General features: G+C 42.4%; 2 protein-coding genes across 2 annotated transcripts; one reads left to right on the top strand and one right to left on the bottom strand.

Moving 5' to 3' along the window:
• The first annotated feature begins 40314 nt into the window (after positions 1 to 40314).
• On the top strand, positions 40315 to 51992 carry LOC147426521 (FAD/NAD(P)-binding oxidoreductase family protein). Its single transcript, XM_086498934.1, has 9 exons — positions 40315 to 41167; positions 41312 to 41587; positions 49250 to 49376; positions 49880 to 49941; positions 50373 to 50606; positions 50699 to 50820; positions 50912 to 51050; positions 51227 to 51541; positions 51624 to 51992. The coding sequence occupies exons 1-8, from the start codon at positions 40412 to 40414 to the stop codon at positions 51383 to 51385; spliced, it is 1875 nt and encodes a 624-aa protein (XP_086355060.1). The 5' UTR covers positions 40315 to 40411; the 3' UTR covers positions 51386 to 51541; positions 51624 to 51992.
• Positions 51993 to 54331: 2339 nt separating this feature from the next.
• On the bottom strand, positions 54332 to 57773 carry LOC147426522 (uncharacterized). The gene is made up of 4 exons (XM_086498935.1): positions 57570 to 57773; positions 56482 to 56551; positions 56184 to 56243; positions 54332 to 55584 (listed from the first exon to the last, which is right to left on the bottom strand). Exon 4 carries the CDS (start codon positions 55562 to 55564, stop codon positions 54470 to 54472), a length of 1095 nt encoding a protein of 364 aa, XP_086355061.1. The 5' UTR covers positions 55565 to 55584; positions 56184 to 56243; positions 56482 to 56551; positions 57570 to 57773; the 3' UTR covers positions 54332 to 54469.
• Between the last annotated feature and the right edge of the window lie 14316 nt (positions 57774 to 72089).

Consider the following 72089-nt stretch of genomic DNA (forward strand, 5'->3'; position numbering starts at 1 on the left):
CTATACGAAACAGGATCTAGAATCATCGAATCGATCTCAAACTCAAGGGGAAGTCTATGCACTAGGTAAGAACAACACCCTAAAGACTTGAACTGCAAAATCAACCTATAACCACTCCGTGCGGTAAACGCGTATGAAGACAGGCCGAAAAATACAGGTGACCGAAACTTGACCCCGATGGTACCAATGTGTAGCTCTACTCGTTGTGGTTCTATAGATATGCTGCACGCTCTATTCCGACACACGAGTTGGAAGAAAACTCACACCGAAGCTCGTAGGAACTTACCACACATAGAAGCCGATAGCGCGCACTCTTGGTATCTGTGCGTAGCTCTCGCCGTTGCTAACACAATGGCGGTGTCGCTTCTCCAATGGCGGGTCCGTAGCTCGCGTAGCAAGAAGATAAGACTCTCTCTCTCTCTCACTCTCTCAGACACAGTCACGGCGCTCAAAAACTCACTTTGATTAATAATTGAATCTCCCTTAGGTTACAAAACTTTGGCTTATATACCTCAGCCTTGGAGGTGAGAACATCTCTAATTATTTACATCAACAGGTGAAATTACTTCGGGATTACAAGCTGGAAACTCAATTGAGTCCCGTTACTTAATGAATGGCTCAAATCAAAATTAATGTCGGAAAGACATTTATTACAATCAATGGTTACAAAATGATGGGTGTGAGCAAAAATGTGGGTGTGATCCTCTGCTGGCTCAACAAAAGCGGACACTGATGTGGGGAAGATTCTCCTTATATGGATGTACTACCTGGGATGACTGAGTCGGACAATGTGGATTGGGTCCACCTAGCAGTAACCATAGACACTTGGGGAAATAGGGGGATGACTTGGGTAACACCTGAGAGGGATGAAATGCCACCACGCATACCCTTAAATATGCTACAAGAAATGCATATAGCTTCTGACAAGACTCATCCTAATATAACGAAGAAAACATACAAGTGGGTCCCTAAAGCTTCTTTAGCGACCATAGCTAATGCTAAGAAACAGAAGCCTTGTAAGAAACGTCCCACTCGATCCAAAAAATGTAAGGAAACGTGACGGTGGATTCCTAAACGACTATTGGAATCCCAAGGCTACTATCAAGGAAATGATCAAATCTGGGTACCAAAATGTAGATTGTGTTCTTACCTGTCACCTGGTCCATGTGAGCTCAATCCTGTGGCTCCAAAACAAATTGAAGATCGTGGAAAGGAAAAAATCACGGAATGCTACACACCTGCTCCCAAGCTAGTTTGGGTACCAAAGAAAGAACGATTTGTTCCACCTAGCTCAGGAACATCGAAATCAAATGAAGCTTATTGCTCTTCATGTAGTTCCTATACGGAAATAGAAGCTTCAACACAACCTCCACCTACCATTGTACATATCCATACAAGCAAGAAAGAGTTTGCACCTCCCATTGTAAGTTCACCACCTACAATAATATTGCAAATAAAATCATGGGAGAGTACCTTACCACCCTTGCAACTAGATGAAACGCATAGGGCGGTCGAGAACTATTGGTTAAAGCCTTCACCTATAACAACTTGGAACAACTGGTTTCAAAGGGTGACGACATCATTCCAAAAGGTATGATCTACCCAAGGAAGGGGGGAGTGTTTGCTGCCATCCATCATTCACTTGCTTCCCTCTCAACCTTCCTCCCTGAATTCTTAATCTCCCAAATATTAGGGAATGTATATATAAAGCCATATACTCACAAAAAAAGAAAAATAGTAAAGAGAAAGAGCAATTAGGAAACGAGTATGCACAATAAAAGTCAAAACATTGACTCAGACCTACACATTCGCATCCGGTACACTGAAACAGAAACCTATGTCATAAAACACCTTTGATATTTATCACTCGAGTGATGAAGGGTAGATAGGATTAGTACAATAGGAGTGTTTCTGTTTTAGATAGGATTAGTACAATAGGAGTGTTTCTGTTTTAGAGTTTAGTGATTAGCAAAGTCCTTTTTTCCCACTGATGTGCCTCCTAGAGGTATCCTTGTGTTTCATAGTGTGTACATGAACGTGTTGCTGTGGTTAGATTTGGACCTTCATGGAATCTTTCTCTCGTTCACACTTCAAATCAAGCGCGACCATCAACACAAACAAGTGTTTCTTGTCCATTAGCATGGCCCCTTATCTTTTCTGCATCTATGTTTGTCTGCTTTAATTGTGATTGGTAGCATAATATTCAACGCATTTGCTTAGTATCAAACATTAAATTCAATGTAATTTTTTGTCATAATCACTTGTCTAGGTTTAAAAATCAAGCAGTCCCACTAAGATAGTTTGATCAAGCTATGCCTTAGAGATCTTCTCTTAATACCATGGGAAATGCCTTCCTAATAATCAATGGTTACTTAGGTTCTTAATCCGATTTAGGCAGCATTGTGTGAAATGTACTAGGGCTTTCTAGTGGGCTTAGTCCCTATTGACCTTTAGTTTAAGTATTATAAAGGGAGTTTACTAATGTGATGAGCCTGGGGAGGGTAACAATGATATATGACCCCCCAAAGTTACAAAATTAAAATGCTGAAAATGAATAATAAAAAAAAATCAAAATGCCACAATGTAAAATTTTAAGCTGGAAGAGAAATCTCAGCTTGATTGGGTACTTCACTCACATGTATCGCCTATGGTATTAGAGCCCTAGAGGTTCCCAGTGTGGGCGCTTTTACTTGAAAAGCAAAAATCCCAAGGCATACAAAATAACCACACACATCAAAATTGAAACAATGTGAAAAGACTTTGGGGGGTCAAAGAAAAGGTAATCAGTCAGGCGATGATTTCATGAGAAATTCCTTTTATCGTAGCTTAACTACAAGGTCTTCTAGGTGTAGCCTCTAGTCAGTCCTCGGACATAAAATACTTGGCTCTCGTGATTAAAAAACTTAATTGACCAGAGAAAATTGAGAAGCTTACCCATGGTATTAATAGTCGATCTTTACTACCTTTCGACCGTTAAATTAGCGACCCCAGACTTGTTTAATTTTTTATCTTTACAACTGTTTATGCATTTGATTATATTGCAATTTAATGTTTATCGCTGAAAAATGGTTTAAAATTCTGCTACCAATCAAATTGTCTGCCTACAACTGCATATGCTTTTTGAATGAGTACGAGCGAAAGTGCGACGCGAGAGAGAGTGCGAGAAGAAGAGCACGACGATATGGTGAACTCGCTCTACTGTAATGTGTAGAGCATAGTGAGTTCTTATTAGGTTTTTACAAAAGAATATATGTACATACCTGGCGGCCCGCCCACTTACCTGGGCGACCACATTGGGCTTTATACCCCAACAACCTCCCACTTAAAGTCCAATGTGGTACTTTAAGTGTGAGAGAAGCTACTATACAAGAGATGTAGAGAAGTGATGTACTACCCTACACCTAACTGCTTGTGAAAATGCGCAAAGCTCTCTGAGGGAAGTCCTTTTGTAAGTAGATCAGCAGGATTTTCTGTGGTGTGAACTTTGACAAGCTGAAGTTGCTTATCCTCGAGCATTTCCCTGATGAAATGATACTTCACATCCACATGCTTTGTCTTTGAGTGATAAACTGGATTGCGAGCCAATTGTATAGCACTTTGACTATCACAATATAACACAGGCATCTCTTCTTTCATTCCCAAATCTGTTACTAATCGATTAAGCCAAATTGATTCTTTGCATGCCTCTGATGCTGCAACATATTCAGCCTCTATAGTAGACTGAGTAACACAATCTTGTAATCTAGAACGCCATGATACTGCTCCACCAGCAAATGTAAAGACATACCCTCACGTAGACCTTCGGTTGTCTAAGTCACCTGCATAATCTGAGTCTGTAAAACCCTTTACACTTAGCTCCTGACTCCCATAGCATATACGCATACTCTTTGTAGCTTTCAGGTATCTCAATATTCCTTTCACTGCCTCCCAATGTTTCTTGCCTGGGTTTCACATGTAACGACTTACTACTCCCACTGCAAATGCAATGTCTGGGCGAGTAGCAATCATTGCATACATCAAACTATCCACTGCAGACGCATATGGAATCTTATCCATTTCAGCCTGTTCTTCCTCAGACACAAGACAATCTTGTTTGCTAAGTTTCACATACGGTGGCAATGGAACACTCAATGCCTTTCCCTTCTCCATATTGAAACGTTGCAAAACCTTGTCAATATACTCTGTTTGAGATAACCAAATCAACTTCTTTGATCTGTCTCTCTCAATGCGCATACCAAGTATATGACTTGCCTCACCCATGTCTTTCATGTCAAACGATTTTGCCATCTTTGACTTCAAAGCTGAAATTTCTTTCAAGTGCTTGCCAGCAATCAACATGTCATCCACATACAAAATAAGGATCAACCAACTACTATCCTTAGCCTTCTTTGTATATAGACAGTGATCGAACTCACTACGTTTGTAGCCTTGAGAAAGCATAAACTTGTGGAATTTATGGTACCATGCCCTCGGTGATTGTTTTAAGCCATAAAGACTCTTTAACAACTGGCATACCCAATCTTCCTTGCCTTTCTCAACAAACCCTTCTGGCTGTTGAATGTAAATTTCCACATCTAAATCACCATGCAAGAACGCTGTCTTGACATCCATTTGGTGCAACACCAAATCTAATATGGCAACCAATGCAAGAAAGCATCTCAATGTAGTCATCTTGACCACCGGAGAGAAGACTTCATCAAAGTCAATGCCTTGTTTTTGCTTAAAGCCCTTGGCAACAAGCCTTGCTTTGTACTTTGGCTGACTATCATGAGTGGTGATCTTATACCTGTAAACCCATTTACAAGGTAGAGCCTTTTTGCCCTGTGGTAATTTAACTAGCTTCCATGTCTAGTTTTTATGCAGAGATGTCATCTCTGACTGCATGGCCAATTGCCAATTCCCGGAGTCCTTCATTTGCACTGCTTCCTTGTAACATGAAGGCTCATTGCAATCAGTCAACATGACATAATTCATAGATGGAACAAACCTATCAGGAGGTCGCGTGACACGTCCAGATCTACGCACAATAGGTGGCTCAAGCTCAGCCACAACCTGTGGTTCCACTCTATCCTGTCCTTGCTCCTCTTGAGCCGTGAAATTTTGTCCTGCACGTGCATGTCCATCTTCTTGGAAGACAACTCTTCTAATCTCCTCAACCTTCTCTGGTTTAGAATGATATTTGGCTTCATTAAAGTGAACATCATTGCTGCGGACAACCTTTCTGGATTCGGGATCCCAAAGTCTATACCCCATCTCACCAGAATTACCATAGCCTAGAAAGATGCACTTTCTACTCTTTGGCTCAAGTTTGTTCCTAAATTCCTTTGCAACGTGAGTATATGCCTCACAGCCAAAGACTCTGAGATTCTTGTATGAGGGCACCTTGCCTGAACATACCATCTCTGCCACTAAATCCTTCTGCAAAACCTTGCTAGGAGATCTATTTATAAGATGAACAGCTGTTGATACAGCTTCAGCCCAAAACCCATTTGGTAGCTGTGCATTACACAACATACTTCTCTTGTATGGTCCTATTCATCCTCTCAGCAACACCATTTTGAGGAGGATTGTAAGGAGCAGTAAGTTCACGTTTTATACCTTTTGACTCACAAAAGTCCTGAAAGGCCTTTGAAACATACCCTCCACCATTGTCACTGCGTAAGCATTTAAGCTTCTTGCCACTCTGATTCTCCACAAGTGTCACAAACGTTTTGAAAACACCAAACGCTTCATCCTTGTGCTTGAGAAAGTAAACCCATACTTTCCTCAAGTAATCATCTATAAATGTCATAAAGTAAGAAGCTCCCCCTGGAGATAGGTTAGGCATAGGTCCACACAAATCACTATGAACAAGTGCCAACTGTGTATCTCTTCTACTGCTTCTATGCTTATGTGGGTTCTGTGTTTGCTTACCATACAGACAATGTTCACAGAATTCAAAATCATTAAATGAAAAGCCAGGAAAATAACCAGAACGAGACAAGATTTCCATTCCCTTCCATGACATATGTCCTAACCGGCTATGCCACAAAGAAACGTTCGGTTGCTCGGTTACATCGACTACATTTTTAGAGACATTTGATACACAAATCATGTAAAGTCCTCCAGACTTTACTCCATGTGCTACTGTCATAGAACCCTTGGATATCTTCCACATGTTCTGTCCAAAAGTGGTGACGTAGCGACCATCATCAAGTAAACCTGTGTTGATCAAGCTCTTTGTAATTGCGGGAACATGTCTCACATTCTTCAGCGTGAAAGAAGAGCCATTCTGAAACTTCAATTGAACATCTCCAACACCTAAGATCTCACATGTCTGCCCATTGCCTAGCCGAACATGATCTTTAGTGGTCACATAAGAGGTAAACCACTCCTTGTTTGGAGACACATGAAGTGATGCCCCATAGTCTATAATCTAGTCACTCAGTTCATTTCCATCAGCTGTTGTAAGAAGAGCTGAGTCCATTGTATTCTTCAAGAAGTAGATGTCTCTTGACACTAGACTGTCATCCTCTGCAACAGTGTTTGTCACATTTATTTCTTGTATCTTCACTGAGGACTTGTTCTTCTCACCATGGTCTTCACCTTTCTCTTTGCCTTTTTCTGCTTTCCATTCTCTGCAGTCTCTTTTCATGTGACCCTTCTTGCCACAATGGTAGCATTCTATGTCACTCTTGCCTTTAGCACTGCGGGACTTGCTACGAGACTGATTCCTCTTTCCACCTTTGTACTTTTCTTTGGTCCTTCCCCTGACAACTAAGGCTGTTTCTTTGCCTTTGTCCATTGTGTTTCTATTGGTTTCTTCAGTAAGCAGACTTCCTTCTACACCTGCTATGTTCAAACCATCTGGAGGTGCAGAATTACTCAAAGCTGTGCGAAAAGTGTCCCAACTTTCTGGCAATGTGATCAACAGGAACATAGCTCTAACAGGTTCATCAAACTTGACACCTTGAGCTGACAACTGACTATAGATTGTGTTGAATTCATTTAGATGATTGGACATAGGTGTCCCTTCTTTCATCTTCAAGTCAACAAGCTTCTTAAGCCAGTATACCTGTGAAGCTGCACTCTGCTTCTCATAAAGATCACTCACAGCTTTAACCATGCATGATAAGCCGACATCTCGTCTGCTACATTGACGTAAACGCTTTCTGCCAAAGTCAGTATAATGGTAGAAAGTGCCAATTCATCCATTTCGCTCCATTCATCTTCGTCCATATCTTTTGGTTTTATCCCCTTGAGCTTTATAGGTTTTATCTGCTTCTTTTGTACCAACACGTGCCAAATCTGCTTCTTCCACAATGGAAAATTGGTTCCATCCAGCTTCTTGATATTGTAAATAGCAGTGTCCTGTGATCCAGCCATAGCTACGCTTCACAGTAGTTTACTTTTCTGGGAGAAATTCGGCAGAGTTTCCCCTGTAAACTGACCTCTGAACCAATATCAACCTGATAAACTAGTGGATGTCGCCTACACTCTGTGTGTAGATACGCCCGTGTCGTATGTGACACGTCTCCAAGAACTATGAGCCGTCCTTCGATGTGTAGACAGGCACAAATCAACACTCTGGGAGTGTCGATATCCTCAGCACCTGCAGTCATAGGCCGAAAACCCCAAATTTGCAGAGTCGGATCTGCACCCCGGATCTGCACCCGTCGAGACCACGTAGTCGAAAATGGCATGTGCAGACCTTTGTCGAAGCTGAACGGTGGCCCACGAGATTTGGGGCCGTGTCTTCGCCTGTCGAATTTCACTCCAATCTGAGTTGGTGACTCTATCCTCCTACAGTGTTGCCCCGAGCCTCGATCTGAGCTCTGATACCAGTTGAAGGAGTACGAGCGGAAGTGCGACGCGAGAGAGAGTGCGAGAAGAAGAGCACGACGATATGGTGAACTCGCTCTACTGTAATGTGTAGAGCATAGTGAGTTCTTATTAGGTTTTTACAAAAGAATATATGTACATACCTGGCGGCCCGCCCACTTACCTGGGCGACCACATTGGGCTTTATACCCCAACACTTTTTTATTGTATATGAGAATGCAATTACTGTGCCAATGTTGTTTAATTTTGCAGTGACTGAAGAAGGCTAAGGACATTCATCTCAAACGCTCTTCCACCTCAACGAACGAGCTTCAACTCAATAGCTTCCGAGGACGAAATCTAGATCAGGAAGGGGGGCATGTTAACCCTCACGGCTCACGGACACCCTATCACCTACGACAGACATTGTATTATTTACTTGGTAGAGTCAGGTACCGTGCTTGTCGGTCCAATAGGAAAAGGGTAAGAGTGATCGTCGATGAGAGGCGCACTCTAAGTGGAACACTCAAGGGATTAGTTGGCCAAGCATGGGCGCCCAAGTGTGAATGGGGTGAGCTCATATAAAAGTCAACTGTTTTAGAATTTATGTGCTTGGAAGCTCTCATGTAAGTTGTGTGGCTCTGGCAGGTGATATTTCATCCCACAAAGTCTGCATCAAACTGGTGGTACGTCATAGAGGTAGCCCCTCGTAGTGCACGAACGTGTGAAGGCTACCATGTGCCAATCACAACGGCATCAATGGAGGAGATCGGAGAAGATGCTCAGTCAGAAGCCATGGAGGTGGTGCCAAACGAACATCAACCTGCTACTCTCTATGGGGTGCATGCAGAGGATATACAAAATGAAACAGAGGACATCTGTTTAAACGGAGATCTCTATATAGATATAGGATGTTATGCTGAGCTATGCAAGGATGAGAGAGAGATCTTAAAGCCATAAATATTGTTTTGTAAATTCAGAGTTATGCACTTGCCTCTTTCATCACTCAAGTTGAATAGAAGAAAAACGCTTTCTGTTGCTGCTAGCCTTTGAACATTCCAAAGCTACAAGCACTCGAGTGTTCTTATATGATTCTCCGGCTCTTTAAGTATTTGCGTCATTGCGTCATTGTATTTATCTCTCTCTCTCTCTCTCTCTCTCTCTCTCTCTCTCTCTCTCTCTCTCTCTCTCTCTCTCTCTATCTATCTATCTATCTACTTGTCCATGTTTTCTACTCCATTCATTCAATATTAAGTTTAAATGTTCGTGTGTTTAATGCAGGTATGGATGATGATGAGTTTCTTTCTTCTTTGTCACCTAAAATTCACTCATTCTCTCATTTGTGCAATTGAAGAGTGCTCTTGCTCCATCTCCATCTTCTTCTTCTTCATCTCCTTGTGTGTGTGTGTGTATGCGTGAGAGAGAGAGAGTGTGTGTGTTCGATCGAGCATTGCGGCGGCACGACGTCGGCGAGGCTGTTGAGCGCGGCGTAGCAGCGTCTCCCTCGTCTTCGCGGCGAGGAATCCTCCACGTTAGGAAGCGTAGACCGGTGAGTGACACACTAACGCCATCTTTGAGCTTACTAGTTTAGGCTTGTTGTGTGCTTGGAGCCATTTGTGGCTCGCACACAGTGTATCGACAAGTTCCTTGCATTGACACGTGTGACATACGCGCACATAGGTAGTGGCTCACAATGAACGTTGGAGACGGGGAAGGAGGAATACACTCAGCACACAAATGTGTGTCTCTATAGCCCAATTCATTCACAACACCCCACTCTTCTGAGAAACACCTTTAGAAACTCACTCTTCCCCACTACACACACACACACACACCCATATGCAATCCAAAATGCTCTTATCCCATAGACCACAGCCTTAGACAACCTCTGTGTGTGTGTGTGTGTGTGTGCGCGCACCACAAATTGCTAGGGGGGCACACCCACACACTAACACCAACTCACCAAAGAGCTGAAGAAGAAAAAGGGAAGCGAAGCGAGGGGAAAAGACACCAATCAGATTGGCTATGGAGCTCAGTTTTTCAACTTTTGGTCTCCGTGTGATCGTCTTTTGTATTTTCCCCTTTTGCTCTATGACTTGATGGACACTAGGCATTGGTATTTATATCTGACTATTACCCTTGTACAAGCCTTACTTAGTAGTAGAAGACGAGGTATCCATTTGGAGTTTGTATCACCTTCGGTTGTGACTAGCCTCTTATGTTGGATCTTGGTTGTAATTGCTTGCCTTTGGGTGGAACCTCGTGCTTTGAGTTGTTCCTGGCTGAGCTACTACTTTTGGTAGCCATATTTGAGAGTTACCTTCATAAATTTCTTGTGCTTCAAGTAGCTTGACTTCAATCATGTGGTGCTTGAGAGTGCTTTGTTGGGTAGCTTGGTAGAAGTCTGACTTTGGTACCCATACTTGTCGCATTGCTTGATTCTTTGAAGGTATTTTATTTTTCTTTTTGTGATTGTTCTTTCTCCTAATTGACGTGCTTGTCTTCCATTGATAGCTCGTCATCCACTTCATAGAACTTTTTTCTTGAGTTGAGTAGGTCCATGCTATTACCTTAGACTTTTTGGCTCAAACATAAGTGTTTCCTTGAAAGTAGCCTTGAGCAATGATTGACTCATTTGATGCTACCCACCCTAGCACCTTTGATTGTTGAGGTTGAGCTTGTGATTTGTGTTTCCAAACTAGATCTTTGACTTTGATGCGCTCCTTGGATACTAACACTTGGGTCAATTATTTTGGTTGTTTTTGGAGGCTTTGTTGTGATGGAAAATTTGCTTGATAAACTTTTTGCTTAGGCTTCCATTGCATTTTCAATGGTATGGCATTTGATGTAGAGATTGTGTAGGAAGTTCGTTGGAGACTCGTTGAAGGTAAATTTGACTTGTGAGGTTGATTTGCTTTAGTGTTTTCTTTAGCTTTACCATTTTTTGTGATGGTTGTTACTTTTTTTGCATGGATTCAAGATGCTTCTGGGATACTACTGTTGTTGTGGCTGAAGCTTCTTGTTGTTGTCGAAAGAAGATGTTCATCCAGCTTTTTGTCATAGGACCAGACTCTCTTTGACATGATGGGAGTCGAGCATGTAAAAAGTGTCCTTGAACTCATTGATATCAACTTGAGTACAGTTGTTTCCATGCCAAAGCTAGGAATTGGCATTCTAGAACTTGTGTACACTGTTTCTTCTAGCTCTTTGATTGGTGGCTTTCCCATTATTATACAAGTTCCATAAGACATTAGATTCTTCAGGTATGTCAAAGATGACACATTCTTGTGGTTTCTTTTATTTATTTGTTTGTGCTTTTGCATCATGATTCATGACATAGTTGTTTGTCTCACGTTTTTTGCTTTCATACTCACAATTTTCATTAGCTTCCTTTAACACCTTTATCATAAAATAGGGAGCTATGTCATAGCCTTCCTCATCAAAAAACTTTGTAGATGATGTTATTTTATTTACACACACATCTAGAGTTTCTAGTATCTCATTTCAACCAAATGGTTCAAACAAATTCTCAAAAAATGGTTCTAGGTGTACTCTTTGTTCTTACCGATCTTTCTAGAATAGAATCCTCTTTGACAGAACTTCCACATTTTGAAGCTCCGTACATCTAAAGGTGTGTTTTGGTTTGCATCCATGCGAGTATCTATTGGTCATTGATTGTTGCCAAATCAAATTTCTTTACAAGAATCTTTGTGGCGTCTCTATAGCTATGGTCTTTTATGTTCACCCTTGTGGATGTCTCTTTATGTCTCAAGTAGATATGGTCATAGATCCAATCTTGAACCATTTGAAGTTGTCTCATGAATGGAAGTCCCAAAATGACATCAAAATTGTTGTCTTTCCCAAAATCTACTATTGCAAATGTATGTTCGTATTCTATCCCACAAGATGTTACAACTATTTGTTCCAGCATACCCATAGGTCTCTCTACAAAACCATTTGCGAGTTGCAATTTCAATATGGTTTTTGTAAGAGCCGCTTTTCCCCATTTCTCCCAAATTTGTATGGTGGATATGGGTACTCCAACCCCACTATCAAGTATGGCCATTGTTTTGACTTCTTTGTGTTCCACTTGTAAGGTGGTGTTTCCTTCTTCTTCCTTGTTGGAGTTAAAAGCGGCTCTGCCTTTGCCTTGTGCCGGACATCAATGTTTGGCTGCCCATTGACTTACTAACCTATTCCTTATATACATAGTCAATAAGAAGATAGGTGTTGACTCCCCCATTCTCCACCCACACACTACGTGTATTTGTCTCTCTCCCTTCCCCGTACACTCGCACGGTTCGTGCACGCACACTCTTCAAGTGGTATTCGAGCACGACGGCTCTTCCAGGTCCATTGGAGACACGTTGGTGTAGCCAAAGTTGGTTGACCATAGAAGATGGCATGGGCAGGTATGTGAAGGCTAGCAGATGCAAGGCAAAGGGCCAGAGTAGCTACAAAGATCCAGGGTAGACAGGTAGCAACTGATGTGTATGGATGATGAGGTTTATAGGCCAACAAGGGCTCAAGAAATGGCTAATTTGGGTGGCAGATGAAAGAGGTTCAAGGTGCAGCTTTTGTGCCTAGAAATGTAGAGATTGAGTTGTTGAAGAAGCAACTCCAGACGGCTCATCAAACAGAGATACAGAGCCCCAAGATATTGAGTTTGAAGGTGAAGTGCATTGCATATCTGAGATGGACAGGGCTGATGGATCTAGGTGGTTGAGGTCAGTTTGGAGCTATGGGTGTGTAGTGCTTTATTTGTGGAGCTTGTTGGTCTTTTCAAATTGGCGATCGGAGTCACAAGTATCAAGATATGGGGCTTGGAAGTTTTATCGGGGGCCAAGTGTGTGCAAGCCTGATTGCATCGAGAATCGTGCCAATTTGGTAATTCTTTGGCCTTGACAAGGTTCTAGAAGGCAGTATACATCAAATGAACTCAACAAAACTGACGGCTCAACGATTAGAGCTACAATGACGGAGATATCCCGATTGGAAATTTGGCGGTGGTTGCCGATAGAGCAGTCTCAAAAGTTGTTTTCTACTTTCGCGGCCTCGATTTATGGCCTTGCAAATCTTGGAATACGGTGGGATCGACGAGTTTGGAGTCTAGGATGGTTGCTTTGGAGCCTTTCGGCAAGACCAAGCATGTGCCTCTTTCCAAAGACGCATGTACAAATGTTATAGAATTGGAGGGATTTCCTTGAAGCAGTGATTGTCAGCAAACCAATGGTCAAATCTACCAAGAGACGTGTTTCTAGAGATGTCCAGCCACCTACAAATGCAAGCAAGTCAAAGGAGGATGTGTGTGATCATGATATGGTTGAGGTCAAAAAGGGTGAGGATAATGTTCATCCTTCAGCAGAAAAGACAGAGGAAACAAAACCACCAGGCCGATGAAACCCACAGCCATGACCTCATGGTCGATGCAATTCAAAAACATCAGATTGATCTCCTCATCCACTTGGTTGCTCCCTCTAGGTTTTCTAACAGTACCAGCTTGATCAATAGGAAGAAAAAAAAAGTGAACTCCCTTCTTCCCTAATAAGTAATTGTATATAAAATCAGAAGAATGGAATCTACTCAGGGTGGGTGGGAAAATAGAGTTATAAATGTGTGAAACTCTCTTTTTCCATGGGGTAAAAAAATTCTCATTCAACAAAGGCTTTTCTTATCAAAGTGAAAGTCATCGCACCCTGACTATCCCAAAAGTGAGTAAAAAATCCAAATCCACGATGGAAAAAGTGCCCTTTTCAATGAAGAACTACAACATTACAAGTGAAATTCATGGCATTGTGACTGTCCTAAAAGTGAGTAGAAAAGTCAACATTCATTATGGAAAAAGTTTCTTTTTCCATGATAAATTACAAAATTATTTTTTGCATCGTGTATATATTCTAAGTTCTAGGACTTTCTCACGTGGTAGATTGAAAATGGGTGGAAATATGTGAAAAAGAGAGGCATGATAGTAGAAAACATTCGCTCGTACACATATGGTCATACTCCTAAAGTGTATTTTTTCTACATCATAACTAAAATTCGTAATGTGTCTCTTCAACTATGAAGGCCTATTCACTGGAATGCTACAATTGCTTTATCTCTTGTCATGCTCTCAAGTGGGTGGTCTTGTGTGTGTGCACTCACTACTATCTTTCCCTCTCTCAACAACATAAGCGTAGCTCTATCTCTTTCTTTCTATGTCTCTCAATTCACAACCCTCAAATAGTCTACTGCTCAAAATTGTTGAACCTTTGACTAATTGATGGCTCCTTTTGAGGATGGACCAGAAAGAAGCATCAATGCAAATGCTTGTTATCTCTTGTGTTACATGTCCTAAGGGGTCAACCCCTTTTTTAACATGGTTGAATGATTAAAACGACCTTTTATTTAGGAAACTTTTTTCAAAATGAAACATACAAGACCCATTTTGTTAATGTATTTTTGTTAATTTTCACTAAATTTTTTATATTAAAAAACCCTCATGTTGAACTTATGTGATACATTAACATGATTCCATAGTGCACCCCTCAAATATCTGACTCTCTCTCTCTCTCTCTCTCTCTCTCTCTCTCTCTCTCTCACACACACACACACACACACACACACACACACACACACACACACACACACACAAACACACACATATACATATCTCTTGCCATTTCGATTGCCAGCATAAAAGAAATTTCTTTTATGTTGGGAATTGAAATGGCAAGAGGTATGTATATATGTTTCTTTTATGTTGGGAATTGAAATGGCAAGAGGTATGTGTGTGTGTGTGTGTGTGTGTGTGTGTGTGTGAGAGAGAGAGAGAGAGAGAAGTCTTATTCTTAATGATTACTTCATTACCAATACACTCAAATTCAAAAATCTCTCACCTCCTTCATCCACGTGGTTGGCGTTTTCAATGGTAGTGGCCCGTCCTAGCGTGCTAAAAACAGCCCGCTATTCAACTATTGTTTCGTCACCAAGGTCGTCGCTGCGTCCAAGCACCCCAACCAAGGCAAACTCACAAAAGCACTTCGTGTCCAAACTGTCATCACTCTTATAGATAAACCCAACTGTCATCACTCTTATAGATAAACCCAACATGGTTGCAAGGAAGCACTCTGCTTTTCTCACCGAATGCAAAGCAAAGGCCTCTTTCCATCACTCATGGTAGTGCTTTGCTCGATGTCCAAAGCTCTTGATAGTCATTCTGTCCAAAATGTTGGAGCACCTTGATTGTAGGATATGCCCAACATGGTTGTGGCAAGGAAGCTTTGGTCTGCTACAAAGGGTTCTTGATGGGCATTCTATCCAAAATACTAGAACGCATTGATTGCAAGATATGTGCAACATGGTTGTGGCAGGGAAGCTCTAGGATATTTCAACCAAATGGAAAGCAAAGGCCTTTCTCCAAATACAATCACCTATGTTTGCGACCTCACGTAAGACCTTCACATGCGTAAGTACATCCACAAAGAGATAGCTAGTGTGGGGTTGTTGGAAAAATATGTTGTGCTTCACAATGCTTTAATAGGATATGCTCAACATGGCTGTTGTCTTCATCTTTCCGTCCAAAATGTTGGCCCTTACAAAAGCACTAAGTTCTTGAAAGTTGTAGCTTTAAAGGGAATACCTCTCTCCACATGCATTCACCTATGCTTGCACCTTGAAGGACCCATAGATGCATTCACCTTTGCTTGCACCTTGAAGGCATGTGGCCTTACACGTGATCTTCATATGTGAGAAAATTCACAATGAGATTGCTAGTCATGGGTTGTTGGAAAACCATGTTGTGCTTGGCGATGCTTGGGTTGATGTGTACCAAATGCGCCTTACAAAAGCACCAAAATTTCTTGATAAGCTTTTTGTCTGAAATTTGAACACATTGATTGCTAGATATGCCTAGCATGGCTTTGGTAAGGAAACTCAATGTTTTTTTCAATACATGCAAAGGAAAAGCTTCAGTTCATATGCAATCAGGTGGTCTTACGCAAGACATTGATATGGGTGAGAGAATCATGTTGAGATTTGTCCAAGGCAATTGAAGAAAGATGTCATTCTTCATGGTGCTTTGGTCAATATGTAAGCTAAATATGGTGCCCTCACTAAAGCATTTCTCTTGGTGAATATGTTGATTGTAAGATACACCCAAGATAGCTGTGGCATGGAAGCTCTTGGTTGGTTCAATCAAATGCAAAGGGAGGGCCTTTCAGTACATGCAAAGGACAAGCCTCACTTCAAATGCAATCCGATGGCCTTACGCAAGACATTGATATGGGTGAGATAATTCACAATGAGATTTCTAGTACCGGGAAATTGAAGAAAGTGTCATTCTTTGTGGTGCTATGGTCAATATGTAAGCTAAATATGGTACCCTCACTAAAGCATTTCTCTTGGTAAATGTGTCGATTGCATGATACACACAAGATAGTTGCGGCATGTAAGTGCTTGGCTGGTTTAACCAAACGAGAAGGGAGGGCCTTTCTTCAATTCATTCATCGATGCTTGCACCTTGAAGGTTTACAGTTGTACGCAAGGTCTCCACTTGGGTGAGAGGATTCAAGATGGGATGTTTGGTGGTGCTTTGATTGATATGTATGTCAAATGTGGTGACCTCAAGAAACTACAAAAAGTTCTTGATGGGCATCCTCTCTAAAACATCGTCTCTTAGAACGCTTCGATTGTAGGATATGCCCAACATGGTTGTGGCAAGGAAGCTCTCTGTTATTTTCATCGAATACAAAGGAAAGGCCTCTTTCTAGATGCTCAATGCATGTTGTCACATGAAAATCGAGAATGGCTCTTGGAATCAACCAAGACCTAGCTGCTGGATTGATGCAAATGGGGAGACTCAATTATTTGTGGTTGGAGATACTGAGCATTTTCAAAGCAAACAAATCTAGTTGAAGCTACAAGATCTTGAGGTGAAATTGTCCCCGCAAGGGTTTTCCTTTGCACTGAGTCTCACATAATATTCTAATTGTTTTTGTCAGATTCAATCCAAGAGCACATCAGTGAGTATGTATGCCAAATGTGGTATCCTCATGAAAGCATGAGAAGTCTTGATGGGTTTCCTATCCGCAATGTCATCACTTGGAACACGTTGATTGCAAGGTACGCAACATTATTGTGGCAAGGAAAGCAACGAGTTTTATTTATAGATTATACTAAAAACATGTGCTTAGAAGAAGGATTAAGGATTTGTCTCAAGTCAACAAACATAGGATAGAGTTTGAGCATCACAATAGTGGACTATATCAGAAAGACATATATTTATGGGGCACATTGGTGAGTGTGTATGCCAAATGTGACACCCTCACAAATCTGCAAAAAGTTCTTCATGGGCTTGTTTTGTTGATTGAAACATATGGCCAACATGGCTATGGCAAGGAAGCTCTGTGCTGTTTTTACCAGATGTGAAGAAAAGGACTCTCTCTAGATACAATCACCTATACTTGCACCTTGAAGACTTGTGGCTCTAGGCTATTTTCAGCTTCCTATTGGGAGTGTGGACTCTTGGATTGCATTGATTGTAGGATTTTCCACATGAGAAAGATCTAGTCTATTTCCAGTAAATGCAATAATGTACGTGTGCATCTTGAAGGCGTGTTGCTCTACGCAAGATGCTGATATGGACATAAAATTCAAGTTGATATTGTTGGTCATGTGCTATTGACAAAAAGGGGTTATTGATGAAAAAAGATGTTGTGCTTGGCAATGCCTGAGTTGATATGTATGTGAAATGTGGTGCGCTTGAGAAAGCCCCAAAAGTGCTTGAGGAGCTTCTTGCCTGGAATGTCACCTCTTTGAATGCATTGATTGCAGGATGTGTGCAATAAGAGCAGGGCCAAAAATCTCTAGGCTATTTATAGTGGATGCAAAGCATTGTAATGCACTAGTCACAGGATACAAATAATAGTAGCATTGTCAAAAAAAATTCAGCTTCCTATACTGAGTGTGGACTCTTGGAATGCATTGATTGTAAGATTTGCCCCACAAGAGAAAGCTCTAGTCTCTTTTTAGTAGATGCAATCACCTATGCATACATCTTGAAAGCATGTGGCTCTATGCAACATGCTAATATGGGCACAAAAATTCACAATTATATTGCTAATTAGAGTTTGTTGAAAAAAGATGTTGTGCTTGGTACATGGGTATTAGAATTCATATGTGATTACTAGTCAAGGGCTATCGACTACAAAATATGTGCAACATGGATACGGAAAACAAGATATAGTCTGCTTTTACCCGATGCAAAGTGAGGGATTCTCATCAGACAAGGTCTCCTGGAGTGCTCTTATAGCCTTAAAATCTTCCAATCCTTTCTTAACCATACATGCTATCCCTCCTTGCCCTCTTTGTTGCTTGAGATTTTTTGACCACATCAATGAATGTACATTGTAATCCTCCAAGCCGTTAATCCTTTCCGTACCATGCTCCCAAGTTTCAAGAAGGAGTACAACATTGGCTTTTCTTATTAGTTCATCAATGCCAACCCCCACATTCCATGGGTATCCATTGCAATTCCAAAAGCATAATGTCAACTGTGACTCAGCCTCATAGGTTGTACATTCCTATTTGCTCGAGAGACTTGCCTCCTCCTAGGACACATTTTCTTCATGAGAGATCTCCTTGTTTTCTTTATTCCTCTCCTCATATGCCTTGCGATGCATATTTTGTTGCTTAATAGTGCATTCTTCACATACAAAACATTTTGTATTTCTCAAATAGATCTAGCTATTATCAAAGATAATCTTTCGTTTCGTCTCATCCTTCATGGTACATACAATTGGCCGTTCTCCCGAGCCAGGAGCTCCTTGCTACCCCACTCTATGTGCTCCATAGACCATAACTACGGACATGTCAAAGTGGGTTTTGAAGAATTCTTTGATAACAATGTCAAGAGAAGGAGGCGTCTCTAACTTCTCTTTGGGAATTCCACGAATAAAAATTTTCTTGGAACATCGCTCCCATTCCTTCAGCTCCTCCACATCCACATTCTCAACGTTCTTTGTTTGAGCCATAGCTTGCATGAGGGAGGAATTAGAAACCACATTGCTACCACATAAATCAGCCCAAGACTTGTTTGTGCGTACATTTTTTCATGTCGCATACATCTCGGCTCATGGTGTCAAATTTCTCCTCTTTCAATACATGGTCATGCGCTACTTTTCTCATGTGCTCCTTGAAAGTATTTAAGTCCACACAAGAGCGTTTACATTCCTTGACTTCCTCCTCAAGTTGCATCAAACATTTTGTTTACATCTCAAGTGTCCTCTTGAGATTCTCATTCTCAACCACAAGAACCCTTAGCGTGCCATTCTCCATTGCAAGTGCCCGGAAGTCTTCACCTTGTCTATTTATGGTCTCTTGCAATGATACCAAGTATACCATGATCATGGTTTTTTATGTCATTGGTTGAGTGGTTGTGTTGCTATCACCACACTTAAGAGATTTTGAATAATTTTCTACAATGTTTGTAGACCTTGTTGAAGAAGAAGAAGAAGAAGAGAAGCCTTAACTTCCCAAGAGATGCAAGAGTTTATGTGTGTCTCTAAGAGTGTGTTTGTGTGAAGGAGAGGAACACTCACGCGTGCATACAGATGGAACCATGCAAGAACTCCGTCACGATTGGATTGTAGATTCAAACTCACCTCGAGAGTCCACAAAATAATAACTAGAGTGCTTTGTTAATTGTGTTCACATCGATTGAGCAAAATATTGGAAACTATATATGCCATTTCAATACTTCTCAAATGAAAAAAAAAGGATTATTTGATGCTATTAATTATGTCTAAGATATTTACCTGAGAGAAAAAATAAAGCACAAAGAGAGAGAGAGAGAGAGAGAGAGAGAGAGGAGATTTCATCAAAGCCTACTAGATTGTTTTACTTGAGTGTGTGTTTGGGATATAGATCGTCATGGGTCAAAGATGTACCTTGCAAAAATGGGATACTGATCGTAGTGCTTCAGAGGGGTACCTTGCAAAAAACCACGAGGAGGGTTAGATTTTTGTCACGCTCAATGTTCGTGATCATACAAGGTGTTAATGTTATTAATTGTTTGTTGTTCTATTTTTATATTTCAAAAAAAAAGAAAACATGCAAGTCTCCTTGCATGGGGTAGTTTTCACAGTCCTCTCCAATTTTTAAAATATTCCCATGGCAGCGTGCAATTTTCAGTGTCAAAAATCAAAAAATGATAATGCTTACTCACCGCGCAATTGAATGTTTTCCACTGATGCAATTCCTTGCATCAAGAATGTTGGGCATCTCCTGCACTTAGCTCACTACTGCAAGAGACGACATCCCAGGGAGGATGCCCTTTAAGAATTTTTTGTGCTATTGTGAGGACACCAAATTTGGTACACATATTGATCAAACCACCGCCAAGCATGACATTGTACTTCCAACAACCCCTAACTAGTAATCACATCGTGAATTCTGATACCCATGTGAAAGTCTTTCATAAGGCCACATGCCTTCAAGGTGCAAGCAGTGGTGAATGTATTTGGAGAAAGAGGTTCCATAAAAACAGTCAGGAGCTTGCAATATGCATATTGGGCATATCTTGAAACCAACACATTGCAGGTGATGACATTCCAGAGAGAATTCCAATCAAGAACTTTTCATCCTTTCATGCTTTTGTGATAGTACCATATTTGGCATACATATCAACCAAGCATTGCAAAGCATGACATCCTTCACCAATAACGTTGGACCAAGTATCTTCTCACTAATTCTCTCACCCATGTCAATGGCTTGCATAAGTCCCCTAGCCTTCAAGGTGCAAGCGTAGGTGAATGCATTTGGAGAAAAGCCTTCCATTTGCATCCACTTCTAGAGCTACCCTGGCACAATGAAGTTGGGCATATCCAGTAGTAATGCATTTAAGGTAATACATTCTGGAGGGAAAGCCCATCAAGATCTTTTTTTTCTTTTGTGGGAGCACCACATTTGACATACATCTTCACCAACAATCCCTTATCAACAATCTCAACTGAGAAACCCTCACTTTGCATTTGTCTAAAGTAGCCTATGAAAGATGAGAAGTACAAACCTTATGTATGGTTGAAAATTATGAACCAAAAGAGCACCCATTTTTGTAGTCGGTTGCTACATTCCTCATCACGACTCTCCCTTTTATGCTTGCATGGATAGAGATCAGCCATTTTTTAATTTAGAAGAGGATATTGCTTATTTCAAAGGCGAAGATGATGTTATTGTCTTTGGGATATGAATGCTCACACAAAAACATTGCAACATGATGATCAACAATTTGATATGCCATACATTTCAAGGGAGTTGGAGGAAGTTCACTCGTATGATCGTACTTCAATGGATGAGAAAGAGCCAGATCACTATGGAAAGTTACTTTTATACGTGTAATAGCACCGGTATGCTCAATTCCAATGGTGTATTTTTGTGGAGTGGAACCAATGGATTTACATGTAGAAAAATTAATGGGGATAGTGTGATTGACTATATGCTACTCTCCAAAGCCATCATGTATCGCATAAAGAGTTTTATGTTTGACCAATGGACCCCAAAATCAGACCATCGGACCTTTGTATTGACCTTGCATGTGGAGAAGCAACTAAGCAAGATAATCTGAGCCAAAGGGAAGAGAATTTATCACTATATATGGATTTCAAACAGGCACCAATGTACATTGAAATGGTTGAGCAAAAGTTATGGATGACAAAGCTTCAATATGATGCACCATTGGAAACTAAATAGGAAGCTTTCAAGAAAGTTATTGTTCTTGTGCCAAAGAATGCTTTGCCATAAAGCATGTCCATGGTATCAACAAAGATAGATCACGCAAAAGGTGGTTTGATAAAGAATGTCAAGATGCGCGAGAGTCCTTGATAAAGCTTGATGCAAATATGGGCAAAGACAACTATCAAAGTCATTTGCATACATACAAGGCATTGATTCAAAAGAAGATAAGAAGATGGGAAGTAAAACAACAATTTTTTCAAGTCCAAGAAAAGGTACGTGCATGTGGAAGATTTTGAAGAAACTTGAGGGGCAATCGGGTTGAGAATTTTGGTAACTTGAGTCTTGTGGATATGTACACACATTGTAAGCAACTATATGAGAAACCAAATGCTAAAAAAATACCATTTTCTGGTTCACTCCCATGTATGCCCTCTTTTTTTCCTATTGAGGATGTATGAGGTGGGCTTGAAAAGTTTGCCACTCGCAAAGCGGGAGATCTTCAAGGTATCAAGTCGAAGATGATCAAATGGATGGGAGATTTTACCCATGAGTAGATGTGTGATATGTTCAACCTTGCACTTCAACATGGTATACCTTATGATTGGAGTACTAATTGAGTTAAACCTTTGCATAAAAGAGGGATGTAAAGAATGTAAACAACTTATGGACTCTAATGATTGGGTCTCTTATGGCAAAGTTGTTTGGGTGCATAATGGAGATGAAATTGAGTGATTGGACTGAAGAAAATGAGAAGCGTACAAAAGGACAAGCAGGTTTTTGTCGATGTCATAGAACCATTGATCATCTTGTCACTCTTTGTGTTCTCATGGAGGAAAGTCGGTTGAAAGGTAAGCGATTGTATTGTTGTTTTGTGGACTTTAAGAAATCCTTTGATATGATTCCACGTAACAATTTCTGGAGAAGGATGAAAGAACTCAAAATGCCAACAAGTGAGTTTATGCTTGCGGTTTCTCGAATCTATGAGAAGGTGATGTGTCAATTGCACATGGGAAGAGGAATTTAAAAAAAAAATGTAAGTACTATTGGGGTTAAACAAGGATGTCCGTTGTCACCAACTCTCTTTGGTCTATGCATCAATCAATTGAAACAAATGGTACTTGACTTTATGCAAGAAGAAGGCATTGAAGAGGTCACTATTTGCAATGCGATAATCATGCTCTTGTTGTATGCGGGTGATGTAGTGCTTCTAGCACACACTTTAGAAGATGCACAAAAGCTTATAGTTGTCCTTGAGAACTTTTTCTTGCATAGTAGGCTGATTGTGAATGAATCCAAAACAAAGGTTATGCTTGTGAAAACCAATCATAAGGAGAAGCCATGCATTTGTACAACAATGAAACACTTGAAGTTGTTGAGAGCTTTAAGTACCTTGGCCTTGAGGTTCCATCCAATCACAAGTGGCATGAATGTTCTATGCGTCATTTGGAAGTGGGAAAGAGAGCATATTATGCATTTGAGAACATGTGTAATGCGGGAAGCATCAAGTGTTGGGTTCTCAAGAAATACCTTTTTGATGCATTGGTGACACCGGTTCTTCTTTATGGCATTGAAGTGTGGGGCGGGAGCATCTAAAGTCTACTTGGAAAGAGTTTGAGGATGTCCAAAAGCTTTTTCTTACAAGCTTTCTCCAAGTTAAGACACAAACACCATATATGCTCCTACTTCTTGAGTCGGAATCTCTTCCAATTGAGGTTATGGCCGTGGAAAGGGTTGTGGAGTACATGATAAAGATGCGTCAAAACCCCTCACATTGACTTCCTACAATTGCATGGAAAGCAAGAAAAAAAGTTCAAAAGACGCATAAAAGCAAGATCTTGAGCACGGGATGGATGCAAGACATAAAGAAGTGGTTTGGGAGATGGGATGCATTACACTTCCTACATGATGCCTCAATTGACTTGCAAGTGAATGAAGCTTTTCTACAATGCCAATGTATTACAACTTGGGAGGAATCCGGTGGTTCACGCTTCATACATTACACCACCTATATTGTCCCCAACTACAAAACCATGTTCTTCACTGAAAGGGAAAACCGTACTCACACTTACATGCTTGAACCTATCCCCTTGTCAGTGATACGCACTTATGGCAGCCATTCAGGAAGGCTCCCCCGCCCTTCGATGTGAGACAAGGCATTGGGGAAAGTGCACATTATGCTCATTGTGAAAATTTGAGGGTCTGAGTACCACACACTACTAGAGTGGTCAGCTTTTGGTCACTTCCGAACTTGCTTCCCTCACATTTTTAGCCATGACTTAGAGCTACACACATTCCTCTCCCAACCACAATGTGGGCTCTCCACCCGCTCTCCATTGTGACTCTCATTACCACAATTTTGGAGAATTGAGAATCACTCATCAACCACACACATACTATATCACATGTAACTTTGGTCCCATAGGTCATATTTGATCTCTGAGGACGATAATAAAATTTGTCTATCTATTTATCTCTCGTGCACACACATGCACACAGAACACGCATGTTGATGGTAGCATGCTTTTTTGGAGGACGCCTGTTATCCTTCGTCTCATTGCAGTGCCCCTGCTAATCTTCATCTTGGGGTCTACACTGGTTAACTACAATGCCGGCTTGGACCTCACAATCCACACTGCAGCATTTCCTCATCATGTTTATTGGCCCCCCTTGTATCTGCAACCCATGGGGTACTTCCGTTGTTTCCTTGCATCACCATATGTCACCGCCCCAAGCCTGTGTTTTTATCATCCTTGAGCCCTTCTTTCTACCCTAATTGGTGTTGCACCTACACTCCTTGCCGCATTGGAATGGCGGTCTAAATCATGTCATTGCTACCCTCTCAGACCATTACCCTTCCTTTCCTCATACAATTGGCAATGCATCAGTCCTTGCCTCTTGTATTCAACAAACGACATACAACCCGATCTTCAACATATCCATCCCACTCCCAGGTGGTCCCAAGGGTCAACTCCTAAAAAAGTACCTATACAGACGTATTCTCAAAACCTCTATAAACACACACACACACACACACACACACACACACATTTTGACATGAACAAAATGACCCACCCCTTTCTTCATATCTTGGGTATTAACTAAGGGTTGTCCTATGGTATCACAGGAGTGTACAACATGGAGGTTTTTATAAGGCAAAAAGAATAGATTTTTCAAAGAAGTGTTTCGTATATAGGAGTCAAACATGAAATTTTGGCGTACGCAGATGATGTGTCCCTAGTATTTATTAGCGACTCCCCTGAGTCCTCATACTCGAGTAAGTTCTTTTTGGCTTCCTATAACAAGCCTCAGTGAAGAAGGGAGTTAGGCATACCTTCATTATGCCCAACTCCCAAGGATGATGTCTCCCTAGTATTTATTCGCGACTCCCCTGAGTCTTCATACACAGGTAACTTCTTTTTGGCTTCCTATAACAAGCCTTAGCAAAGAAGGGAGTTAGGCATACCTTTATTATGCCTAACTCCCGAGGATTATGTCTTTCTAGTATTTCTTAGTGACTCCTCTAAGTCTTCATACTCGGGCAACTTCTTTTTGGCTTCTTATAACAAGCCTTAGCGAAGAAGGCAGTTAGGCATACCTTCATTTAGTTGTGAATGGGTCTTTCATTTAAGAGCCTCAAATGGTTCCTATTTTAAAAAAATAATTTGTTTTAGAATGCCAACCTGACACTTTGCCTTGTTTAATTTAAATCATTAAGCCCCTTTGATCTTATTATAATAATTTTGCAACATTTTAGAATTTCAAAATTCCCACATGATGAATTCATGTGATCACCTTATATATTTGAGATGGACCCCTTGGCAAGTAGAATTCACTCAATACATCTTCAGGACTTGGAGCCATGGAGCAAGAAGTACCTTCTTATCTTCAAAGGCGCTAGGTACTTGGGTGATAAGGAGGGCAATTTCAAGATGCATAATAGCACGGATGTGATTGTTGTAATTCAATGCAAGCTGAATTGTTACCATACATATGTGGTAGTGATGTGTGTGAACACACTTAGGATTGTCGCGGCATTATTTACCTCACTAGGAGGTTGCCCCCCCCCATGCATTGTATATATGTCCATCACTCTAGGGCTAACTTATCTTTCCATTGTACACTAAGTAATACTACTCTCTATTGTGTGCCTTGGGCTTCTTCGCCTTCTCCAAGTTGTGTGTGCTTCCATGCAGCCCTATTTTCAACAATTGGTATCAGAGAAGGCTCTATCCTCTCGGGCTTAGTCGCTAGCATTGCCAACACACCCCTCCTCCGTTTCTAAGATTTTGGTGAGCTTTGGTGAGCTTCATCAAGTTGACAAATACTCCAGGCTCATTTTGGGCTGAAATGTTCCATTCGGCTCATTTCGGCCTTCATTTCCACTACATGCAGTGTTGCGTAGGTAATTTTGTCCTTTTGTGTAGAATTTTTGTCAGTGTTCGTTTTTGCATAACAGGTCCCTTACGGTATTCTTTAGGTTGTGCTATATAGCACGTGTTAGTCCTACTTTGGTCCTCCTCTTTTCGGACAGTTTTCACATCAGGTGCAGGCATTCTCCATGGTTGAAAACAACACAGATCTGTTCAGGATGTTTGTTGCTGAGGATAAATTTGATGAGTACAATTACCCAATGTGGGCTTACATGATGCAACCTGTTCTTGTGTCAAAGGGCGTTTGGAATGCTATGCAAGGCATTGATGTACATCTTGTAAAAACCTAATAAGAACTCACTATGCTCTACACATTACACTAGAGCGAGTTCACCATATCGTCGTGCTCTTCTTCTCGCACTCTCTCTCGCGTCGCACTTCCACTCGTACTCCTTCAACTGGTATCAGAGCTCAGATCGAGGCTCGGGGCAGCACTGCAGGAGGCTAGAGTTACCAGCTCAGATTGGAGTGAAATTCGACAGGCAAAGACACGGCCCCAAATCTCGTGGGTCAGCTCGAAGGGCTTAGTGTTGTCAAAATTTCATTCTGAGCTCATCTCGGTCACCGTTCGGCTTCGACAAAGTTCTGCGCAGGCCATTTTCGACTACATGGTCTCAGTGGGTGCAGATCCGACTCTGCAAATTTGGGGTTTTCGGCCTACGACTGCAGGTGCTGAGGATATCGACACTCCCAGAGTGTTGATTTGTGGATGTCTACACATCGAAGGACGGCTCACAGATCTTGGAGGCGTGTCACATACGACACGGGCGAATCTACACACAGACTGTAGGCGACATCCACTAGTTCATCAGGTAGCTTGTGTTTGTTGCTTGATATTCCAGATTTCATCCTGACATTGCAGGTACTTCCACATCGGATGTATTGTCAGAGATGATGTATGTCTGTTGAGGGTTTGCTGGCTGTGAGTCACGCAGCAAACAACCGCCGCAGCGGTTACAGCATACAGTGGGAAATTTGTGGATGTATGACTTTGTGGGAAGTCTATGTACTGTCAGATTTACTGCAGCCTTTGTTGAGGGTTGAGTGAGGTTTTATTGAGCTGGGGGATTCTCGAATGTTGAGATCCTTTCAATGATACAGGTCTTGGAGCGATCCCTCGAACACCCTTAGATAGGCAGCTAGGATGTATTGACTGTGAGTTAGACAGTTGGGATTGCATCTTTGCTTTACTGCCGTTGCGGCATTGTCGCAGTCTATGCTTACAGGACAGTCAGAGACAGTACAGGTGCAGGACAGGTTTACCCACAGCTTACAGTGTTAGAGAGACAGTGGTTTTTTGAGCTGTTTTTTGGTCTGTTTTTAGTACACCAGAGCCATTTTACAAAGGAGACTCTGCCAAAATTTCTACAGAATCTGAAGCTTTCTTGGTTCATTTGACAGGTTGATATTGGTTCAGAGGTCAATTTACAGGGGAAACTCTGCCGAATTTTTCCCAGGAAAGTAAACTACTGTGAAGCGTAGCTATGGCTGGATCACAGGACACTGCTCTTTACAATATCAAGAAGCTGGATGGAACCAATTTCCCATTGTGGAAGAAGCAGATTTGGCACGTGTTGGTACAAAAGAAGCAGATAAAACCTATAAAGCTCAAGGGGATAAAACCAGAAGATATGGACGAAGATGAATGGAGCGAAATGGATGAATTGGCACTTTCTACAATTATGCTGACTTTGGCAGAAAGCGTTTACTTCAATGTAGCAGACGAGATGTCGGCTTATCAAGCATGGTTAAAGCTGAGTGTTCTTTATGAGAAGCAGAGTGCAGCTTCACAAGTATACTGGCTTAAGAAGCTTGTTGACTTGAAGATGAAAGAAGGGACACCTATGTCCAATCATCTGAATGAATTCAACACAATCTATAGTCAGTTGTCAGCTCAAGGTGTCAAGTTTGATGAACCTGTTAGAGCTATGTTCCTGTTGATCACATTGCCGGAAAGTTGGGACACTTTTCGCACAGCTTTGAGTAATTCTGCACCTCCAGATGGTTTGAACATAGCAGGTGTAGAAGGAAGTCTGCTTACTGAAGAAACCAATAGAAAGACAATGGACAAAGGCAAAGGAACAGCCTTAGTTGTCAGGGGAAGGACCAAAGAAAAGTACAAAGGTGGAAAGAGGAATCAGCCTCGTAGCAAGTCCCGCAGTGCTAAAGGCAAGAGTGACATAGAATGCTACCATTGTGGCAAGAAGGGTCACATGAAAAGAGACTGCAGAGAATGGAAAGCAGAAAAAGGCAAAGAGAAAGCTGAAGACCATGGTGAGAAGAACAAGTCCTCAGTGAAGATTCAAGAAATAAATGTGACAAACACTGTTGCAGAGGATGACAGTCTAGTGTCAGGAGACATCTACTTCTTGAAGAATACAATGGACTCAGCTCTTCTTACAGCATCTGATGGAAATGCACTGAGTGACTGGATTATAGACTCAGGGGCATCACTTCATGTGTCTCCAAACAAGGAGTGGTTTACTTCTTATGTGACCACTAAAGATCATGTTTGGCTAGGCAATGGGCAGACATGTGAGATCTTAGGTGTTGGAGATGTTCAATTGAAGTTTCAGAATGGCTCTTCTTTCACGCTGAAGAATGTGAGACATGTTCCCGCAATTACAAAGAGCTTGATCAGCACAGGTTTACTTGATGATGCTGGCTACGTCACCACTTTTGGACAGAACATGTGGAAGATATCCAAGGGTTCTATGACAGTAGCACATGGAGTAAATTCTGGAGGACTTTACATGATTTATGTATCAAATGTCTCTAAAAATGTAATCAATGTAACCGAGCAGCCGAACGTTTCTTTGTGGCATAGCCGGTTAGGACATATGTCCAAGAAGGGAATGGAAATCTTGTCTCGTTCTGGTTATTTGCCTGGCTTTTCATTTAATGATTTTGAATTATGTGAACATTATCTGTATGGTAAGCAAACACAGCAGCCACATAAGCATAGAAGCAGCAGAAGAGATACACAGTTGGCACTTGTTCATAGTGATTTGTGTGGACCTATGCCTAACCTATCTCTAGGGGGAGCTTCTTACTTTATGACATTTATAGATGATTACTTGAGGAAAGTATGGGTTTACTTTCTCAAGCACAAGGATGAAGCGTTTAGTGTTTTCAAAACGTTTGTGACACTTGTGGAGAATCAGAGTGGCAAGAAGCTTAAATGCTTACGCACTGACAATGGTGGAGAGTATGTTTCAAAGGCCTTTCAGGACTTTTGTGAGTCAAAAGGTATAAAACGTGAACTTACTGCTCCTTACAATCCTCCTCAAAATGGTGTTGCTGAGAGGATGAATAGGACCATACAAGAGAAGGTCAGAAGTATGTTGTCTAATGCACAGCTGCCAAATGGGTTTTGGGCTGAAGCTGTATCAACAGCTGTTCATCTTGTAAATAGATCTCCTAGCAAGGTTTTGCAGAAGGATTCAGTGCCAGAGATGGTATGGTCAGGCAAAATGCCCTCATACAAGCATCTCAGAGTCTTTGGCTATGAGGCATATACTCACGTTCCAAAGGAATTTAGGAACAAACTTGAGCCAAAGAGTAGAAAGTGCATCTTTCTAGGCTATGGTAATTCTGGTGAGATGGGGTACAGACTTTGGGATCCCGAATCCAGAAAGGTTGTCCGCAACAATGATGTTCACTTTAATGAATCCAAATATCATTCTAAACCAAAGAGGGTTGAGGAGATTAGAAGAGTTGTCTTCCAAGAAGATGGACCTGGACGTGCAAGACAAAATGTCAGGGCTCAAGAGGAGCAAGGACAGGATAGAGTGGAACCACAGGTTGTGGCTGAGCCTGAGCCACCTATTGTGCGTAGATCTGGACGTGTCACGCGACCTCCTGATAGGTTTGTTCCATCTATGAACTATGTCATGTTGACTGATTGCAATGAGCCTTCATGTTACAAGGAAGCAGTGCAAATGAAGGACTCCGGGAATTGGCAATTGGCCATGCAGTCAGAGATGACAGCTCTGCATAAAAACCAGACATGGAAGCTAGTTAAATTACCACGGGGCAAAAAGGCTCTACCCTGTAAATGGGTTTACAGGTATAAGATCACCGCTCATGATAGTCAGCCAAAGTACAAAGCAAGGCTTGTTGCCAAGGGCTTTAAGCAAGAACAAGGCATTGACTTTGATGAAGTCTTCTCTCGGGTGGTCAAGATGACTACATTGAGATTCTTTCTTGCATTGGTTGCCATATTAGATTTGGTGTTGCACCAAATGGATGTCAAGACAGCGTTCTTGCATGGTGATTTAGATGTGGAAATTTACATGCAGCAGCCAGAAGGGTTTGTTGAGAAAGGCAAGCAAGATTGGGTATGCCAGTTGTTAAAGAGTCTTTATGGCTTAAAACAATCAACGAGGGCATGGTACCATAAATTCCACAAGTTTATGCTTTCTCAAGGCTACAAACGTAGTGAGTTCGATCACTGTCTATATACAAAGAAGGCTAAGGATGGTAGTTGGCTGATCCTTATTTTGTATGTGGATGACATGTTGATTGCTGGCAAGCACTTGGAAGAAATTTCAGCTTTGAAGTCAAAGATGGCAAAATCGTTTGACATGAAAGACATGGGTGAGGCAAGTCATATACTTGGTATGCGCATTGAGAGAGACAGATCAAAGAAGTTGATTTGGTTATCTCAAACAGAGTATATTGACAAGGTTTTGCAACGTTTCAACATGGAGAAGGGAAAGGCACTGAGTGTTCCATTGCCACCATATGTGAAACTTAGCAAACAAGATTGTCCTGTGTCTGAGGAAGAACAGGCTGAAATGGATAAGATTCCATATGCGTCTGCAGTGGGTAGTTTGATGTATGCAATGATTGCTACTCGCCCAGACATTGCATTTGTAGTGGGAGTAGTAAGTCGATACATGTCAAACCCAGGCAAGAAACATTGGGAGGCAGTGAAAGGAATACTGAGATACCTGAAAGCTACAAAGAGTATGCATATATGCTATGGGAGTCAGGAGCTAAGTGTAAAGGGTTTTACAGACTCAGATTATGCAGGTGACTTAGACAACCGAAGGTCTACGTTAGGGTATGTCTTTACATTGGCTGGTGGAGCAGTATCATGGTGTTCTAGATTACAAGATTGTGTTACTCAGTCTACTACAGAGGCTGAATATGTTGCAGCATCAGAGGCATGCAAAGAATCAATTTGGCTTAATCGACTAGTAACAGATTTGGGAATCAAAGAAGAGATGCCTGTGTTATATTGTGATAGTCAAAGTGCTATACAATTGGCTCGCAATCCAGTTTATCACTCAAAGACAAAGCATGTGGATGTGAAGTATCATTTCATCAGGGAAATGCTCGAGGATAAGCAACTTCAGCTTGTCAAAGTTCACACCACAGAAAATCCTGCTGATCTACTTACAAAAGGACTTCCCTCAGAGAGCTTTGCGCATTTTCGCAAGCAGTTAGGTGTAGGGTAGTACATCACTTCTCTACATCTCTTGTATATTAGCTTGCATAGTAGCTTCTCTCACATTTAAAGTACCACATTGGACTTTAAGTGGGAGGTTGTTGGGGTATAAAGCCCAATGTGGTCGCCCAGGTAAGTGGGCGGGCCGCTAGGTATGTACACATATTCTTTTGTAAAAACCTACTAATAAGAACTCACTATGCTCTACACATTACAGTAGAGCGAGTTCACCATATCGTCGTGCTCTTCTTCTCGCACTCTCTCTCGCGTCGCACTTCCGCTCGTACTCCTTCAATACTTTGGGTAAGATGCAATGTTCAAAGTTTCTAAAGGATGGTTCACAGCTAGGGCCACATGCACATTGCAGCTTGTATGTAGTGATGTTTGTGTGCCCATGCAAACTCTATCCTTGGGCAATTACCTTTACTTTGTGACTTTCATTCATGATTACTCCAGACAAGCATGGGTGTATCCGCTTAAAGCTAAGTCCGAAGTGTTTATGTGCTTCAAGCAATTTCTGGCTATGGTTGAAAATGTCTCTGAATATACTATGGGCACCCTTTGTTTAGATCGAGGGGGATGTATATGTCTCATGAGTTTCACGCCTTTTTGGATAAAACACCAATGTACCATGCCATATACACCTTAGCAAAATGGTGTTACTCATAGAGAAAACAGGTCACTTACAAAAATGCCACGGGTATGGTCAAAGGTCAAGCTATCCACATTCGTTTTGGCTTGAAGCTATCATGTGTGCCCTTTATGTACTTAATAGGTGTCCTACGAAAGCTTTGCAGTCTATGACTCCTTATGAAGCATGGCATGAAAAGAAGCCATCTGTTGAATACATGCGTGTTTTTGGTTGTTTGGCTTATGCTTTGGTGCCACAATTGCAAAGCAAAAAATTCGATGATAAGGCTGTTAAATATATTTTTGTTGGTTATAGTATGGAAAGCAAAGGTTACAGGTTGCACCATCCACAACATAGTTTATGAGATGTTGTGTTTGTGGAAGATTTTGTTCAGCCGTTGGTGTCATGTACTAGAGACAATAATGTAACCTCACATACATTTGATAGTTTGTTGCCTCTTTCAGTGGTGGAAACTTGAATGTAAATTCAAGTTTCCACCATTGAGTCAAATGTACAGCCTATGGGGGTTTTACAAAATGCATGGATTAGCCTATTACTAATGCAGATGTATATGATGTACTTGATGTGGAAAGGGCTAAGAATGAGCATGCTAGAGGTATGCCAAAATGGCTGGTGCATACTTCGTGTGACAGTAAATTGGATGCATCTTTGACTAGTTATACTCGTTTAGGTTCTTGCCATGCATCAAATTGTTCTATCTTGACTGTTTCTCGCTTATGTGATGTTGAGGAACCTCTGTCTTTTGATGAAGCACAAAATTCAAAAAATTGGATGGCTACCATGCAATCAGAATATGATGCACTTATAAAAAATGACACATGGACTTTATGTGGTTTGCCTCCTCGCAAAGAGGCCATTGATACGAAGTGGGTTACAAGTTGAAATATAATCCGGATGGTGAGATTGATCGCTATAAGGCTCAACTTGTTGCAAAAGGTTATGCACAACAAAAAGGCATAGATTATGTGGAGACTTTTGATCTCACTTGTCGTATGACTGTTGTGCATTTTCTTTCTGCATTGGCATCTCATTTTGGATGGGATGTACATCAATCAGACATTGTTATTGCTTTCTTGAATGGTGACATATTTGAGGAAGTTTATGTAACACAACCTCACGGTTTTGTCATTAAAGGACAAGAAGATAAAGTGGCAAATGTAAGAAATCTTTGAATGGGTTGAAGCAATCTCCTCGTGCTTGGTATGAGAAATCTGACACTCATTTGGTCAAACAAAGATTTTATAGCAGTCCAACAAAAAGCACTTTGTATGTAAAGCATGAGGGTGATGTATTTCTCATCGTTGGTCTATATGTGGATGATTTGCTGATCTCACTGGACCGAATAAGCCACATATTGCTAAATTTAAGGCTGATATGAATGCTACTCTCAAATTGAAAGATTTGGGGCTATTGCATAGTTACTTAGGCATACAATTTAAGCAGTGTGATGGTGGTATGGCCTTGTGTCTAACAAGTTACATAGAAACATTGCTATGTAAGTTTGGACTTGAGGATTGCAAACCTATTGCCACTCCCATGGAAACAAGTTTGAAATCAAATCTTCGGGATGCTGGTGATCTTGTTGTTGTCACTCTTTACCAAACTACTATAGGATGCCTTATTTATGTATGCAATATGAGGCCAAATATTTAGTTTGTAGTCTCACAAGTCAGCAAATTTATGCATAGCCCAGGGTCTCCGCATTGCCATGCTGTCAAAAGGGTCTTTCACTACTTGTGTGGCACTTTACATCTTGGGTTGTTTTATCCCAAGGGGAGATCATTGCCGCCAAATTTACATGCTTTTTTAGACTCAGATTGGGTTAGTTGTTATGACACATGAGTGTCCCATAGTGCTTTTTGTTTTATGCTCGTCAATTCATGCATATCATGGTTGAGCGAAAACCAACCTACTGAGGCCACTTCCAATTGTGAGGCTGAGTACAAGGCAGTCTTCAAAACTACGGTTGAGTGTGTACGGCTCAGACGCCTTATGGCTGATTTGGGTGTTGGACGGGACACTGCCAACATCATCTATACTGACAGTCAGAGCGCATTGGCAGTTGCGAGGAACCTAGTTTTTCATGCTCGCACAAAGCACATTGAGGTGCATCACCACTATGTCAGGGAGAGACTCTCAGCAGGAGAGATCAGCTTGGCTTGTGCCAACACATTACAACCTTGCAGATCTTTTCACAAAGGCATAGCCTCGTATGAGTAATTTGAAGCTTCCCGCAAAGCTTTGGGCTTACTTCCCTTTGTGGATTGATCATGCACTCAGCACATGGCACTTCCCTATACATTATGCGCCAGCTCTCATTCACGGCATCACTCCTCGAGGGGATCTTTTATCATACATATGTGGTAGTGATGTGTGTGAACGCACTTAAGACCATCAAAGCATTTTTTCCCTCACTAGGATCCCCCCCCCCCCCCCCCCCCCCCCTCTGCATTGTATATATTCCCATCACTCTATGGTTAGCTTATCTTTCCAAGCGGCACTAAGTAATACTACTCTCTATTGTGTGCCTTTAGTTTCTTTGTCTTGTCCAAGTTGTGTGTGCTTCCATGCAACCTTATTTCCAACATGAAATTATCAGACAATTAGAATGCTCTCACTGAACTTATTTAATAGACGTGACGAAAACGAGAGGATATTCAACCAATATGACTAAAAGACTTGATGAAGTCGACATTTGTATTGGCTCTGGGAGAGCGATCATCTTTATCCTATAGATTGATAGAGGCTCTAAGTGTTGGGGCTATCCCTGTGCTAATAGCTGACAATTATGTTAAGCCATTCGATACCTTCATACAATGGCATCAATGTGTGTTGGAATTCCCCACATCTAAGGTTGCTCGAATCATTTTTGTAGTGAGAAGTATGGGAAAGGAGGAGATGGCGAGGAGGTAGAGGTATCACCTCTTCATTATAAAGAGTATCTCAAGGATGATGCCACACTCATTAGATCAATTGTGAAAGCTCTTAAGCTTCAATTTTTCAACGTTCTTCTGCAATTCAACAAATTATCGATGTCATCAAGCATCGATAAATGTACGGTGAAAGACTTACATTGAGCATTTGTCAATGAAGCTCTAAGGTTAATCATTTCCAAGATATTATCCTAATATTGATGTTAGTTGCTATTAGCCTTTAAGGGTAACGAAGATCTTCTTGCAAACACAGGGGGATCAATTGTGAAGTCACAATCTCTCTCCAACCCAAGCTAGATAGCCCATGTGGATGATTGCTTTCAACATAAAGAAACCTTATATAGAAACCCCTTGCTAAGGATTGTTAAAGCAACTTTATTGATTTTTAGGTATAGGGCTTCAGTCATCCATATACGTCTTGGATGTTTGTCTCAAAGACTCTCTCTTTGCATTAATATATAGGGATAATTGCAGTGTACATGATCCACCAACCTCGAAGATATTAATCAAGGACCTCATTGAATGAGCTATCCCTTGATGTAGAGCCTACAAAAAAAGTGTAGTGTGCATGATTGAGTGTGTGACCTCTCCCCATAAAAAATAAACATGATATCATTGAAAAGAAAGACTCACTCCCTACATTTGCATGCTCAATGCATGACTCACAAGTTTATGAAGGGAATTTTCGAGCTCCTTGATAGCCATAGATTCTGAACTTGAGTCTCATAGTTTTCTATCAACATCATCTCATAATATGATAAAAGACAAAATAGACATTGGTCAATTTAATAAAACTACATGAATCAAACTTTTGTGATAGCTAAAAAGAGTCCAAATCTAATTACTAAGAGATAATACAAACAATTCAAACTTGGTGAGTAGCAAAGAATTTACATCTCAAATTGTGTAAAAACAAGATAGTAATAAGTAGGTAGCTATTTCCATAACCTTGCAATGTTTGGGTACAAGGCTTTGGACGACAAAAGGTTGTCTTGCTAGCATTGAAATATGCATGGAAAGGAGTGGAGGGAGACATATTGAGGCTTACAACAAATACATTTCATTGCAAATATCAAAAACCTTGACTATTTTCAAAATATTGGCACAATTTAAATTTGGTGTTGCAACATCCTCTCCCCTCACTCTTCACTTGTTGCAGCTATGTAAGCCCCACCCTTTCTTACCCTGGGATCTTGTATTCCACCCCCTTTTCTTTTCATTAGAGGTAACTTTTTCCTTTCTTCTAGTTCTTGCGTTTGTATATGTGTGTGTTTGTGTGTTTACATTCTGGCATGAGCTTTTTGCTCTTTTCGAAGTGTCGAATTGTTGGATGTGGGAATTTTTGGGTTTTTTTGCAGGTGCACACACACACACACACATTCATGCAAAAGTCAACATGTGAATAGATGAATGCACACATGGCCTGAAGTTGGGATATGAGGACATGTGGGGGAAGGGTCTGTTAGAATCCCTCCTCCCTTTATATATAGTATAGATAGATATGGAACTAATATATCTCTCACTAAAACATGGTTATTTGGTAGCTCTTATTGGTGTTGTGATAGATGCATCTTACGATTTTTATTACATAAATTTAGTTTATGCAAATGTCATCACTTTTTTGAAAAAGGATAGCCTCAGAGTGAAGGTCGCTCTAGAAATGAATTATAATTTTGGGCTTTTTCTCCTAAGTTGATCACCAAAACAATCAAGGTGTTGCCAATATTTTTGCAGGTTCTACTTTAAGCATCACATGATCATTTCATTTTAAAAAAAACTTATTGCATGGTTTTTGTACATATCTTATTACTTTTCTTGGACACAAGGATATGCATTCTTATGTAGTTTGATTTTGGGAACATAAGCAAGTAGGCGTAATATATACAAATGGTAGCAGTTTCTTCTAGTTGGATGGATACTATTTTTCCTTTTTAATTAATTGATAAAACAAACAAAATATTGCTATATTTTGACATCAGATTAGAGTATGGTTACAAAGATTTGGGCATAAGTAAGTAGAAGTAATATATACAAATGGTAGCAATTTTTTCTAAAGCAAACCTCATGTGAGGGTTTCTTTGGAGATGGATGGATATTCGTTAGTTTTGTTTCAAAAACAAAAGAAATGTGGCCAAATTTCTGCCAAATTTTGGCATTGAATTAAATTATGGTTACAAAAAGGTAGTATAGTTGAGACTAATGGCTTATTATGCAAAAATCTTATGTAGTGGGATATGCTTATGGAAAATTGGACTTGAGTATAAACAACATCTCATATATAGGTACTTTTTAGTAGGAAAAGTAGACATCAAGGATAGCTACTACAAACTCGTTGCTTGAATGCGTGTGGCATGGACACTTCAAAGCTTAAAATCATTAATGGAGATTTGGCATTTGACATCTCCATTTTGTTTAGGATCCTGTTGTCTTTGATTGTGGTTACAATTCGGTCCAAACTCCTTTTATAGAAATAAGACTAGACCATATTTTTTAAGAACCACCAAAATGATTGTACAATTTTCAAATTTAACATTTTCTGTGATTACTTGAGGGAGCGAGGGGGTTTTACATGGGATTGACAGTGATTGCAAGAAGCTGGAGGCCTTATATCTGTCTTCCTAAAAGTTAAATTGTGTTTTAGTAGGAAATAACATGCCTAAAATAGTGAATCTCCTCCTTGAGAAAATCGCACTTGGATTCTTTGGCATATAAATTATGTTCTCGTAACAAGTCGAACACCTGCTTTGTATGTCGTAAATGCTCTTCTTTAGAGGCAATGCATACAAGAATTTCATCGAGAAAAACAATAACAAACTTGCCTAAATATGGTCTCAAGACATTGTCCATGAATGTCATGAAAGTAGCTGGGGCATTGGTCAACCGGAAGGGCATAACCAAAAACTCATAGTCTCTAAACAGTGTTCAAAATGCAGTTTTGGGTATACCCGGAAGCCTAATGCATACTTGATGATACCTTGATCGTAAATTAATTTTTGTAAAGATGAGAGTGTGGTTAAGCTTATCAAATAGCTGATCCACTCTTGGCAATGGGTATTGGTTCTTAATAGTGACCGCATTCAATCCCCGATAGTTTACGCACATGCGCATGCTACTGTCTTTTTCCTTTACCAATAAGATGGGACAAACCCATGGTGAGGATCTGGGTTGTATAAAGCCTCTATTGATATAGTCTTGCTAGCAAACCAACATTCCATCTCAACAACCTCAGAATGGATCATTCTATAGGGTGGGTGGTTTACTTATTGGTTTATTGTCTGCAACCAGCCTATGCCATGTTGCACAGCATGTGTTAACGATAACCATGGTGGTAAATCATCTTGAAATACATATTTATATTCCATTAATAGCTGTTCTTGAGGTAATGAGAATTGAAAAGCTTTATGCTAAGGCTCCTAAGTGCATTTTTTTTGAGAAAGAGCTTTCATATTTGGATCATATTATTACTCGCAATGTAATTCACGTTGATCCCGAAAAGTTGGATAAAGTGTGAAATTGGCCCATTCTCAAGAATGTGCGCCAAGTAAAGTCCCTTTTACGCTTTATAGGGTTTCTATCGCAAATTTACCAAGGATTACTCTAAAGTTGTTGCTCTGCTTACACAACTTTAATAGGAGAGGTGAAATGACATTATGGTATAAAACATGAAGACTTGATTGTAAAATCTAGAACCTAAAATATCACTTACTGTAAGTCCCTTTCTTTCCCACAAATGCAATATGTGAAGGAATTGAATTTATCTTCTCTAAAGCCTTTTCCCAACTTGTTTATCACTAGTAACTACAAAAGAGATAGTGCTCTCTCTCTCTCTCTCTCTCTCTCTCTCTCTCTCTCTCTCTCTCTTGCTCGTTCAACACTTCCAAGCTTGACTAAACCATCTACTTGCCAAAACAAAAAAATATAAACAACTCAAATGAAAATAGGAAAAATAAACCATGAGAGCATAGCCACTTTTTTTCATGCCATAGAGATAGAGATGAATGTGAATAAAAAAACATAGAGGATTAATATTGAGTGCACCAACTTCTCCAAATTGCAACCGCGTCTCGACTTGAGCGCATAAAAAAACCACTCAGATCTACACAAAGGCATTGGATCATGAAACCCACACTTCTCTTGCTTGCCTCCAACGGTTGCAAGCTCATGCCCTCACCACCTAAATAATTTCATAGCGACGGTTGCTGGGCTGCCATCCATGTTTGCACATAACATTGCTATTGCCTCCTTAGTTCTTAGCCTGTAGTAGTGGGTGGTGGGCTACAAGGTGGAGCCAACTCTATGGGTGAAAGGCATAAGAGGTTGATCACGTGGTGCTTGAATTGGCGGATGTGGTGGTGCATACCGAAACAACAATGATTGTCATCGCAAGCTAAGCGAGAGAAAGCTTGCCAATAGGAGTAGGAACCAAGCCTTCATGTGATATGGAGAGCACACACGTAGCATGACATAAATCACGATGTTGTTCATCTCTCTCTCTCTCTCTCCCTCTCTCTCTCTCAAAACTCTTTGGCTACCCTTTGATGGCTCTTCAACTTTCAAGGTGTGCCTCGCACTTAGGAATTTTGACGATGCGATCTCCCCACCTCACTCTGAGCCTCCTTGTTATGCCCAGGGTGAGCCTGAAAAGGGCTCTCAAAGAGCCTTAAAGATCTTGAAGAGAAAGACATCATGCCCTTTCAAATGCTATGTACTAAAGTTGCATTCAAGCTTTAGAGAACAAAAGATTAAAGAGTGTATGCACAGGAGATTTATCCATAATGTGAAGTATTGATTCGACAATTTTTTCAATATTTTGATTTGTAAAGAGTATGTGCCGTACATTTTGGAAATTCCCCATTCATAGGAATCTTCACAAAATTCCATGTTGTGTCGCTCTGTCTCATAAGACCCTAGGTAGCACGAGGCGCATCAAGAGGGCTCTTTGTCTTTCTCAGACTTCCTAGACGTAGAGTGCCGGTAGCGTCCTCGAGAGAAGGAGGCGCTCTCTATTGACTTGGTTTCGTAGCTAGGAGCGAGAGGAGGAGAGAGCAGGCCAGTGCAGTTGATTTATTTATTTTATCAATACAACGAGGAATTAAAGCAACGTACGGACCTAGCCTCAAGGGATAGCTCAGACGATACAGAGTCGAGATTTGAACTGCCCGTGTTCAATCCTGGCTCTCACGTTTTTGAATGAAAAGTACAAAAAGTGAGTATCAAAGGGGATTCTCGGGGATAAAAATAAGAGATGAACGAGTCTTACATGGAAGGACTTCACAAAGATTTATTTCATTAAATTGGTTTGTTATTCTCTATGCTTATTAAATCTATCTACTAGGGAGCTTGAGCTTTAGGAGGTTCTGCTGGTTGCCTTTGTCTCCCGACGACGACCTCCTTCGTAGTGCCGCAGTAGCGCATTCTGCTCACTTCAATGTGCTCTTCTCATTCCACCACGGTTTTTCTGAGCCCTTCGTCGCTCATAGGGAACCTCTGCACAGCCAGAAGTACGTGTTGCCCCGCACCTTTACAAGCTCAAACGTTCATCACAATATCATTCAAAGCGAACATTCTGCAGGCTAGCGATGCTCGTAGTCATATCCAAAGCTTGGGGCGAGCAATGAGAGTAGCTAACAGGTCTAGCAGACCAGGCTTGACGACCTCGGATAGGGTGTTTCCTGGGGTTTTGGTTCCAAAGTGTGCAGCTTCCAAGGGGGAAACTAGTGGAGATGGTGGGTTTCAATGGAGGAAAAGGTCTGTTACCCCAGGATTACGGCAGTCATCATCACCACCTTCATCTTCTTCATCTAGCAGCAAGAAAAGCCAAAATGGAAAGGAGTCTGGGAAGAGTTCACCTCCGAAGGGTTCTGCAGGGGGCCCAAGAAGACAAGGTAAGGGAGCAAGTAGACCTGTCGGGACATTCAAAGGTAGAACCATTTCTGCGGATAGAGTAGCTTCTAGCATACCCAGAAGTTCCTCTTTAGATATAGGGGAGGGTGAGGGTAAAGACTCTTCTGTAAATGGGTCTTTGGAGAAGAGAAAGAAACCACCTAAGATAAGGGAGCAAGTCCGGATCACCTCCCCAATCAGCAAAGATCCGAAGATAGCGATCCTTGGCGGAGGCATGTCCGGTCTTATTTGTGCTCTGACTCTTCAAGAAAAAGGCATTCGTTCAACTCTCTTTGACACGGTCAGTATGGTTCATTTATGCTTGGTGATGTTCTTGTTTTGCAGACCTCCAATTACATCCTTAAGTCTAGGGAGATAGCTCCTCTGCAAAGAGCGTATTTGCCCAGCCTTTCCAGGTTATTGGTTCTCATATGCTCTTGAACAGGGGAAACATGGTTTAGGAGGGCGGATGGGAACGCGTCATGTTGCTCAAATCAATGGTGATCAGTTAGCGTTTGATCATGCAGCACAGTATTTCACTGCCACAGACCCAAAGTTTAAGAAATTGGTTAACCAATGGATGGAAGAAGGTGCTGTCAGGGAATGGAAGGGAGTTGTTGGGACTTTGGAAATGGGGGGAAAGTTCACAGAACTTCAATCATCAATGAAGTATATTGCGACCAATGGAATGCGTTTGTTTGCAGATCATTTGGTTTCAAAGGTATGTCCAATTATGAGTAAGTTAAGTTACGACTTACTGTTCAGATTGAGCAGATGTGGTGAGCGCATGAACACATCAAACCAATTTCAGAGCCAAACTGATTTTTATCAAATCATTGCTCTTGTGACACATATAAATGTTTTGCATTGGGTTTGGTTTAAGAATGCTCAATTTCTTTTATTCTCTTAGTAGCAATTCTCATTGTTGCATCTTGATGAGTAACAATGTCACCGAGATTTCTTTTGTTGGTTTATGGTTAGGGTTGTCTGTTTAGTCTCTTGGTCTTTACCATCACCATATGTTTACTATTGACCTTTCTCTCATGGTTACACAATTCTGGTCGGTATGTGAGTGCGAGCATGCCAACCAGTAGTCTAGACCACCAAGTAATGCCGCCTGTTTGCTTTGAGTGTTTTCAAACTGGGCATACTTTCCATTCATGTCCTCACCGAGTCTCAGAGCAAACTTCCGCTCTGACAACAGATAGACCCGCAGGGCCGCCTTTGGCTAAGAGAGCTAGACCTAACATTTGCAAAGCAGGTTATGCAGGGGCCTGGGGTTCCATTTGGTCTGATGGCTCTGTCTGGTCTTGCAGGTTTTGTGAACAGTTTCAAATAGATATGTGTATAGAACCCCCTAGGCTTTCCTTGTCTATGGGTTCGGCTTTGGTCATAGTATGATAGTAGTATGTCCACATGATCCATTGACCCCACGTGCAGGTGACATCCCCTCCTGCTTAAGGGAGGCTTGGTTGAGCTGAGGCCCCATCAACTCGAGTGGATTGTTGATCTCTTCGACCATGAGTTGTTCTTCTTCAATGTTAGTTGATATTCCTTCTAGGATGTTCTTAATGCTTGAACATGCTGAGATAGGTCTACTACCATCCATGCTCACCCATGGTCGTCGTCAAGTTGGAAGTGCAGGGAGAGAGAATGAACAATGAAATGCACTCAAATTTAATCTCCTTGACTGTCAAACAAGTTTGCTTCTAGAGAGTTACTTATCAATGTAACTTTCTCAAGTGTAATCAAGGTTGCTTATGAAGAACTAATGGGGAAATGTAAATGAGATTCTTTTGATAGAATTCAAATCTCTTTCGATTTGTCCATTGGTATCCCCGAGTGAGGTAGATTTTTCTCCCCTCGGTCATGTGTGGCCATGTTATTACCCAGGGAGAGCTTTTTTTGTGTTCGTATAGCAGTGTTGCATAGAAACATGTTCCGCAAGGGTACAAAACCTATGAAATGTTTCAAAATGTTTAATGTTTTGCATTTATGAAACCCGTTTTTTTTTCACCCTCAAATTTGAACCTTTCTTTTGAAGCTCTGAGTTTGCATTGACGTATTGTGCTATATCCAATAGGTACAAACACAAATGACGTTAGGATTTCTCCCCATTGAAGCCAACAAGTGCTTGGCTGCAATGTGTGCTTTATGTATGATACTTGTTCATACCTTGAGTGCTTCTGAAACCCTTGGCTAATTGTTGTGAGTCTCCTCGTTTGGGTTGTTTTTCTCTGATTTTTGTAGTGTCCTTGAGTGCCCTACAGGCCGTGTTTGCATCCTTTATCTATATCAACCCTATTTATGCATGCCACGAGGGCTGACTGGCAGGGAGGCTGAGGGCATAAAACAAGGCAAGGAGAGGTACCTCCATTGATCACTGATCTCTGAGGCCATTGAGTTGCCTCCTAGGGAACCTTCATGGTAGCGCATAGAGGGAGCATACAGCAGCTATAGACCAGCCAAAGACGAGGACATGTCACAAGGGGGCACCACGTGCAAATAGAAAAGAACAGACCGAACAGACTTTAAGCACTTCAATAACAACTGAACTAAAAGAGAAAGAGACGACACGCGACACGGAGTGGCGGAATTCCACCCCAGAGAGTATTGGCCCCAAACCTTGGGGCCCCTTTCGGTATTTCTTTATATTGCATCAACACAGTACAAGCCAGAACTCTACGCTCTGCACCTTCTCTAGGAAGCATGCCAGAGAATGAGCCCTAACCTTATATTTAAAGGCCCTTGGCTTGGAAAGCAGTTGCAGTGAAAAGCCTTCAAAACTCAAAAGCTTCTGGTCCAAAAGCAATGCCAAAAAGTTGCCAGCGTAAATCACGGAATTTCGTACAAATGCCACGTCAGCAGTCATTGCAAAACGCAGAACCCGTACAGTCTGCCACGTCATCATGTCAGTGCAATTTTCGAAAACTGCCATGTCATCAGCTGCTATGCGGGTCCTTTAATCCTTTATGTCACTTGGTGCCCCATCAGACGGGGTCCCCTTAAGTTGGTAGGACTTCTTCTTCTGTTACTTGTTCTTCTTAGGGTTTAGGCCCCTCGGCCGACATCTGTAAGTTGGCTCCGTTCTTCAGGCCTTTGATACGTCAGCAATTTGTGACATCTCCCCTTCTTGAAAGAGAGTAATCGTCTGCGATTATAGCATATCTGCAAAACATCTCAAGTTAGCTCAAAAATTTCCGAGGGTCTTTCCGAGGGACAATCAGTTTGCTCTTTTTGTTAAGGAGTTAGCTTCTCCTTTCGGCTCTTTTGATCAAGGAGTTGGCTTCTCCTTTCGGCCCTTTTGATCAAGGAGTTAACTTCTCCTTTCGTTTAGACCGAAACTCTTGATATTTCGGCGTAGTAAAATTAGCCATCACCCCCAGACCACACTGATCTTCCATGAGTGTCTTGATGCACTAAAATTACATACCCAGGCAATCTCATCCAATTAGGAATATTCAGTGGTTGGCACATCATAATGCAACACAAATGCTGACATATGCATGTTACAAGACACAACAAATAGCGCCGCTGAGCACTCCCCCGAGACAAACGGTCTGTAGTATGAAGCCACTCAACAACTACCTCGCTACTCCCCCCGCAAATAACCTAAAAAAGTTCGGGCCATGAGCTTAGAGGACTGTACAACCAAACGCTCCCTAGGCATCGGCCTGCGTCGTTCGGAGGTTTTCTAGCATACAACGGAACACTCCCCAGGCATCGGCATGCGTCGTTCTGAGGTTCAAACAATACCAAAACAATATTTCTCACTTCTCCACCCGAGAGTAAAATCACCAATCAATGAAACCGGTATTAAAACCAGAGTCAAACATTTCAAATCAGCACCAAAACAGGTTCAAAACAGATACCATCCATTTCAAACAAATTCCAACAGGATCACCAAACAAATTCTCAGACATATTTCAAACTTAAAAAGCAATCTCGACATCAGTCGAGCTCGAAAAGTCGACTGACTTTCCATCGTGAAACCTGCACCAAAAATTAGGGTTAGGTTCATTCATAAGGTTGTAGCATAGGAGAGGATGGAAATAACACCCCCCAAAAGTTCAAAAAACTGCCCCAAATTGTCATTTTTAAAAACCTTGGTGTTCCGGATTTGCCGTTCTGCGTTCCAGCTGCCGTTCCTGTTATGCTTGGGAAGTGAACGACGTCCCGGTCCCGTTCTCGTTTCGAGGAGGCGCCGGGCTTGGGAACACGTCCCAAGAACGGGAGGGCCCCGTTCCGCATGTTCCCTGTTACTATGGCGTGAGCGCGAGCAATTACGCTTGGAGGCCAAAGAATTTGATCGCAAGTACGTAGAAAGAAAAACAGAATTGGATCGCAAGAACGTTGTTCATTCTTCCTCTCTCATTTCTAATGTGCAAGCGAAGATTGAAGAGATTCGGAAGGAGACTCTCTTAGTCTCTTCTTTTCCCAAGCATGACACACAGGATTTGCATGACGATTTGAATGACAAGCATGATGATTTGCATGATGATCAGGATGTGATTTCTCACAAGCATGATGAATTGCATGTTGATCAAGATGTGATTTCTCACGAGTATGATGATTTGTATGATCAAGATGTGATTGTTCACAAGGATGATGGTTTTGTTGATGCTTTTTCTAGCGAAGCTAACCTTGTTGCAGATTCGAATCACGAAGAATCGATCTTGACTTTCGAGTAGAGGTCCACAGCACCCCCCAGGCAGATTCGGTCAAACACGACGAACCGATGTTGGCTCTCGAGCCTAGGTTTAAAGAACCCTTACATGAAGTACTATGTGTTCGAATGATTCGTCAACACGCATTGTACAAGTGTTTCATTCGTGATCGTTTCCTGTATTTTAGTCAACATCTTTATGTGATCCCTTTTCATAGGCATGACATATTGGACGTTGAGCACGTTTCACTCATGGATGAGCACGGATTTATGCGGATTATTCATGAAAAGCTGAAAAGTATGCATTCAAGGAAGTCACATTCCATGTCTCTTTCTTGGCACGACACAGTTGTAGACAGAGCACAAGAAAGTATGAGCACCAAGCATGGGCATTTCCGTTGTGAATTGCCACAGTTGATTGATTTAGATCAGAAAGACAAGATTCGACCCCATTGTTTGTGTGTGTTTGATGAATAGTTTGGCTCTCCGTTACTTTGTTCATCTGCATTGCATGCACAGCTTTTTAGGAAGACGAGATTTTTTTGAGTCACTTTACATGGAATAGGTATGTTCATGTTTTTGTGTTAGAAGTGGTTTCAGGAATTTTCAGCCTTGGAGATTCTTGAAGAAGATGGACCTACATCCATAGACGACGTTGAAGCATTGAAGGAGCTACCTAAGATTTTGTGTCGCTTTCGGTGCGGCCCAAAGAAGCAAGCGTTGGAGACCTTTATGAAGTTCAAGTATCGCACGACCCACGCATCGGAGTGGGTCGGCGAAGAGTCCTTTCCAAGATTTCGGATGTTATTGGCGATCTTTCTCGACGCCATACAGTTCGGTACCAGTACCTCACTTTGAAAAGGAGGGGATGTCACGTGACACATCCAACCCTATGTGTCCGTGGACAAGCTATAACATGACAAGGGTTTAGTTCAGTCAAGTCAGTCTAGAATAGGAAGTGATTTGGCACTTTGAGTCTGTTCGCATACCTTGCATGACCAAACACGTAGAGTAGATGCATATCCTTCGGTTATACACAGCATGATCATTAGCATTCCCATCAGAATCCATCAGGGGAATTTTCTAGTGCATTTAATCTATTTTTCTATTTTTGACATTTTTCACCTATTATTTTTTAGTGACTTTTGTTGGGAACTAGGTAGGGTAATTTTGCTAATATAATATATAAGCAAACCAGAGCTAGCACTTTCTGGAAGAAGAGGCAGCAGGAGCACTGCTCAACAGGCACCTTCTCAGCAGGACCCCGACTGCATGACCTAGCGTTTTTGCAACTCAGCATCAAGCTAGCGTTTTTGCAAGGACAGATCAACCTTGGCGATTTTGCATTGCAAAGAAGCTTCGGCATTGGTAGCCACAACAGAACCACTTCACGACAACAGATCAGCCCTAGTGTTAGTGGATTTTCCCCAGCAGTAGAACTCAGCCCCTAGTGTTTTTGCATCAGCATCACACTTCAGCATTTTGCAGATTCACCGCGCCGAAACATCAAGGAACACCAGCGTTTTCAGTTTTCAGCATTCAGTACCCGTAGTAGAACCCCCGAACCTAGCAGATCTCACCTTCCCGCAGCAGATCCTCGCCGCACGGGGTCAGATTCCGCAAGGTTTACAGATTCAGCCCAGAAAACGCAGATTTCAGCATCTGCGTTTTCAGCGCGTCATCGTCGCATCATTGCCATTGACATCGTCACCGACATAGAGTCAAAATTCAGCAGATAAAGATTTGCAGATTTCAGATTTCAGCCCGTCTCGTCGTCGTCCTCATCGTCGTCGACATTGTCGGCAAGTCCAAGCATTGTAGAGATTTGTGCAATCAATAGTAGACCGCTCTCGCCATAGAGAGTGGGGCCTTCGGAGGAGGGTTTGACAACATTCTGGTGTCGTATTCTTCTCTCTCTACCTCTCATCAGTCTGAGCACCTTCATTCACAGTGTTCACCACTTTGTTTGTGTACATTGCACTCTCTCACTAAAGGAACGGAAAGAGCCTTCCGTAAGTAAAAGGAACCTTTAGCACAGTTCGGAGCACTCATCTTGAGCAAAGTTCAACATTCACTTCTGCTGCACCTTACAAGATCGTCTCTAGCGTTAGCAGATTCTCACAGCAGATAGCAGATTTCCCCACGATCATTTTCAGCCCTAGTGTTTTTGCATCAGCCTGGCAGTCCAGCGTTTTGCAGATCTATCGCGACAAGACCTCAAGAAGGACCAGCGTTTTCAGTTTTCAGCAGTCAGTTTCTCTAGTAGAACCCCCGAACCTCGCAGATCTCACCTTCCCGCAGCAGATCCTTGCCGCACGGTCAAATCCCGCGTAGTTTGCAGATTTCAGACTGGGAAACGCAGATTTCAGCATCTGCGTTTTCAGCGCGTCGTCGTCGCATCGTCGTCATCAACATAGAGTCAGAATTCAGCAGATAAAGATTTGCAGATTTCAGCCCTTGGCATTCTCAGATGTCAGCCCGTCTCGTTGTCATCCTCATCGTCGTTGATATCGTCGGCAAGTCCAAGCATTGTAGAGATTTGTGCAATCATAAGTAGACCGCTCTCGCCATAGAGAGTGGGGCCTTCGGAGGAGGGTTTGACAACATTCTGGTGTCGTATTCTTCTCTCTCTATCTCTCAGTCTCAACACCTTCATTGACAGTGTTCATCCACGTTGTTTGTGTCCATTGCACTCTCTCACGAAAGGAATGGAAGGCTCTCCCTTCCGTAAATAAAAGGAACCTTGAGCACAATTCGGAGCACTCATCTTGAGCAAAGTTCAACATTCATTCCGCTGCACCTTACGCCCAGATGGCAGGCTGCGTCGTTTGGAGGTGCTGAGAGTAACCACTGCTCATACTTCTTAATACTCCATCTGTAAATAACCATGCAGGTCCGGGCCATGAGTAACAACAACAAAACTCCCCTCGTGATAACCACAAGGGTCGGGGCCATGAGTAAAAACAACACTTTTCAATCATTCAATACTCCTCCCGCAAATAACCACAAGGGTCCGGGCCATGAGTATGAACAAGCATTCTCAAACATCGGGTGGAGTAAAATCACCAATCATTAAAACCAGTATTAAAACCAGAGTCAAACAATTCAAATCGGCACCAAGACAGGTTTAAAACTGATACCATCCATTTCAAACAAATTTCAAACAAAGTTTCAAACAATACTTTCTCAAACAAAGTTCAAAAGTATCTAACTATAAAACAACTAGATAGTTCATTCAGGGTTTTGTTCGGACAACCGAACTTTTGAGGACGACTGGCTTGCCCTTCTGCATCACAATGATGACTCGTTTCCGAACCTGGAGAGTCACATCATTCTTGTCATGCCAAGGAGACTTGGAGTTTGCTCTTGGAGATTCTTTGGTGGAGGTTTCGGTTTCGTGCTTGTGCTTTAGCTCTCTGTTACTTTCTTCCCTCACTCCCTTGCTCCTAGCTTTTGTAAATTCACCATCTTTTGTAACTTTGTATCACTGGTGGTTTTTCCCCTACGGTTTGTGGATCTTGAATATTTTAGGGGTTTTTTCACTATCAGATCCGTTATATCCTGTGTGCCTATGGGCAGATGAAATGCCTTCGGGCTTGTAACTTTGATTACGTACTACAAAAGGGTACCAAGCCCCACCTCTTTTTTGAGAGAGAGAGAGAGAGAGAGAGAGAGAGAGAGAGAGAATGATTAATTGCATTTATTTGTTGGCTGTAGAGAGAATTGATTGATGTTGTACGACCTTGCTGGATAAGCAGGGTGAAGGAGTTGGATGGAAGATGGCACCTTAGTGAGTATGAGAACCGTCAAGGTGAATTCGATATCGTTATCATAGCGCACAACGGTATGTGAATTCAACTTGTTTCATGAGTAGATGTCTTGTGTGCCAATTTTAAACTTAGTAAGTAGTATCAATCACAAGTTATAACGCCAAAAAATTGCATTGTGTGACAAATGGCATTATTTTGATTTTTGGAAGCATCAGAATATAGTTTGACTAACTGTGACTTCTCTTACTTTGTGTATTTGCCCAATCTTAAGTATGTTTGCTGTAGATTATGGGAGAATGATAAAACCCAGAATTCAACTATTTTGTCAAGGCAGCTCATAAAATTAGCAAAGAAATGATAAGGCATAAAATAGAATACCTTGGCATAGTCAACCGAGTGAGTAAATTATGGCCAGACCGGTTTATAAGGGTTGTTTTATGTGGAACATTTGCAGACTGTTCACAAAGAGGCTAAGATCTTTCTTTTAGAATTGTTGTCATAATCTTTACAACAAGAGGCAGTGCCTTTTATGCCGATGCTGATGGCTATAAGTGATGAAAGAACTTTATGTTTACAGGAAAGTGCGCTAATCGCTTGCTTGGACCAATTGGAGTTCCTCTTGTGGCCAAACAGATGAAGGTTCCTACCCTTGCTCTTGAAAAGTTCCTTTTATAACGGGTTCATGGTTTCAGCTACTCTCTCTTTATGTCAATCTCGATGGAATCTGTGGAGAAGGTGCTTTTCCGTAGAGTAGCATTGCATTACATGTGTGATTAGGGATCATGATAGTTGATTAGTGCTCCTTATCTTTGGCATTTATAAGTTATGAAAAGCGCTAATGAACCCATGTGGGGGGGAGTAGCCTTTGCCCCTGTCGGGTACCGTTATTTTCTCCTTTATATGTCTCATCTCTGACTCCGCGTGCATGCGTAGCACTCCGCTCTAGGAGGTGCACATGGCTTCTCTCTCTCTCTCCATGTCTTGCCATGTTTGCACAGTAAAATCGAGTCAATTCAGTTAAATTCAATGATGTAGTTGTAAAAGTTGTGAAACTTTGGTACATGCTGTAGAGACTTGAGCTCAGCTCAATATGGGCTCTCATGGCTGCATTTGACCAACCTCTACCAACTCCAATCTCACCCAGTGGGAATGAACAAATAGAAGGTGCGTTTGTAGCCGGCATCGACTCGTTGTCATGGATGGGGAATAACACGGCTAAGCTGCACGCTTCACAAAATAGTTGGCCTTACTGCTGGACCTTTTTTAGCACGGCCAAATACGGAAAGAAAAACAAAGTTCCACAGGTACTATGCAGTTTATAATATATTTTTATATAAGTTTTTCGGTTTGTCAGATATGAGCAAAATCTGTTAATTGTGCTATCCTTTTATTTCAGGAAAGCATTCCAACAGTGAGAGCAGCAAGAGTGAAAAAAGAGATGCTTCAAGGTGTTGAGAAAGCCCTGGGTCTTGAAGAAGGTTCATTACCTGCTCCTCTTTATATGAAAGTTCAGCTCTGGTAAGTGGGTGTTGTATTCTGAATAGACAGGCCTCATTTCCTACATTTTCCACTCATACCAAACATTTTCATTCTCAAAACTTGTAATCAGGGGTGCTGCTAACCCAGTAAACAGTCCACATGTTCCTTGCATCTTCGATGCACATGGACGGGTAGGAATTTGTGGAGATTGGCTTCTTGGCTCTAATCTAGAGGCGGCAGCTCTTAGTGGGATGGCAATGGCAAATCATGTAAGTTACTGTGGTACAATTTTTGTATGTGTGTAGTATACGTAAAAACAGGAGGCAGTGCAGCTCAAGCTTTGCCTTCTTTCAGGATTTTCATGGATGAGTTTAGTCTATTTAGGTTGACTATATGATTGTTTGAAAATGATTGTGTCAACTACAGCAATGCTTTTTTGTGGCAGATATCTGCCTTCTGTGAAAGAAAGGGTCTGGACCCAGAGGAGTTTAGTGTTGGATTGGAGGATGTGCTACTACCTGTTGGAGGACATGATATAGGACAATTTGATGGACAAGAAATTGCAGCCAAAGCTGCAGATACACAGCTGCTCACTGCAGTATGAAAAAAGGAGATGTCGTGTATTTTCAATCATAGTTGCCCCCCAGTTGAGGCGGTTCATTACAAACCCATATGAATGCCGCTGCTGTAACTGGTTGCAATCACTTTGGTCGTGACTCATACAAACATTCCCATATGGACAGCCAATTGACATACAAAGGTGATTAATTTTTTCTGCTGCCATCTGAAAAACACATTGACAGGAGTAGCTTACGTTGAACTTTTGAATCTTGATTTTTCAGCAAGCAGGAACATGTCATACAGTTTTAGAATGGCGTCAGGAGTGCATGAATGCCGGTGCACATTATTGTCAATATGATGGCTCCTAATACATCCTGGCCACGCTCCTGAAAGATCAACAATCCAAGCAGGTCCTTGAAGATATCTTTGAGGAATTTTGTGTGGATGAAAGGCACTTTTTTGACAGGCAGCTGGCCACACCAGTTTATATTAGTGCACTATTGGGTATTGATGAGGAGCAGCTAGCATTTGAGCATCTTAGAGGGCAACCGAGGGTAATATCACAACAGGAATACGTCCCATCAAATTTTGGTCGTGCTCAAATATTTTTGCGGATTCCCGCCTCTTTCCGCTACCGTTTGTTTGATGTAGGGATGGCTCTATACATTACAAGCACACATATGTCGCTGCATCTGGCTGTTTTGCCATATCTTCTTGATTAAATTAGGATGGGTTGACCTTACAGATACAAGAATCTCCAAGAGTGGTGAAGGTAAATTTGCAGAGCTCAGTGATTTTTGTGTTATTTTGTGCATTTGCAATCGTGTCTCTTTATTACTAGTTTTGTTTCCCTCTTCTTTTCTAATACAGAAATGTACTCAGAGATGCTTCACTTGCTGGTGGGCAAGCTTCTTCTATGTTTTATAAAATGAGTCAAAAGTTGTAATGTCATAACTGCAGAAAGTAAGGGAGGCAGGTGGTGGCGCTTTCATGAGATGGATGTGCACGTGGCAATAGGAGGGCCAAAGTTGATTCCTATGTGATGTTAAAAAGAGGTCTGTAAAGTTAATGTGCGCTACAAGCAGACTAATAGGCATGCACAGTCACCACAAGAAATGGAAACAAAACAAAAAAACCGGAGTTTGGATCAAGGTCAAAACAGTCGAGAAACGGCAGGTCTTTTGATTAAAAAAATGACTGTAGAAACTATTACAGGACATGGACAAAGACAGCCATCCAAAATGGCCACAAGCCACATTAAGTGTAAAAAGAAGCTACAGGAAACACTCTTGGAGAGAATGGGAGACGGAGAGAAAGAGAGAAGCATGCACAGAGTGTAGAGTCTGTCTACCGCAAAATGCAAGTGCATAAAATTGATAATCAGGGTTGAAGATAATTGATTGAGAATAAAAAGTGTCATGCAAACTTTTTACTGCCCCCAAAAAAGGTCAGAAAGGCAGTGTCTCTAGAAACAGAATGGTCGGAAATGGCCAGTCCATTTCTTTGAGGAAGAAACTATGTTTCTTGTTACTATGTAGGTATGGTTCTCCAGGTATTGCTGCGATCTACTTATGTCTAGAGATTGAAACAGTGTTCCCAAAGAGCATTTTGGAAGCAGATTGAGATAATTGGGTATTGGAAGTTTAGAGATTCTGTTAATTATTTTTCACAAGTGAAAAAATGAACCATGAAAAAATGTATAGGTACTCCAAATTGCAAATTTTATTTCACAAGTGAAAACCTAAATCCTGCAGGGGCATAGTAGCTGTTTTCAGGTTTTTCGAGAGTATTGGATTGATTTTTTTTTGTTGGGAAAGCAACCCCCATTGGTGACTTGCATAACTGATGCGTGCAACCTCTGGAAAGTGTACTTCTTGACACCCCATGAAGACGCAGATTTCCCTGCTCAAAGTAAGGGATAAAAGAACCGGCAGTTCACAATTTTATTTTATATTGTGGGAGAAAGTCTTGTGGTTCTGGAGAAAGGAAACAACTTCTTATGGCGTGGTCGTGCGAGGCTCAGTTTAACTTGTAACTGAGCCTTACCAAATGTAACTGTGCCAAAATAGGCATAGTAGAACTGAGCCGGCACAGTTACATGCACGTGACCACAACGCAAGCTCAGGTATCTGTCCAAATAACTGATAACTGAGCCTTGTGTGACCATTGCCTTACTTGCTAGGAGCTGTAACAATTTGCCCTTATAACACCATTTTCTTCTTGTCAATGTCTTCTTGGAACCTTAGTCTTACCAATAATGACATGAACAGAGAATTCTTGAATTTGTAATGCTTAACTCTTTTTTTGAAAAGCTATATAAACCATTATATTTTATGATGGTAGTGAAATTCCATTGCTTCAAGTCATACAGGCAACGACACTAAGCTATGTAACTTGTGAAAAATGTTGGTATTCAGTACAAGGAAGAAGGGGAAGGACGCAACTTTTTGTTTTCTGGTTCGAGTTGGTTTGCCTCTCCCTTGGAACTTCTTGCCTTATCGGAAGTAAATTGGAAATGTATATGTTTATCTTGGTGGCATTTGTATAAGCAATCGATCTTGTTTTGTTGTCTCTGCATAATTATCATCAAGCTTAATAGAATGTTGACCTTATGCGTGAACGCACACACAAGGTGTAATATCTTGATTTTTGGGTATTATGCAGAATGATTTTCTCTGTCAGATTAGAAGTTCTCTTTCATTTGGGGTATGTGAGTGAGAACCATGCAAACATAAGTTCTAGTGCTTTGCGTGACTTTATTTTGGTAGTTATGTTGCTTCCATCTGTCTTTATAGACGTTCTTGCTATGGTTGAAGGTGTTGTTGCTGCACTTCTTGTTGGTGTTGGAACGCTTTTTGTGTCCGCCTTGTACCCAACCGCAAGCAAACACTTGATTTCTTCCTCCATCAAATTAGTCCCTAGAGCTACACAACCCCCCACAATGACATACGCAACAATATGTGTACACATGCGCGCGCACAGAGACACACACATAGCATTGACACAAAAGCACATGCATATGGATACATACTTGTATTTCACAGACACAAACACGTTTACATTTTGGTGGGGTGGGGTGGGTGGGAGTGGGAGTGGTTACAAATTTAAGGTAGTCAGCACCCAAGGCCTACATTGTAGAAGGTGGACAGACCATATTAAGCCCATCAGATATCAACCTTACGAGTAGGTTGGCATCCGTGAGGCGCAATGCCGATTGCTGAATCATGGCATGGACCTTGTTGTCCTCATACAGTTGAAGAAGCTTTTCCTCATTGATGCGAAAAACGGCCAGAGGAACCAAAAGGAGTATTTCTGCTGATGGCCCAAAACCAGTAAACAGAAGGTCCCATATGCGAAAAGTAGTTTCTGCAGGGAAATCCTCTCCTGAGCAAAGCGAATATACCCATCGGTACACAGTCATGGCACATTCGTATTGTACCGCTGCTAGCAAATGCATTTGAAGCTCCGGGCAAGCTTGGTACATGAGCTTCTCGAATTTATACATCAGCCCTTTTGCAAAGTCTAGATTCCTATTATACATTCCCTTTGGAAGTATCTTCTCTACAAGTGCTGCCAGTAGCCAAAATGTGGCTTCCTCATCAGCATGAGTGACCAATAAAAGCATACCTACAATAGAATTCAGGCCCTGCGAATAACCCACTTCGGGGTTTCGCGTCGCATAGGCGGACAATACTGAGCGGAGAAGAATCCGAGCCTCATCCGTCTCAAACCACGGGTGCGATGCACAGGTGCGATGGAGGTCTTTCTCGATGTCCCCTTTGTCTGTATCTGAGCACGGCATTTGACGCAGTTGTGTGTAGTAGCCGGGCGCACAATGGAGTTTTAAGCTGGATGCCCCGGAGAGGCCCATCCAGACCTTTTGCCTGCGATTCGGGGGGATACCCTCGCTTTTGAGGAGATTTCTGAGGTCATCTGATGCAAGGACGAGTGGCGAGCGCGACATTGAGTTAGGGGAAGCATATGCGCGTGTGAGCTCCTTGGAGAACCAGGGTTTGCCAACTACAGCATCTTGCATGCTCTTCCAATCAAGTTCTGCGCGCAGCACATTGGCGTTCGCCTGCTCGTATGCCGTTTCCTCGTCTTTGGTGAGGTTGAGGAGGAAGCCGTAGTGGTCCCTCCATGGATGTCTCAGAGGAGATGGGCCAGAGAGCTCCCCTGGTATTGGACCATCGTCTTCCCCCATCGGTGCATCCCCCTCCATATCCACGAGTCTGCACTTCCCTGCGTTTCAAAAAGACGTCGTCGTTAGACCAAATGGGGGCACCGACGTGGCAACGCACTATAGTATAGCAAAAGAAAAAACAACTAGTCTTGCTTGGTGGGCCTCACTATGTAACATCTACAGATCTACAGAATATAATAGGACATGTGCAAATTGACATTTACCATCTAGCACTAAAGGAGATAAGAGCACGAGTAATTTTGCAACGGTGACACTGCGTGAAATGAACATACATTTACTAAATGCTATTATGTTTATGGGAGGAGAGAGAGTTAAATGCATCAATTATTAGTGGTTTTTGAGAGAGTTAGTTGAGTTTTGAGTTTCAAAAAGAAGCACCCATTTTAAAAAATTGTTATTATGTTTGTTATGGGAGGATACAAAGTTGTGTGCATCAAATAATAGAGATTGATATTAGACCACATGCATTGGCTAATAATTGTATGCAAAGAGTTGCGTGCGCAATTAACATGAATGTATAGTTTTGAAAACAACGTCGAAGTAAAATGAACCAAAGGAAGCAATGTACAAAATTCTAAAACAAGCAAATGGATAAAGCATTAATGAACTGCAACAATAAATGAAGTGCTTTACTGACCTGGAATGCTGTAGTGGTTCTTTTCAATTGTCCAAGGTACAAGCCAATATTTGAGTCAAGCTACAAACAAGCAATGTGAATGGTTAAACATTACATCTTGCAGTGAAACGTCATAGATTGAGATTGGAAGGTATACAATGCACATCATGCAAAAGTGCCATACAAAAGTATGGTGGAGAGCTGGCATTGTGGTCTCTTCAAAAATTATAAGAAACAGAAGCCGTGCCCTGCCTCGTAGCGTTTATGTGTTGCGCCAAGCAAACGCATAGACATGGGGGATTGGATACAAGAAAAGAACCTTGTTGTGTTGTCGAGTTGGATTTGCGCTCGTGCAATGAAAAAGTCCAGTGTTGTGAGTAGATGTCCTCCTTGCCAGACACAAAAATATGCATTAAGACAAATACAGGAGATGTGGCATATTGGTTAAAATTAGAGAGAAGCAGATATACTTTATGTTTAAGCTTAAAGAGAAGCAGATCTAATTTATGTTCTATGTCGAAGGTCCGCTACATAAGAGTTATTGGTGCTTTTCGGTAGATTTTTCCTCATTAGAATTACACTATGTCTCTCTCGTCGGCTGTCAATTCCTTCTCCTACCTTATACTGTAGCTAGCTTCCTATTTGCAGTGCGTCCTCTCCCTGTAGACCAAGCAGGGCCTCTCCTAACTTATGCAACTCGTTGACGATGCAATAACATGCTATCACATGTAGGGTCTATTCTCGAGAACTCTAAGAGTCTTTCCAAACAAGGTTCTGTTCATGGGACCAGCTGGATTGCTCGCTTGGGGCCACAACATGGAGATCTCTTTCCAAGGTCAGATCCAAGCGAGCTTGCATCGGTTGGACAGTACGCTCGTCTGCTGCTTTCCCTATGTAAGGTTGCATGACGACGGGCGTCTTGAGTTTAGCCAATCAGGTGAAAATTTCATCGTGAAGTGCACCAGTTTGCTCAAGACATAATTGTTTGCTGCAAAAAACAACAGTGAGAGCAATTCGAGTCTGATAAAGTTCTCGAAAGCTATTCATATTGACCTTTGTGGCTATGAAGAAGTTGGGTTCATATGAGATGACAAGTGGCGAGATGATGTAGTCACTGCAAAAGATGTGAGGTTCGGTGTCGAGGCCGAGGGTTGATGCCATGGGGGTTTTGTGCTAGAGGCTGGCCGTCTGCTCTTTCATCCTCTTGCATTCGTGCATGCCAAACTAAAAAAAACAACTACTCTTTGATTGTGTTGCTATCTACAGCTCGTCTCGGCTTGCTGTGCCCCCTCTAAATTAGCTCCCTCCTTCCTCACAGCAATCCATTGTCCCTTCCTTTTATGGTACTATGGGAATGACCTTTTTAAAAGCATTGTTGATCGTCAGATTCTTCCCCCCTCTACTAACCTTCGATGTTGCAGTCCGGTTTCCTCTCCTTGCGCTGCTATCTACTCGTTGGCTTCTTAGGTTCGCCAGCGCTGCACTTGGCTTGTCGGCCTCCTTTGTGCTGCTTCCTTGTCCGACGGTTCCAACTTCTTGCCGTCCCCTGCCAGCTCTCTTTCCCGATTGTGCGCTCCCTCCTTTTCCTCTGTCAATGCCTTCCTATTTTTCTCCCTGGCTGCTCGTCATCTGTCGTCCTTAGCCTATACTCAACTTCCCTTTTTAACTTGCTTTTCTTCACTTGGCGGCGTCGATGTGTTGTTTTTTGTGTGTGTTGTGGATGCGCCACGTGGGTGGCTTGTGAGATCAAAGATAAGAAAAAGAGCCTTGGGCTCACCAAGTAACTAGTATGGCTTGATTGGTTTGCTATGAAAATGGTGTGAATTAAACAAGAGGAGCAACGTTGTACCTTTCACATCATATCATCTCTTATTCTAAAAGCTCCATAGCATCTCTCTTCGAATCTTTCGTCAAAAACTCTATGACCTTGCATCACAAACGAGATTTTGTAGTAAAAGATGTGTAGATGTAAAAATTTGCACATTATAATAAAAATGGAGAGGGATGCATTTGTGATGCTTGTGCCCATATAAAAAAGAAAAAACCATACGTATGTATGGTGTGGAGTTCGCACCATTCTTCACATTTATAATAATATCGTAAGGAACGTCCCCTTTCCCGCCACTTTTATCACCTCTAGTGTTGAAGGGGTACTTATGTTTCTCCTACGATGTCGGAGGAACTTTCTTATTGTGAAGCTGTACAAAAAAGAACTCATTACCAGTTTAATGAAGACATGTATCATTCCATGTTGCCATGCCGTCGTGTATTGTCCATGTGTCCCTTTGTTTGGCATTACAAAAATTATTCAGTCCTTGTCACCTTCATTTACAATCTTTTGAATGAAAATGAGACAAATTCATTGTTTTAACGTGTACATGATGCAATCTAAGTACTTTCGGGATCACATAAAAGAAATCAAAATACGGAATATAAGTGTATCTTTGGTATTGGTCGTGTGGATCAAAGAACAATCTTGGATGGATCTGCATCTAGATCTTCCTTACATTGTTCGGCCACCTTCCCACTAGTATACATTCTACCATTGGCATCCTCTTCAAACATGTCAACTGTCGCATTCACTTTTTCTATCATGTCTACCATTACCTGTGCTACTTCTGTTGTACTTGGTTTCAAGGTATGTTGAATCTGCCTTATTGTCCGTCTGTAGGCTCACACGCATACACATACACAAAGTCGCAGTCTTTGGGGCATCCCAATTGGCATACATATCGATCAAAGCATGTCCAAGCACGACATCTTTCTCTAAGAGCCCTCGCTTCGCATCTGTTGAAAAAAGCCTAGAGCTTTCTGGCGCTGCCCTTTGAAGCAAATCTTGCAATTAAGAGAGAGGCCATTGTTTCGCATTTATTGGACACATACTAGAGCTTTCTAGCCCTTCCCTTGTGGGGAAAATCCTGCAATCAGTGCGTTCCAAGAGTACACACTCCGGATAGGAAGATTTTCAAGAATTTCTGGAAACCTTTGAAGTGCACCACATTTACCAACCATGTCAACCAAGGCATTGCCAAGCATGAAATCTTTTTAAACAACCCCTGACTAACAATATCAGTGTGAAATTTTATGCCCATATCAACATCTTGCGTAGAGCCACATGCCTTTAAGCTGCACGTGTATGTGATTGCATTACGAGAGAGGCCCTCACTTTGCACCTGCTGAAAATAGCCTAGAGCTTTTTACCTTGCTCTTGTTGTGCATATCCCGCAATCAGTGCACGCCATTCCAAACAGTAAGCTCCTCAAGCACTTTTTGTGCTTCCTGAAGTGCACCACATTTGGCACACATATTGACCAACGCAGTACCAAGCACACCATTTATTTTCAAGAGCATCTTGCATAGAACCACATGCCTTCAAGATGCACACTTGTGTGATTGCATTAGGAGAGGTCCTTGATTTACATCCGTTGAAAACAACCGAGAGCATTCTGGACCTGCTCCTGTTGTGAGTGAGATTGAATCAGGAGAGGTCCTTGCTTTGCATCCGCTAAAAACAACCTAAAGCTTTCTGAACTGCTCCTATTGTGCCTATCCCACAATCAATGCACTCCAAGAGAGGACGTATCGGACAGGAAGCTTCTCAAGCACTAGCTTTCTAGCCCTTCTCCTGTTGGCCATAGTTGCCTCGGGGTCATTCCCAAGTGTCCTCACGAGCTGGCTAAGCCCAACCACGACGTCTCTTTTCAAGAGCATCTTGCATAGAGCTACATACCTTCAAGATGCATGCATAGCTGATAGCATCTCTTGCTTTGCATCTTGAAAACAGTCCCAAGCTTCCTGTCTTTGCCCCTATTGGTCGTATCCTGCAATCAGTGTGTTCCAAGAGAAAACATCCGGCCCAAGAGCACCACATTTGGCATACATATCAACAAAGGCATTGCTAAGCACACCGATATTTTGCAACAGTCCCTGACTAGCACTATCAGCATGAATTTTTATGCCCAGCTTTTATGCCCAGCCTATAGCTTTTTGGCCCTGCTCTTGTTGTGCGTATCCCACAATCAATGCACTCTAAGAGACGACATTTTGGATAGGAAGCTCCTCAAGCACTTTTTGTGCTTTTTGAAGTGCAGCACATTTGGCATACATATGGACCGTGGCATTACAACAGCCCCTGGCTAACAATATCAGAATGAATTTTTAAACCCATATCATCATCTTGCATGGAGTCGCATGTGTTCAAGATGCATGCATAGGTTATTGCATCGAGACAGAGGCCCTCACCTTGCATTTGCTGAAATTAGCCTAGAGATTTCTGGCCCTACTCCTGTTCTGCGTATCCCACAATCAGTGCACGCCGTTTCGAAAAGTAAACTCCTCTAGTCTTTGTACTTTCTGAAGTGCACCAATTTCACATTCATAAAGACGAAGGCAGTGCCAAGCACAATTTCTCTTTTCAATAGCATCTTGCATAGAGCCACATGCCGGAGAAAGGCCCTCGCTTCCCATCTGCTGAAAATAGCCCAAAGCTCGTCAAGGACTTGGTGCACTCAAAGAAGTCCATCACGCTTGACATACAAACTGACTATGTCTTATTTTCAAGTCCTATCGTAAATATCAGCATGTATCCTGCTGTCTTGGTACAAATCCTTGTTCTTAGCACAGTCTTTAAGTGAGCTCACAACAGAAAGACTCATCTCTTCCTCTCCATGTTTGCTTGTGTAGTGGATATTGCTCTACCCTGTGAAAATGAAACGAGTGCTGCATAGAGAGAATCACGCGTGTGTGTGTGTATGTGTGCGCGTGTGCATACAAAGAGTGCTTTATGAAGTATAGCACATGTGGCATACATGTCAACCAAGGCAGTGCCAAGTACAACGTTTCTTTTCTATAGCCCTTGGCTAGCAATATCATCGTGAATTCCTTTTCCCATATCAGCATCTTTCGTAATGCCACATGCCTTCAAGATACAAGAGTATGTGATTGCATTTGGATAGGTTCCCTCTCTTTGCATCTGCTGAAAACAGCCCAGAGCTTCTTGGCCCTGACTCTGTTAGGGATATCCAGCGATCAGTGCATTCGAGTAGACTACATTCCAGACAGCAAGCACTTTTTGTGCTTTATGAAGTACACCACCTTTGGCATACATGTCAACCAAGGCAATGCCAAGAACGAAGTTTTCTGTCAACAGCCCCCGAATAACAATTTCGTGAACACTTTTACCGATACCAACATTTTGCATGATGCCAGATGTCTTCAAGCTACATGTGTAGGTGATTGCATTTGCTCTCTTTGCATCTGTTGAAAACAACCCAGAGCAACCTGGTTCTGCATGCTTTCAAGATGCACGCGTAGGTGATTTCATCTAGACAAAGGCCATCACTTTGCATCAGCTGAAAACAGCCTAGACCTATTTTTCCCTTCTCCTGTTGTGGATATCCCACAATCAGTGCATTCCAAGAGACGTCATTTCAGTAAGCTCCTCAAGCTGCTTTTGAAGTGCACCACATTTGGCATACATATCGATCAGTGCCAAGCACACAGCTCGTCAAAGACTTGTTGCGCTCAGACAAATAGATGGCGCTTGACATACATACTGACTAACATGTTGGCTAAGTATGTGTTATTTTCAAGTAACTCACTATCGCACATGTATCTTGCTGCCTTGGTAAGATTTCTGGCCGTGCTCCTGTTGTGCATATCCCGCAATCAATGCACTCCAAGAGACGACGTCTCGAACAGGAAGCTCCTCAAGCACTTTCTGTGCCTTTTCAAGTGCACCACATTTGGCAGGCAGGGCAATGCCAAGCACGAAGTTTTCTGTCAATAGCCCCTGAATAAAAACATGCCTTCAAAATGCATGCATAAGTGATTTCATTTGGACAAAGGCCGTCACTTTGCATCTACTGAAAACAGCCTAGAGCTTTTTGTCCCTGCTCTTGATGTGGGTATCCCGCAATTAGTGCATTACAAGAGATGTCGTTTCAAACAGTAAGCTCTTCAATGTGCTTTTGAAGTGCGCCACATTTGGTATACATATCGAGCAGCGCCAAGCACAACAGCTCGACAAGGACTTGTTGCGCTTGGACAAGTAGACAATGCTTGATATACATACTAACTAATGTGTTGGCTAAGTCTATGTTATTTTTCAAGTAACCCACTATCACAAATGTATCCTACTGCCTTGGTAAGATTTCTGGCCCTGCTCCTGTTGTGCATATCCCGCAATCAATGCACTCCAAGAGAAGACGTTCCGGACAAGAAGCTTCTCTTTTGTCGATACCAACATCTTGCATGATGTCAGATGCCTTCAAGCTGCACGTGTGGGTGATTGCATTTGCTCTCTTTGCATCTGCTGAAAACAGCCCGAGCTACCTGGCCCTGCATGTCTTCAAGATGCACGCAGAGGTGATTTCATCTGGACAAAGGCCATCACTTTGCATCTGCTGAAAACAGCCTAGAGCTTTTGTCCTTGCTCCCGTTGTGGGTATCCCGCAATTAGTGCTTTCCAAGAGACGCCGTTTCCAATGGAGATGGCGGGCTCTCTCTCTCTCCTCTCTCGGAGCTGTCGATTGCTGCAGTGCTCCTCTCTCTCTCTCTCTCTCTCTCTCTCTCTCTCTGGTTGCATGCATATATGCAGCCGCTTCTTTTCAATCAATTTTTTTTACACTATCGCTCTCTCCGAGTCCATCGATCCTCTCTCGCCTATATTTGAAGAATCCAATCATCTGTGGCCACCTAGCATAGCTAACCTTGCGAAATCGATGTTATACAATCTTCGGAGCTTGCCTTGCATTCTTGATCAATCAGTCCAATGCTTTGCTAGGCTGGTCACATCCAAGCTTATCCTACATACGCACATAAAAAAATCAAAGCCTGTCCTATATACGTACATCTGTCACGAAGCCCGTTGACTGTTCTCACTTTGTTGTGCCTGTCTATTGTTGCAGACAATCGCATCGTCAAAGGCGACAAAAGAATTGCGAGCCTCTTACCTTGCCTGGCTATGCGTTCCAAAAATAGCTTTACTAGTTCTTTTGTATGGATTCTCAAATCAACGCATGCCACTTTGGCATACCTCCCCTTCCTCTTACTTTGCATGCTTTGCGCTGTTCTTTTGTACGGATTCTCAAATCAACACATGCCAAGTGGCATACCTCCCCTTCCTCTATGGAAAAAATTGATCTTACATAATCAAGGTAACAAGAGTCACCTCCCCACGTGTCTATAAAAAATGTAGGCGTTCCTATTTGTGAATAAATGCCTTTAGCTATGCTTAGAGCCGAGTCGCACCAAGGTACAGCAAGGGCAAGAGGAAATTATCTCACCTTTGGTCGCACCTGCAGTTTCGCGCAGAGAAAGCTATGAAAAAGACAAGGATATGGGAAAAAGTAGAGTCGCTCATTGGGTAGATCTAGAGAGAATTGCAATCCTCCGTTATTTTTCGGAACTATAGCTTAGCCCCTTCATTTTTCGAAGGGTTATCGCAACATCAACGGGGCTTCTACAATAAGGCAGAGAAAACCGCATTTTCTAATCTTGGATTCCTTCCTCTCCCCACTGCCCTTGGGTGCGACTGTGCTTTTAGCATTCGCACGGCGGGCTACGGTTAATTGGCAGCGTTGGACGAGGCTCCCCCTTCCCAAATCTGTCAAAAATGACAGAGTGGCTCTTCCGAGTCTTCGCTAAGTGGCGGTGCAAGTAGAGTCTCAGTCGGCATGTACTCCACATTGAACAAGACAAGGAGGGGGGGACACTCTCTCCGATGCTCTCCCTCATGGCCTCCTGATGGGCACGGGTGAAGGGGATCGGGGAGCACCACAAACGGAGAGTGAGAGAGAGAGAAGGAGACACACGACACACAGATATGGGTGGGGAGACTCCAAAGAGTGAGCAGCCCCCTATACACTTATGCTATGTATAAGGTATACAAGTCAGTGGGCGCCCAGACTCTGGGCGGCCGGGCAAGGCACAGTCGCCTATACCCCAACAACCTCCCACTTAAAGGCGACTGTGCCTTTAAGCAAGAGAACCTAGTCTAAAGACTACAAAAGGCGAGAGAAAACCGCTCTCAACCGATGCCCACTGGCTGGCTGTGATCGTGTGCATCCGGCTGTCATGCTCCCGTGTAAGTCCATACACCACCAGACGTACCGCACACGTACTGCAAGTATGTACGCAATACCTGTATATCTCCCTCGTGCACTATGCCATCATCAGTCAACAGACGACTGGCAACCCCAACTGCAAATGCTCCCACTGCAGCTGCGATATCTGGTCTCAAGATCAGCATCTCATACATGAGACCACCGAATGCCGATGCAATGCTAGCAGGCCTTGCTAGCTCTACGGAGCATGCATCAACATATATATCCCTGGCAATAGGCATCTCTGACTGACAAGGCGTGTCAACCACATGCATCTCCTGACTGTCCGCAAAAGACGCATCAACCTGTCGTGCAACCTCAGAGCAAACTAGTTGCTCTAGGTGTCTGGTGGAAGACATATCCTGCACAACTATATCCCCATGCTCACTGTCGAGCATAGAAAGGAATGACTGCATAATCGCTGACATCTCAGTCTCCTCTGCAATCATCCACTGCAAACATGACCACTCAATCTGCTGTGACTTACTAGAGCTCTCATGCTCTAACTCCGTATGCATAGACTCTTGCACAACGTCCTCCTGTCGTGACTCACTAGAGAAAGACCGCTCTACCTGTCTATCCTGCATAGAAGTATCTCGCACAACTGACTCTCTGCTTTGCTCAGTCACTAGCAAAGCATGCATGTCTGACTCTGTCACCTCTCTGTGTGACTGCTCAAGTCGTGCCCCAACTGTGTGCACAACGAGCTCACTACTCTGCACTCCATGCAAAGCATCCTGCAACCCACAAGCAAAAGAGACTCGCCTGCTCTCTCGCTGTCTACCTGGCTGCATGATCACAGAGACAACACCGTCTCTCGCGTGATCCACATGCAATGGGTAACCTGTACCACTCCTGTCACCTCTCGCAATCACTAGCGAACCCAAATGCATCACAAAATCTCGCTCTCGCAGCGAAATCTGACATCCACTATCCCGTAATTGTCTAACTGAGATCAAATCCCGTCTCAGATCTGGCACATAATGCACATGACGCAGGGTAAATCTCATACCACTGGGCAAGGACATACATACGTCTCCTGCACCCTCAATGTCATACAAAAAACCATCAGCCATGTGCACACAACCAAGTCTCCCACTAGAAAACGTGTTAAACCACTCACGATGCGACGTGACATGGAAAGTAGCATCTGAATCTAGTAACCAATGTGAAGACAATGTGCAATCCGATATGCAATCCGTAGACATAAGATTGTCTGAAGACAAGCTAGATGTAAATGTGACATCGCCGTCACAAGCATACTCAGTAACCACCGTACTGATCTCACTAGCATACTCCGACACTACATGTGCCTCAACTGTCAAAGCAACTGAGTCCATGGCATCACTACATACATCTCTAAGACTGCCATGTCTCCTACGATGTCGCATACGACGAAAACAGTACCGTCTAACATGTCTAGAATGACCACAATACCAACATATCACCTGTCGGCATACTCGTGAATGTACATGTCTCACACGAGTCCTTGATGACTCAGATCTATCATACATATCATGTAATCTGCACCAAAGTGCTCTCGAAGTAGTCTCATACATAACAAGAGCATATACAGATTCCGCAAGGTGCAAAGAGAGTGTAGATAGTGCCATCTCCTCTAGCTCCTACCACTGATCGTCAAACATGTTTGAAGGTCTACCTGCATCACCACTCAATGGTCGATGCAACCCTCGCTGTGTCAATGCATCAAGTATACACTCTCTCCATGCTGCAAAGTCTGACCCATCAAACATGCACATTTCAGAGAGATCATAATCTGAGCGATCATTTGTCTCTGCCATGAGCACAATGTAGCAAACAGAAAGCAAAACCACCTCACCAACAACACCTGGAAATTGTCTACAAATATGGCCAGAAACACAATGTAAAACCTGTGAGACACACTCCAAAATAGAGCTCCCGCAATGTCAATACAAGCCTCACCTGCTCTAGTATCACACTGCAATCTGTGAGCTAATCACCAAGCCCACACTGTGCGGTATCGATGCATACACACGCACAAATCTCCCACCTACAGAGAACACCGCACGCAAATGCTGAGTGCAACCCGCAATCTCTACCTAGATCGCATAAATGATACGCATAAAACTCCTGGGAAATTTTGCCAGAGTTTTGTCAATAAAATGGCCACAAAACCAGTAACCAAACTGACTACATGCTCAAAACCATGAGCAACCAAAGCGCATCAAACCGCACTCCAAATGCATGCACCAATCTCCACACTTTGCATACATCATTGCAAACACCTGCAAATCTAGTACACAAATATCTGCTCTACCTGTGACTGCCAAAAAATATGCTCGAGGCATACATTGTTGAGCTCAAAATGCAATCACATTAGTCTCCCTGAGCATCAAACCACATAAGGCATACATTGTATCCTCCCACTTGTGAGGAAACTTGCAGCAAATATCACTCTCACATCTGAGAGCAAACCATGTGTGGAATCCTCGACACACAATAAACAACTACTGCTGCAGAAAATTCAGCGTTCATAATTTTAAAATTCTGATATGACGAGCGCGTCCGGAGCGTGCCAAAACCCCAAGGTAGACTCTTGGATCACATGTATCCGAGTCTGGGTGTGAAAGCTATGCCAAAAACCTCTGTTTCGACCCAAAAACGCAGCATAAACTGCCAAAAGAGGGCTGAAAAATGTAGCTCCTCAACCGTAGCTCGTATGAAGTTTTTAATGGTTCGAATGGCTTCGAAAGGGGGATAAATCGCCAGGACACCTGGTGGAAACGCTCTCGGAAAGCTGAATTTGCCGATGCCGAAGTCGAAACCTTGTTTGCACTCTTGAAAGTGCGCGTGCGCGGACGCGATTTCGGGAATGAAACTGGCTCTCCGCTGTCGTCGTGACTGTGCACACACACGATCCCTCCGCACCTACGCTCTGATACCAATTGAAGGGGATCGGGGAGCACTACAGACGGAGAGTGAGAGAGAGAGAAGGAGACACACGACACATAGATATGGGTGGGGAGACTCCAAAGAGTGAGCAGCCCCCTATACACTTATGCTATGTATAAGGTATACAAGTCAGTGGGCGCCCAGACTCTGGGCGGCCGGGCAAGGCACAGACGCGTATACCCCAACAACGGGTTGCAGGCGGTTGCCATCAATGCCACATGGAGTTATTCTATGTGAGTGCGCGGATGCGGTGCGTGTGCGGAGAGTGAGAAGGAGAGAGAGGGAGACAGAGAGCAGGACACAGGATGTGGGGTGGAGATCTCAAATCTCACTGTGTGAGCACCATGTGAGAATGTGAGTGAGAGCTCCTTATTCTTTGTATGTATAAAGAATAAGGAGATAAATGTGGGCAGCCGGACACTGGCCGGCGGACACGAGCAAAGCACGGTGAGGTACACCACCTTTACCTAACATTCTCCCACTAAAGGCTGTCTATGGAGCCACCCCTAGCGGCCCGCCTGTGCCATTATCCTTGATAAATGAGGCCAATTATCATGTTCCATTCCTCAGAGATCTTCCATTTCCCAATGGCCAAGATTTCCCCCCCGCTCTCTTGAATTATCTCTGTGAACTTGGCAGTTTCCAAGGTGTTATAAAAAACCCGGTTATTCCTAGCCTTCCAAACTTGTTTGAAGTAGCAGAATCTGACAATTTGTGTTGCAATAAGCAACTTCTGGCTCATGTGCGCCTTCCCTCCTAGAAAAAGATCATTTTTAAAAAAGCCTATCTTCCAAGTCCTTTTGACCCATTTGCAAATCTTTCCCGCCAGGCCACTGATCACGGGCATTCCATTAAAGAGTTGGCAGAGGTCTTCGCTAGCCATTCTGCATTGAGAGCATCTATCCGGACCAATCCCTCTGGCCATAATCTTCACCCTAGTTGGTAATGCTCCCCAAAGCACCTTCCAGAGGAAGATCTTCATATCTTGAGGCGAGTGCGGGCACCAGATGTTCTTGGTGGTGACTCCCACCCATCTTGATTCTCGCCAATTCATGCCGCACTGCTTGTTCAACTGAGAGAACCAATCCGACGTTGCCATAAGTGTGTAGTATACTTCTTTTGTTCGAGGCTGAAAAAAATTGTGTGTCCTTGGGCCAACGCCATGCTTTTCGCTCAAATCTGGACTCAAACCTAGGTAGATCCCAGCTATCAATTTTTTCAAGAACTCTGCTAATCAGTAACCTTTCAATCCTATTGAGGTTGAACTAGAGAGCCATTTGGTCTGTACTTTTCCACTGGTTACTACCATAGTCCCACAATTGGCCCAAACGTCGGACGCCTTTGTTATTGATCTTTCTCGCAGCTTCCCTCCAGTATGGGTTTAGAAATAAGCTCCCCGTCTTGGAAATCCAAGGGGACCAATGAGTTATAGAGTTGTGAAAGTACCTTGCCAGTTCTCCCCACTCTAGAGATTTCGTTGCTCTGTTGCATTTTCGAGCGAGCTTGCTTGTCGCCCCCCGAGCTTCTGGCAAGTCCACCGAGGGGCAAGCATATTGTCGTGTATCTCGAGTCCTTTCCACCAACCACCTTGCGAGTAGAGCTTGGACCTGTCCATCATGGCCTGGGTCATAACAACCCAAGATTGGTCATGCTTCACGAGTGCAACCACAAAGTTAGCACACTAGGCCTCGACATGGATACTAGGATTAAGAATCCCGAGACCCCCTTGGTCGAAAGGTCTCGCAACTGTTTCCCAGCTAGCTCACGGCCAGGGTGTCCCGTCTTTTGTATTGTTCTTCCATAAAAATCTTTAACCGGTTTAATGAAATCTTTCCAGTTACTTTTGGCAAGCTTGAGCCACTGAAAGCTATGTATGGGAGCAAGAATGAGTTGATCACTTTCACTCTACTCGAGAAGGGAAGGACCACGTACTCCCATCTACACGTCTTGCTTCTTATATTCTCCATGACCTGTGTGAATTTTTCCTTCTGGGTTACGTCTATCCCCAATGGGGCTCCCAAGTGACGGATTATTTTTCCTTTTGATACAAATTCCCCAGACCACATAGAGGGGTCGAACGAGTCGCTCTCCGTAAGAGCGATCAATCTTATATTTCAATATTGCACTTTGACCCTGATGCTATGGCATACATATGCATCTCCAAAGTCTTTCTAATAACTAGGGGGCAGGCTTTAAGGAAGAGTAATGAGTTGCCCGCAAACAGCTTAGCAAGAAGCTGGTTGTTGTCAGGCAGAGAGAGCCCTTGAATCTCCCCTCTCGTAGCACTATCCTTGAGCATTGTCACCAAGGAATGAGAACCCATGGCGAACATTAGAGGGGCACGAGGGCACCCATGTTTGATGGACCTCTTGACCTCAAACGCTCCGCTCCCACGATTCTTTCATTGAAGAGGAGCTCCGAATGACTACTTGCACCTAGAGTGCTTACTAGCCGAGACATCCGAGGCCCAAAGCCCATAGATTTCATGACATCTTCAATAAATGACCATGTGATCCGATCGTAGGCTTTGTCTAAATCTAGCTGGAGCAAGACACACTCTTGCTTGGTGAAGGCGGCATACTCAATGCCGACCATTGCTGCCAGAATATTATCATATATTGACCTTCCCTTGATAAATCCATGTTGGTGGGGAGTGATCACTTGGTCCAGGAGGGGAGAGAGCCTGAGGGCAACTTTTTTTGCAATGATCTTGTAGGCTACTGACATCATGGTTATGGGGCGCCAATGTTTCAGTTGAGAGCAACACACTTGCTTTGGGATAGGTTTGATGAGGCCCCTTTAAATGCTTGAGTCTAAGACTTCCTCAACAAGGGCTTGGTTAGCCATGAACTCGATCAGAGACTTTAGCTCATCCCAGTATTCTTTAAAGAGCTCCACCATCATTCCGTCCCACCCAGAGGATCTCTCTTTACCCAAGGCTTGTAGCGCGAGCGAGCATTCCTCCTCTGTAGACTCCCTTTTCCGTAGGTTGGCGTCGGAGATGGAGACTGTTTTTTAACACATCCAGGGAGAGTAGTTCTGGCTTCATCTACTTCTGGGGACTTCAGGCTATCCGATGATCTATTGTAGATGATCAAGCATCATATGTGCCATTTTATCCGGGTCCTTCACCTCATGACCTTCCCCGTCGGTGAGCGAGTGAACTATGCCCTGATTTCTCTTTACTTTGAGGGCTCTGAAGAAGTGCGTTGGTTAGCCTCCTCAGATTGGAGAAAGGTTTCTCTGGACAGAATTCTGGACTTCCTCACCTCATCCATTTGGAAGTCGGTCAAATCTCCCTTAACCTCCAACCACCTTCTATGCTCCAAATAAACATGCACTCCAACTTTAGAGAGCCCTCTTTTGAAGATGTTGTTTTATTTATAAATTCGAACTAGACTCGATGCTGGAAGACATCTAGAAAGCACACTGAAGCTTCACCCAATCAATTTCAACATTTAGAAAGAACATTGAAGCTCCACTCATCCATCGCCTTTTAAAGGCTACCCTTGCTCATATAAATAATATCCGTATGCTCCTATTGCCATAGGCTCCTAGCCACGTGACCAATGTCTTGAAGAAAATTTCACATCGAAAACAAAAGTGACTAATCTCATCTTGAGAACACTATATTTTGTGTTTCACTTAAACAAATTGCATTTTGTAAGTAGCATCGTAACTCATAAGCATGTTGACTTATGCTTTGTTTTCATACATTCATTGCTATATTAGTATAAAAAACTTAATCACCTTGTATGTATGTGTATAATTATTTACGAAAACGCAATAATATTTTTTGTGTGGCTAACATGTAGTAAGCAATCTGCATCGCGGATTGTATCTTAAGATCTAACAGACGATGTCAGATGCACATGGATAAAGCTTTCTTGTTATTATAAACGAAATCTCTATTTATAATCTCTCTCTCTCTCTCTCTCTCTCTCTGGCCACAAAGCGGTTTTCATCCCATGGCTTGGACATCATGGACCTGCTTCCCTTCCAGAGTTTGACCTCGACTCCCCCCATATACGCCTTTCACACAGTGAGAGGAACAGAGTACTCAAACAGGATCTTTGGCAGCTATACATTCGGGAGACATGGATCACACCAGAGAGCCTCTTCCTATGAAGATGCAATACTACACATACCACTTTCTAACCATTCTAGTAGATGACTTCATCCAGAGGCAGAGATACATGGGTGTCTACCTGCCACATAGAGTATATGTAGTCATCAAACAACTCACAATATCTTCACACCAACTAGAGATTTAAGGGAGGGAGAGTTGTATATGTTCTTAGAGCAGAGAGTATCTGTTGCCTCTGCACCGAGGAGATTGAGAGCGAAGAGCACTATGCATGGAGATCTAGAGCATATGAGGAGATCAGAGGCAGAGATCAGACCTTGTTCTCAGGTCAGTCCACTGCACACCACTCTCTCAAGTCCAGAGACCTGGATAGCTTCCTTTTAGAGGCACAATAACATCACGACTCTCTCCTTCATACACTACCATCTACGAGCGATGAGCGACAGACACAACTCACAAACTTCTTCCAGCGGATCACCATAATATCACTCCCGACCACATAGAGAGGGGTCACTCTACATCGGGCTGAGGAGATCTGACCTCACAAATGCGTGCGTGTCCATGGACGTAGGGCACCATGACTACACCATAAAGAGATCCAGAAGCGCTACTACAGATCTTTGTAGGAGACGCGCATTCGAGCCTTTGCAAATCTGGCCGCCATCACCGCCCGGATTGTTTACACCTTTTGCGTCCAGGCATTATGTCTTACTCCTTGAACTATGGTACTGGATGGAGCTAGAGTATTATGATGACATTTTTCATGATTGTAATCCCCCATAGGATATATGATTGCGTCTT

The sequence above is a fragment of the Adiantum capillus-veneris genome, chromosome 24 (assembly GCF_014529385.1).
Source record: "Adiantum capillus-veneris isolate H3 chromosome 24, ASM1452938v2, whole genome shotgun sequence".
NCBI lineage: Eukaryota > Viridiplantae > Streptophyta > Polypodiopsida > Polypodiales > Pteridaceae > Adiantum > Adiantum capillus-veneris.

Coding starts and splice junctions, on each gene's coding strand:
- LOC147426521 (XM_086498934.1), top strand. CDS start 40,412: ATGTGCTCTTCTCATTCCACCACGGTTTTTCTGAGCCCTTCGTCGCTC. Junction 50,607..50,698: donor AGAAAAACAAAGTTCCACAG/GTACTATGCAGT, acceptor CTTTTATTTCAG/GAAAGCATTCCAACAGTGAG. Junction 50,821..50,911: donor TATATGAAAGTTCAGCTCTG/GTAAGTGGGTGT, acceptor ACTTGTAATCAG/GGGTGCTGCTAACCCAGTAA.
- LOC147426522 (XM_086498935.1), bottom strand. CDS start 55,564: ATGGAGGGGGATGCACCGATGGGGGAAGACGATGGTCCAATACCAGGG.